At 56.6% G+C, this 72089-nt stretch overlaps 1 protein-coding gene across 2 annotated transcripts; it reads right to left on the reverse strand.

The window, feature by feature from the left end:
* Positions 1-5205: 5205 nt before the first annotated feature.
* Positions 5206-40009, reverse strand: LOC144719307 (T-box transcription factor TBX2-like). 2 transcript variants are annotated; one of them, XM_078595129.1, is made up of 6 exons: positions 39283-40009; positions 35984-36251; positions 21342-21488; positions 9785-9861; positions 9022-9161; positions 5206-7729 (listed from the first exon to the last, which is right to left on the reverse strand). In XM_078595129.1, the coding sequence occupies exons 1-6, from the start codon at positions 39624-39626 to the stop codon at positions 6660-6662; spliced, it is 2046 nt and encodes a 681-aa protein (XP_078451255.1). In that variant the 5' UTR covers positions 39627-40009; the 3' UTR covers positions 5206-6659. The 2 variants fall into 2 exon arrangements, with proteins under 2 accessions (XP_078451255.1, XP_078451254.1); XM_078595128.1 differs by having other exon boundaries at positions 21342-21509; positions 39283-40006.
* Between the last annotated feature and the right edge of the window lie 32080 nt (positions 40010-72089).

Genomic DNA, 72089 nt, shown 5'->3' on the forward strand with positions numbered 1-72089 from the left:
ACACCGCGTGGTGACGATGACCTTAACCGGTCCTGGGCCTCTCACAGGTCGAGCCGGCTTCAACTGAGTACCTGGGGTGGCGCGTACACAGGACCACGAGGGAGACAAAGACGGCCCCCCCCCCCCCTCCTCGTGTGAGCCTTCATAGGTGCTCACTAATAGCTCTTGCCTCACTCATCTGCTAAAGGCTGTACAGGGGATCTTTGCTTTTGTTTGACGTGCACACGACCCGCCTGCCAGATCGCCTTTGTCTCCCCGGTGCTGATTTATACACAGAGCACCGCGGGCGCGCTTGGCACCGCCCCGCGCCCCCTCGTGCGCCTTAATAGGTGCTCGCTAATTACTGGACTTATCTCATGCGATCTAATTCGGCTATACGGGGGATTCTTTACTTTGTAAGTGTACATGTTTTCGTACATGTATGTATTTGTGTATATGTGTACCTGTGTGTTTCCGTTGTGTGGGCGTTAGCGATACGTATAAGTGTATGTACGTGTTTGTGTATATGTCTATGTATCTAGGGAGCGGTGGCGCAGCGGTTATCGCGCACCGCTACGAACCCGGGACCAGAGTTCGATTCCCTCCGACCACCGCCAACAGTGGCGATTATTTAAATAGGTCCTGGGCCTTCCGTAGGTCGATTTGGCCTCAAATCCGCGTCTGGCGCGGTGTGTTAACATCCTCACTGGGAGACGAAGTCGCCCGGGTGTGGTGTTGGTCACCCACCCCCTCGTGAGCCGTGCCGGCAGGCGAGTGGACACGATATTCATGGAAACTGCATAAACAGTGCGTGGGCAGTTGTCCACACGCATACATAAATTCGTAGCATTCATAAACACTGCTGAAATGCAACAAAGTAAAATATGTAATCGTGTGACGTTTCTAATAACAGTCCTCCTCTCTCTACCATCAATAAGGACTATTTCCCGAAACGTCAGGACTTGTGTATATGTATGTTCCTGTGATGAGGCCGTGTTGCTGATGAACGTAGCGAGCGTCGTGTACCGCGTCCGTGCGCGTGGCGAGCGGTGGCGCTGTCGTTAGCGCGCTGCGTTACGAGCCCGGCAAGCCTGAGCTCGATTCCAACTCCGTGCCCTCATTTGGGGGGTCCCGTTTGCGAAGGGGGTGAGACGCGTTTACTTCACTCCGGCTGGAAGGACACGAGCCGAGCTAAGAAATCGCACTCGCCGTGGTCTTTCACGACGAAGACGCAACACGGGCTGAAGAGTGCGCGAAGAAGCGTGGAGAGACGCTCGCTTGGGATCGCACCGAGAGACGGGGAGAGACGGGAACACGGCGGCTCGAGAACGCACGCCGCGGCATCGCCCCCCGGGCTGCCGAGAGGAGTGGGCGGGGCCTGGGCAGGACGCGTCACGGCCACAGGAGGCGACCGTGATGGACGATGGTCGAGAGTCGTCACGGAGCGGCAGTCAAGGAGTGGAACGCGTCCGAGAGGGCAGCCACAGCGGAGATGGAGCGATGGAATCAGCTCGGGTGCAGAAGATGGAGATGGAGCGATGGATCGCTAAATCGCCGGGTCGTGAGAGGTGGTGGCGCCTGGCAGTGGATTGAACATGGCTGCTGCTGCTGATGATGAATGTAAATATATCCTCGACTATATTAGTGCCATGTTTCAGCTTTCTAGCCCTTTGATCGCATCATTAAAATTCACATCGGTCAATTAAGATCGCCTATACCGTCGTGTATGCTGCTGGTATGGTTGTCTGCACACGCGTTTGGGTGGAGTGGGAGGCAGTCGGCCTCCAGCAACAACGGAGGGCAGAGGAGCGAAACTCACAACAACGAGCAGAGCGCCTGGTGGATAAACCGTTGGGGCAGTGGGGTGCACAGGTGGGGTGTCTGCCAGTCATCCCATGGCACCCGGAGCTGTTCCGTGGCCTGCCGGCGAACCCTCGACACTTCGTGTGGCTTCAAAGTGCACCTAGCCTGGTACACGTGCCCTGGTCACGTCACCGCCACTTTGTGGTGAACGGCGGTTGTTGTGTGCGCACCTATCCACGTGTGTACCTGTTTATATACACACATTCACTGTGCATGTATACACGTGTGTGTATATACACATTCACTGTGCATGTATCCACGTGTATATATACACACATTCACTGTGCATGTATCCACGTGTGTGTATATATACACATTCACTGTGCATGTATCCACGTGTGTGTATACACATTCACTGTGCATGTATACACGTGTGTGTATATACACATTCACTGTGCATGTATCCACGTGTATATATACACACATTCACTGTGCATGTATCCACGTGTGTATATACACACATTCACTGTGCATGTATACACGTGTGTATATATACACACATTCACTGTGCATGTATCCACGTGTGTATATATACACACATTCACTGTGCATGTATCCACGTGTGTATATATACACACATTCACTGTGCATGTATCCACGTGTGTGTATATACACATTCACTGTGCATGTATCCACGTGTGTGTATACACACATTCACTGTGCATGTATACACGTGTGTGTATATACACACATTCACTGTGCATGTATCCACGTGTGTGTATATACACACATTCACTGTGCATGTATCCACGTGTGTGTATACACACATTCACTGTGCATGTATCCACGTGTGTGTATATACACACATTCACTGTGCATGTATCCACGCGTGTGTATATATACACATTCACTGTGCATGTATCCACGCGTGTGTATATATACACATTCACTGTGCATGTATCCACGTGTGTGTATACACACATTCACTGTGCATGTATCCACGCGTGTGTATATATACACATTCACTGTGCATGTATCCACGTGTGTGTATACACATTCACTGTGCATGTATCCACGTGTGTGTATACACACATTCACTGTGCATGTATCCACGTGTGTATATATACACATTCACTGTGCATGTATCCACGTGTGTGTATACACATTCACTGTGCATGTATCCACGTGTGTGTATACACACATTCACTGTGCATGTATCCACGTGTGTATATATACACATTCACTGTGCATGTATCCACGTGTGTGTATACACATTCACTGTGCATGTATCCACGTGTGTGTATACACACATTCACTGTGCATGTATCCACGTGTGTATATATGTATAAACATTCACTGTGCGTAACCCAGCGCCCCTACTCGATTCCCGCTCACGACCAATAATAATAGTGGCGAATATTTTAACCGAACCTGGGCCTCCCTTAGATCGGCTCAGCCTCAAATGAATACCCGATGCAGTGTGCAGTAAACAACATTAGCACTGGGGAAACAAAGGTAGCCGGGCGTGATGTAGGCCACCCAGCCGCTTGTGTGCCGGGCCGGCCTTCATAGGTGCTACTCGCTAACAGCACTTGCCCCAACAGTCTGTTAGAGGCTGTACAGGGAATCTTTGTCTTTGCTTCCAATGAACGCATAATCCGCGCTCCTCCAAGCGGTCGCTTCGGCTCCGGTGCCAGCGACACGAGGGGGGGGGGGATTAGGGGGGTGGGGGGAACAGGAAATTAAACAGAGGCTCAAGTAGCTCCCCCGCACAGCACACACCCCGTACAACACACACACACCCCGCACAACACACACCGCACAGCACACACACATCCTTCTAACAGCACACATCCTTCTAACAGCACACACACACACCCCGCACAACACACACACCCTTCTTACACCACACACACACACCCCACACAGCACACACACATCCCCCACACAGCACACACACACACCCCCACAGCACACACACACCCTTCTAACAGCACACACACACCCCACACAGCACACACACACCCCCCACACAGCACACACACACCCCCACACAGCACACACACACCCCACACAGCACACACACACCGCACACAGCACACACACCCGTCTAACAGCACACACACCCTTTTAACAGCACACACACATCCTTCTTACACCACACACCCCACACAGCACACACACACCCCGCACACACACACTCCGCACAACACACACACCCCACACAGCACACACACACACCCCCACAGCACACCCCGCGCAGCACACACAGCACACACTCCCCGCACAGCACACACACACACACCCCGCACAGCACACACACACACACCCCGCACAGCACACACACACCCCGCACAGCACACACACACACACCCTTCTTACACCACACACACACACCCCGCACAGCACACACACACACACCCTTCTTACACCACACACACACACCCCGCACAGCACACACACACACCCCGCACAGCACACACACACACACCCTTCTTACACCACACACACACACCCCGCACAGCACACAACCCCCTGTCACATCGACTCAGCATCCCCGCGGTTCCCACTCCGCTAACCCCACGAGGCATCGGGGGTCTCACGCCGCCGCGCGTTGGAATCGCGTTAGTCAAAGGGAGTCCGTTGAGGAGGGGTCCCCTGGGGGTCTGCTGGAGTCAAGGGGACCCCCCGGGAGGGACCCGGGTAATGCGCGGGGTCCAACGGGGAGCGGGCAGGCGGAGAGGGGGGCAGCAGTGACGCGATCGTATGTGCGTGGATGTTGAATTTCTTTCGCACCGTACGTAACCGACCGTGCTCATCGGCTGCGCGGATCGCGCTCCGCACCCCCGTGCCAAGATCGGGGGCCCGGCAGCGTCCATTAGGGGGACCCTCCCCCCAGGGACCCCCCCCCGCCGCCCCATACACACAGGGCGGGGGGGAGGGGTGGCTCAGAGCAGCGCGGTTTAAATGACGTCATGTTTATTTCAATGATTAAATGACGTCATGTTTATTTCAATGATTAACATTTAGGGGCGGGGGGGAGGGGGTCGCTCGGTCGCGTGGGAGGATGGGGGGGGTCACGGGACGCACCTTCACGGGGTCGCACACGGCGTGTGGGGGGGGGGTACAAAGAGCATCACGAGAGAGAAACACGAGCCCCGCCCCCCCCGGAGGGGAGATGGCCCCTCCCCCCAAACCAACCACGCAGCCTGCGCCTCGACGGGCGCAGCTTTCCACCTCAATTCGCCCCCCCCACCAGCCCACGAGATGCGGGGTGGGGGTCAAGGGTGGCAGCTTGGGGGTGGGGGGCGGATTGCAGGGGGGGGGGGGTAAGGCAGGCGGGTGCAGGGAGCTGGGGGAACGCCGCAGCTGCAGGAGGGGGGGGCGGGGTGTGGGGGAGCGAGGGGGAGTGCGGGGAACGATGGGGGGGGGGGCAATGGTGGTGGGGGGGGTGCACGGGTTAGCCCCCCGACTGTACACGTGAATATTTACAGAATGTGCAATAAATTATGATGAACTCTATGGAACAGGCTACGCAACCGATGATGAGAGCGACGGTGTGGTCGTGATATTTACACAGTATTGGCCGAATAATTACATAAATAGCTGCGATTACCTTCACTTATCATCATTACCATCATCATCATCATTGTATTAATGTTATGGTTTGTATTATCATCATTATAATTATAATTACTCGTGTTAATATCATATTGGAATTACATGGAACATGACATGGACGCTACACTATGTCACAGCTGAAAGAGGTGGGGGGCAGGTGAGGAGGGGGAGGGGGGTCACCCCCCCCCCCCCCATCTCACCGGGAGTTTCCCAACATCAGAGGGTGCTGCCCACAGGGCCAGGGGGGCTGTCATCCCCAGCCCCCCTCCACGGGGAGAGGGGCAGTCAGTCCGCGGCTCCTCCAGTCACCTCGTGGTTCCTCAATAGTGTTGGGGTGGGGGGGGGGGCAATGAGGGGGGGCCCGAGGGGATGGGCCCCCCCCCCCCCCCCCCAGTGGCTCTCCCTCTCGTTGCGATCACGTGGCCGGGCTGCACAGTCTGGCCCAAGTATCAGTGGTTGAGTCGTGGACTCGGCACGAGTACTCTGTCCACTGTGTACCCACGGTTGTGTGTACTGTGTGAGTATCCTCACTGTGTGTACACTGCGTATGCACTCAACGTGGTGATGAAAGTGTCTTGTGTGTGAGATGGCGCATTTCAGCCGCCACTCTGCTACACACATGGGAGTTGTGTCTGTGTTGTGGAGGATCGGCACAAAGGCGTGTGTGCGCGTGTGTGCGTGCGCGTGTGTGAGCATCTCCGTGTGTCCCAGCGTGTGCATGCGCACTCGTGTCAGTGACTGTCTAGAATGTGTCGCCATCAGCGTTTCAAGTCCAAGTTGATTCTGTGTGTGTGTGTGTGGCCAGGTGTGCACTCAGGAGGCCAGTACAGTCTCAATTGCCAGCGAGACTTTGGGCCCCAGTCTGCTGCCACGATTTTGCGGTGTCCAGTCCCACTCGAGCAATATTTTCCAACTTGGACCCTGCTAATGACGTCACGGGATCTTTAACGTCCGCAGCGAAGCAGACGACACGTGGTGTTGTCACGGCCAATGCGCACCACCGCGGTATTAATCGGGGCGGCCGCCGCCGCCGGGCCGCGTCGCCGCCCGAGCGTAGGCGGATCCTGTCGGCATGAAGGGTGCGCGTGCGTGTGTGTCGGCATCGGTGCGTACGTGCTCGCGTCACCCCCGGCGTCACAGCGAGCGCGCGCGCCGGAACGGCTTCGTGTTTGTCGGTCGGCTGCCCCCCCCCACCCTCCCGCTCCCCGTGCGCGTGGGCAGCGGCAGGCTCGGGGGGCGGAGCGGCAGGCAGCGGACTAGGACGGGCTGCCCCTGCCGGGAGACGCGCCCCGCTTGCCGCCCTCCAGGCCGCTCACGAGCCGCTGGATGCTCCGCAGCTCGCTCTTGCCCTCTCGCTCGGGGCTGGCGCCGTGGCTCCTCGGGGGGGCGGGCGACGCGGCCCCCCCGAGTTTCCCCTCGACGCCGGACGCGGCCTCGGCCGCCCCGGACGGCGGCGCCGCGGGCGGCGGGGGGGGAGCCGCGGCCGCCGCCCCCGCGGCCAGGAGGCCCGGGCCGCCGGGAGCCGGGGGCGTGGACAGGGGCAGCGAGTAGGGGCTGAAGCGCAGGTGCTGGCGGCCGAACAGCGGGTGCCGGTGCGCGGGGCCGCCCGCCCCGGCCGCCGCCGCGGCCGCGGCGGCCGCCATGTAGGTGTAGTGGTAGGGGAAGAGGCTGCCGAAGGCCGACACGGGCAGGCCCTGTGACGCGAGCAGGTGGTGGGGCAGTCCCGGGAAGTGCAGCGCGGCCGACGAGGCGGGGACGCCGTGCGGGGCGCCCGCCGCGTCCGCGCCGCCCAGCACGCCCGACATGGAGGCCAGCAGGGGCCCCATGCCGGCGCTCAGGCCCGGGAAGGCGCCCGAGGCCATGGCCATCTGGCCGGGGTGCAGGAAGAGCGGGTGGCTCCCGTTGATGGGCGCGAAGAAGGGCTGCCCGTGCAGGCCCGGGAAGCCGAGGTTGTGCAGCGCTCCCGACGCGACGTGCGCGTGCGGCCCGTCCGTCTGCACGGTGAGCGGGGCGAAGCTCTCCTTGCCGCCGCCGCGCGCAGAGGCCCCGTCGCGGGCCTTGCCCGCCGGGTCGTGGTGCTTGTCAGCGCCGTTGTGCTCGGGGTGGCGCGACGCCTCCGAGGGGCACGAGGAGGAGCGCGCCGGGTGACGCGGGGCATCGCGCTCCGGGGTGCGAGACGAGGAGGAGGAGGACGAGGCAGAGAAGGCGGCCGCGGCGGCCGCGCGGTCTCCCGGGGAGCGCAGCTCCTTGGCCGAGAGGTCGAGGCCGCGGTCCTCGCCGCCGCCGCCGCGGCCCCCTCGCTGCTCGCGGTCGTCGCGGCTCCGCTCTGCGAAGAGAGGTTGAGAGCACGGCTCTGAGCTCGCGGCGTGTCACGACGTCTCTGGGTTAACGCCGCGCTTTCCAACTCTGGGGAGAGGAGGCTCGTTGGCAAGAAGCACGACTTGGGTCACCACCAACGGCACAAACGTCAATTAAAGAGCAGCGATCCGAGGAAACAGCGTGCGTGTTCGTGTTGATGTGCACGCGTGTTTGTGTACCGATGTCACGTGCACATGCGGTCGCGTTTTATATTTTACTGTGAATATCAAAACCAGACCGTAGTTTTGCTTGCGTTGAACCGACACAGCTGAAATAACGCTCTCCCTCAAGGCCGGAGCGAGCGACGAGATTATTTTGATTCTAAATCCAGTCGCCTGATTGTGGCCACGGCAAAGCGACAGCCATTGCCCCCATCATCGTCACCATCATCGCCGGCCATCATTGCCCACGTCTGCCTCCATCTCGGATCCCCACTCCCACGCGCGCGGAGTCGCAAACTCGCTCCGCCGCTTTGCAAACGCTTCGCGAGACGGCACCAGAGTGGTTGACACCGATGTACGTATATAAATGTTGAACTTCTTTCGCACCTTACGTAGCCAACCGTGCTAATCGGAGGTGCAATCGTCCGATCACCCGTTCGCACTTTGAACCTCAGTACCTGGGTTCAGCCCGGCCTGAGCACGCACCTCCCCACTGAATGGGAGATTAAAGACGCAGCGACAGGAGTAGTGCGATTGTGGCCATGTCACCCCCACTGTGGACCCACACAGTAAACCACTGCAGGCTGCGTTCCTTCAACGGAGGAGCAGCCAAACGACACGAACTCTCGCTCTGCTGAAGCCCCCTCGTCGTAGCCAGCAGCAGCAGAACCTCGACAACGTCATCGAGCTCCTGGACTACATCGCTGCCGCCGCCATCGTGTGAGAATTGGATGCGATGGTATCCCGCTGCCCGGTGCCGCCGTGGCGTGTGGCCATCACGGAATCCTCGATCTGGCACCGATTCTCCAGGTTCACGGCACAGACACCGACTCGATTGTGCAGGGACCCAGGTCTCTCGACGATGAGCAGGATGATGATGATGATGACAGTAGATGGGGGGCTACGGGAGGCCGACGCGACGAACCCGCGGGTGCAATCGAGACGTACGAGGAATGCGCTCCCGAGTGGAACCGCGACGCCAATTCGGCGCGATTCGTCTGTCGTCTGGATGCCGTGTGCGTGACGGTGGTGGGGCGCGAGCGGTGGTGGGATGTGAGTGGTGGTGGGGTGTGAGTGGTGGTACTTGGGGTGTGCGTACCGGAGTAGAGCGGGCTGGAAGTGAGGGTGTGTCTGGACGAGGCGCTGGCGGAGCCTGGGGGGGGCTCCTCGTCCGAGTCGCCGTCGTCGCGCTCCTCGCCCTCCTCGTACGTGCGCAGCGAGTGGAGCGCCAGCTGCTTCCTGCAGGGGGCACGGGGGGGGAGGGCGGGGGTCAGTCGGGGTTGGGGTCAGGGTCAGGAGATGGGGGGCAGCAGATGGTGAGACACGGAGACACCTGCATCGCACGTGGGGGTCAGCTTGATGCTTCTCGTGAGTGGTCACCCTAGCGAGTGGCGAGGTGGCCCTGCTGAGTGGTCACCCTGGTGAGTGGTCACCCTGCTGATTGGCGATGTGGCCCTGGTGGTCACCCTGGCGAGTGGTCACCCTGCTGAGTGGCGAGGTGTCCCTGGTGGTCACACTGGTGAGTGGTCACCCTGCGGAGTGGCGAGGTGGCCCTGGTGGTCACACTGATGGCGTTCCGCGTCATCGCCGCCAGGTGGCGCCACTTGCCCGGCATTGACCCCCGAGGCGACGAGAATCAGGACTGGGGCAGGTGAGCAGCGGGGTGAGCAGCGGGGTGAGTTTGTTCCCACCGGGGGGTGTGTAGAGCTGGGTGAGCGAGGGCACGTGTGGGGTGGTGGTGCGTGGTGGGGGTGCGTGGTGGGGGTGCGTGGTGGTGGTGGTGGTGCGTGGTGGTGGTGCGTGGTGGTGGTGCGTGGTGGTGCGATGCCCTCCGCACCACCGCCCGGGTGCGAACTCTCTACCTCTTCTCTCGGCGGCCGTTGCCCGTGTCCCGGAACCCCTTGGCGAAGGGGTTGTTGTCGATCTTCAGCTGTGTGATCTAGGGGAGGGAGGGGTGGGGTGAGAGGAGAGGGACGTGAGGGCGGGGGGGGGGCACCGTGGGGCGGTGTGTGTGTATATTTACCCCGTGTCAATGAACACTGTGTACATGTGCAATGCGTACGTGCGCGTGTGTGTTTGTGTACACAGCGTGTGCGTCTCTGCTTGTGTTAAGCTCCGTATGTGTCAGTGTACAATGCACGTGTGTGTTTGTCAATGAACATCGGAGCTCGCTGGCAGCACTTGCCCCGACAGCACGTGCGGATATATTCCGGGGCATCTTTGTCTTTGTCAATGTACACGCGCTGTAGCGACATGGGTGCAGTGCTATGTTAACACTCTTTCTCTATGCGTGTGTGTTTATGTATGTATTGTGTAAGCTCTGTATACGTGTGCGCACACGCGTGTGCACACTTGTGTACAATGTGTGTGCATCTACAATGCGTGTGCATGTACAATGCGTGTGCATCTACAATGCGTGTGCATGTACAATGCGTGTGTCTATTCCCCTGTCAGTCTTAGAGTTGGTCCCGAGATCCAACAGCCTTAGCGCACAGCCCGTGCGGTCCGGGTGACACGGACACAACACCCGACACTGCAATGCCACTCGAATACAGCCAACACAGTCCGAGCTACTCCGCACAACACGCGGCCACAGTTCATGAGACGCGGAACACCCCGACCCACGGATGTCGCGACCTGTATCACTGCAGTGCGAGTGACGACGACACACAACAACAACAGCCAACAACAGCCAACAACAGCCTCACCGCCACTGCGGCCTGTCCACCGCCCCCCGTGACTCACAGCGAGACGGCACCACCTTTCAGCGAGTGGGCGCGGGGAGCGACACGTGGGGGAGAGGTCGGGGACAGGGGTAGGGGACAGGGGTAGGGGACAGGGGTAGGGGACAGGGGTAGGGGACAGGGGTAGGGGACAGGGCTAAGGAGAGGGGTAGTGGAGAGAGCTGTGAGAGCGGGGTAGGAGATAGGGGTCGGGGAGAGGACTGGGAGGGAGGCGTGAGACAAGGATGAGGGGTCTTTGCCGAGCCCGTGCGTCGATCCCAAGGGGACTTTGAGAGGACCGTGACCCCCCCCCCCCGAGCAACTGTCCGTGGCGGGGGGGCGAATTCGCTCCCGCGTAGCCCGCCGCGTGTGTGCACACGAGCGGCGAGAGCTTGCACACAACACGCACTGCTGTCTGTCAGTGTACACAGCGAGCGTGCACACACCGTGCACTGCGAGTACACACGGCACGCGCGCTCTGGAGCTCGCGGCGAGAGAGAGGGAATTAGTAATCGAGACGCGCGTAGATTTCACTCAAATTACAACTGCGCAGAATTTCCGACTCCCAAACAAAACTTAGCTTAGCGTGGGAGGTGGATGCGGTGAGGTTCTCCCCCCCCACCCCACCCCGCTGCTTCAATTCGCAAGTTTGATTTCAAGATCGAGCCCTGAAGACGTCCCGCGCTCTTTGTGAATGTGCGGGGGCAGTGGTGGCGCGCTCACGGCACTCGCCCCAACGGTCCTCTAAGGCTATATGGGGCACCTTTGTCTTTGGAGAGTGGTGTCGCATTGGTTAGCGGGACTGCTGCGCTACGAACCCAGCGACCGGAGTTCACGACCAACACCAGTGACGATTATCCGAACCGGTCGTGGGTCTCCTTTAGGTCGACTCAGCCTCAAATGAGTATCGGGTGCGGTGTGTAAACATCGCCACTGGGGATACAAAGGTGCGTGACGATGGCCACCCACCCCTCGTGTGCCGTTCTGGCCTTCATAGACACTGTACTCGCTAACGGCACTTGCCCCAACAGTTTGTCACGTCTATACGGGAGGTCTTTGTCGTTGTAATGGTGTGCGCGTGTGTGAGTGTCCGTGTGTGTAACTGTGTGCCCGGGTGTGTGCGCGTGGTGTGTGCACGAGTGAATGTGTGCACGAGTGTGTACGTGAATGACATATACCTGCACGTATATCTATATCACACTCACAAACACACACGCGTTCCAACACAAGTACAGAATGTCTCGAGCCTGACACACTGTTGGGCAAGCGCTGTTAGCGAGCACCAATCAAAGCCGCATGGGAATGGAGAGATAAAGAACCACGCACGACCGTCTTTGTCTCCCCAGTACTGATGCTCACAGACCGTACCAGCTGCTCATTTTAGTCTGAATCGGCCAGGGAGAGAGACAGCTCGGACGGGTTCGGGTACCATTGGTCCCTGGGTGCGTCGTGTCTTTCCATGGCCCGGTGTTGAACCTGGATGGCAGGGAAGGCTGCGATAAATACAGCGCCACCACTCTCGTGACACGCAATAAAAGCGTTCCTATTGGTTATGGGCCTGCCCGAAGTCGGCTCAGCCTTAGAATAGCATCTGGGTCTGGCGTTTAAAATATCAGCACTAGGGAGACAAAGGCGGCTGGCCGGGCGTGGTGCTGGCCACCCACCCCCTCGTGTGCCGTCCCGGTCTTTATAGGTGCTCGCTAACAGCACTTGCCCCAACATTCCGTTGATGCCTTTACGGGGATCTTTGTCTTTGTCGTATGAAAGCGGGATTCGCCCACTCTCTGTCGGCTTTACCGTCACACCCGGTAAATACGAGTTACTCGGTTCACCGGTGATGGATCGTGTGGACCCCGCGCTACGATTGAGACCGATCGACCCCGGGAGCTCGGCGTCCTTACAGGGCCGCCAGCAGCCACAGGGCGACAGTGCTGAGTCTCGGATGTGTGCACACAGAGACTCGACTGCAGTGTGCGTGTGTGCCTGCGTGTGTGTCTGCGTGTGTGTCTGCGTGTGTGTCTGCGCGTGTGTCTGCGCGTGTGTCTGTGCGTGTGCCTGTGTGTGTGTGTGTCTGCGTGTGTGTCTGCGTGTGTGTGTCTGTGCGTGTGCCTGCGCGTGTGCCTGCGTGTGTGTCTGCGCGTGTCTGGGTGTGTGTCTGCGTGTGTGCGTGTGTGTCTGCGCGTGTCTGCGTGTGTCTGCGTGTGTCTGCGTGTGTCTGCGTGTGCCTGCGTGTGTGTCTGTGTGTGTGTCTGCGCGTGTCTGCGTGTGTCTGCGTGTGTCTGCGTGTGCCTGCGTGTGTGTCTGCGTGTGTGTCTGCGCGTGTCTGCGTGTGTCTGCGTGTGTCTGCGTGTGCCTGCGTGTGTGTCTGCGCGTGTCTGCGCGTGTGTCTGCGTGTGTCTCTGCGTGTGTCTGCGCATGTGTCTGCGTGTGTGTCTGCGCGTGTCTGCGTCTGCGTGTGTCTGCGCATGTGTCTGCGTGTGTCTCTGCGTGTGTGTCTGCGCGTGTCTGCGTCTGCGTGTGTCTGCGTATGTGTCTGCGTGTGTCTCTGCGTGTGTCTGCGCATGTGCCTGCGTGTCTCTGCGTGTGTGTCTGCGTGTATGTGTCTGTGCGTGTGCCTGCGCGTGTGCCTGCGTGTGTGTCTGCGCGTGTCTGGGTGTGTGTCTGCGTGTGTGTGTCTGCGCGTGTCTGCGTGTGTCTGCGTGTGCCTGCGTGTGTGTCTGTGTGTGTGTCTGCGCGTGTCTGCGTGTGTGTCTGCGTGTGTCTCTGCGTGTGTCTCTGCGTGTGTCTCTGCGTGTGTGTCTGCGCGTGTCTGCGTGTGTGTCTGCGTGTGTCTCTGCGTGTGTCTGCGTGTGTGTCTGCGTGTGTGTCTGCGTGTGTCTCTGCGTGTGTGTCTGCGCGTGTCTGCGTCTGCGTGTGTCTGCGTATGTGTCTGCGTGTGTCTCTGCGTGTGTCTGCGCATGTGTCTGCGTGTGTCTGCGTGTGTGTCTGCGCGTGTGTCTGCGCGTGTCTGCGTGTGTCTCTGCGTGTGTGTCTGTGGGGAGCAGAAGTGTAGCGGTGAGCGCGCTGCGCTGCGAACCCGGCGACCCAAGTTCCATTCCCGCTCACAGCCAACATCAGTGACGAATATTTGAACCGGTCCTGGGCCTCCCCTAGATCAACTCAGCCTCAAATGAGTACCTTGTGCAATTTGTAAAAACTCGCCACTACGCAAAGATGGCTGGCCGAGCGTGGTGCTGGCCACCCACCCCCTCGTGTGCCGTGCCGGCCTTCATAGGGGCTTGCTAACAGCACTTGCCCCTACAGTCTATTAAGGATATACGGGTAATCTTTGTGTGTGAGAGGCAAATACCACACCACTTGCCCTTCTAGAATATCGATAGAATATACAGCAGTGAGTCACAATCGTCTGTATGTATGACACATGCACATCAATACACACGGTACATGCATGGATGTACATGAAGTATGTACTACGCATGTGTTCAGGCCCAGTGAGAGGCTCCACATGCCATGCGGCTTTATTTGACCATACTTCACCACGATGGGCAGTGCGGATTGGTGAGAATACATATAACATAACTGGTATACAGACATCATCGCGATTTCAACTTTGACTACCACCATTACCTCCACCACCACCGCAAACACAACTACCTCCACCACCACCTCTATCAATACCTCCACTACCACATCCACTACTACCACCACGACCATCATGATCTACCACTACAAACACAACTACCTCCACCACCATCACTACCTCTACCACCACGAAGTCTACCGCGACCTCCGCCATCACCACAACTCAACGCTCACAGGCGCAGGGACGCGTCGGTGGAGACTTTCATCCCCATGCACAGAGACGGTCACACCAGAATAGAGAATCACAGAGCTTGGGCTACCACCCGCCCTTCCGCTGATCTGTGGTTCCCGTCTCCTCCGTGCGACTGCAGCGACGTTGCGGGTGGTGGTGTTGTTGGCTGCGCACGTGACCCGGCGCTGTGGAGGAGGCAGCGGCGAGGGTTGGTGGGTCACACACAGATGTCGTGAGATTCTCTCCCCGTTGGTTCGGCGTCGAGGAACCGTAACCACTGGGACTGTGCCAGGAGAAGGCAGTGACAGCAAAGTGGGGACTGGTATCACCTGTGCCGGATTGCCATTGGATCGAGTGTTGCCCCCTCGCACGCGTGAGTTTTCTCCCAAGTGTATCATAATCACAGCTCATCATTAACTGGGGCTGAACACATCTTACATCGAGAAACCCAACGTAGCGGCAGCAGGACCCTCTAGATAAAGCGGCACGCGCCTCTCTTGGGTAAATATGTAAATTATTATTATTTGAAATGCGATTTGCATGAATGGCCATGGCTAACTACAAATCACACTTCACGGCGATGATGTCGTCGTTGTACACAAGTGTATTGTATCAATGCGCACCGCGTAGGCGCGACTTGCTACACGAGTGGAGGTGTTAAGTTCCCGCTACATCATGAGATCGTGAGAGATGGCGACCGCGTGGGGAAATCTTCATCCACCGGGAGATTGATCGTAGCTGCTGCTCGTTATGGCGACAGAAGAGAGCCGTCTTCATCCAATAGACATGTAGATCAGAGAGGGAGAGCGGTGGTGCAATGGTGAGCACGCTGTGCTTTGAGTTCAGTGGGGAGTAACATCTGAATCAGTCCGACCAACTCCGCCAGCCCTTCACCAACCCGCACTGACCAGCGTGGTGAAGTATGGTCAAACAACCCCCGCTGACCGGTGGATAGACAAAGAGGGTTGTGAATTGCTATCCGTACGCACGAGAATCTGCTCTGTACTGTGCATTGCCGTGTAGGCTGTGGACGCTGGGCGTGTGTGTTCAGTGTGAGTGTACACGTGCGTCAAGATGCACACAGGCCGAATAATGCAGCACGCGCATGGCCAGGGCTCGGAAACCTGCGGCTCCGGGGCCGCGTGCGGCTCTTCAAGGACTGCTTCGCGACGCACCATTTATTAGGGACCATCGTCTCGTCGTATTCATGTGCATCGCGGTTCCTGAAATATTGAGCGTTTTACCGAATTCGACCAACATGCCTCTGCTCGTTATGTCAGTTGTCGAGCCCTGTACATGAGACGCACCCATACACACAAAGCACACGTGATGCATACACAGCACTCACGGTACACATTTTACATCTGCCATGTACACAACACAATGCACGCACGTGTGATGTACATGCAGTGATAGATAATAAAGACAAAGATCCCCCGTATAGCCTGCGAAGACTATTTGGGCAAGTGCTGTTTGCGAGCACCTATGAAGGCCGTAACGGTACACGAGGGGGTGGGGTGGTCAGCACCACGCCCGACCGCCTTTGTCTCCCTGGTGACGATGTTTACGCACCACACCAGGTACTCGTTTGAGTCGACCGAGGGGAGGCCTGGGATCGGTTCAGATAATCGTCACCGGTGTTGGCCGTGAGAGGGAATCGAACTCGGGTCACCGGGTTCATAGCGCAGCGTAGCGCTAACCGCTGCACCACCGCTCCCCACAGTGATAATAAACCAAACACACACTTGTAGACTGTATATATATGTGTGTGTGTCACTGCACCTACGGTTACCTCTATGAATTAAACACTTCCGCTGTTTCAGCACGGAGATGCTGTCGCATGCAGACGCGAGTACGGAGAACAGTAGGCTTGTTAAACCGGTAACAGCTAAACCGGTTCCAGAATAGATAACCGGTTCGGAACGTCGGAATAGAAAAAAGACACCCGGTAAACGTTTCCAGCGGAACTTTAGTCAGGAATGAAACGCGTCGGTTGAAGAAACGGCGCCCCCATTGTTGAAGGTGCCGCGCCGGGACATGGCATCGAAGTGGCACGACCTCTGTGTGTGGACCAAGTCCAGAAGCAGCAGTAACTACTGCTGCAGCTACAGCTACAGCTGCACCAATAGTTATTGCAGCTGCAGCTACAGAAGTAGTTACTGCAGCTGCAGCTACAGCAGTAGTTACTGCTGCTGCAGCTACAGCTGCTACAGCTGCAGCAGCTACAGCAGTTACAGCTACAGCAGCTACAGCAGATGCAGCTGTAGCAGCAGCAGCTACAGCTGTAGCAGCAGCTACTGCTACAGCTACAGCAGTTACTGCTACAGCTACTGCTACAGCTACAGCTACTGCTACAGCTACTGCTACAGCAGCTGCTGCTACAGCACTACAGCAGCTACTGCTACAGCTACAGCAGCTACTGCTACTGCTACAGCTGCAGCTGTTACAGCTACAGCAGCTACTGCTACAGCTACTGCTACAGCTGCTACAGCTGCTACAGCTGCTACAGCTGCTACAGCTGCTACAGCTGCTACAGCTGCTACAGCTGCAGCAGCTGCTACTGCTATAGCAGCTACAGCTGCTACAACTACAGCTGCTGCCTCTCTTTCTCAGCCGGAAAATCGGTAACCTGCGCCTGAACCGGTTTTACTCATTCGGTTACCGATAATGCCAAAAAATTACGATGTTAAAACCTTCATATTTAAATCCGCGTTATGTTGCCGTACAACAATAATACACAGCACACACAGTACTTCATACAATGAACATTACACACACATTGTACATAACCGGTGCTGAGCTTAAATAACAACATTTCACCGGGATGATCCCACGAGATCGGGGTAACATATCGTTCGCTGTGTGATACGCAGACACAATACACACATATACAAAGGACATCAATGTACATCAACAATGTGTACGGTACAATAGGGAACGTTTGATACGTACACACCCACACGTTCATACATAATGTTAAACACGCACGAAATTCGTACAAATGATATGTGCATGAGACACCACGCTTTGTGTATTCGTACTTAGCTCTGAGAGTAGATGCACAAATAAAAGACAGAGATCCCAGTATAGCCTCAACAGACTGTAGGGGAAAATGCGGTTAGCGAGCACCTATGAAGGTCGGCACGGCACACGAGGGGGTGGGTGGCCAGCACCACGCCCGGCCGCCTTTGTCTCCCTAGTGGCGATGTTTACACACCGCACCAGGTGCTCATTTGATGCCGAGTCGACCTAGGGACCGGTTCAGATATTCGTCACCGGTGTTGTTCGTGAGCGGGAATCGAACTCGGGTCGCCGGGTTTGTAGCGCAGCGCGCTACCCACTGCACAAATACACACATGTACACATGTACACATTGAACAAACAACACAGACAACGCGGACATACTACGTACAGGCGACACACACAAAGCTCACGATTTGATACGTACATACGCCAATACACATACGTACATACGCCAATACACATACGCAGCACGCGCGTGCTACGTTCTCGAGATGAACACAACGCACACTTTACACGGACGCGCAGCCACACTCACACACACAGGTACACACAGGTACAAAGATCCCCCGTATAGCCTTAACAGACTGTAGGGGCAAGTGCTGTTAGCGGGCACCTATGAAGGCCGGAACGGCACACGAGGGGGTGGGTGGCCAGCACCACGCCCGACCGCCTTTGTCTCCCCAGTGGCGATGTTTACACACCGCACCAGGTACTCATTTAAGGCTAAGTCGACCTAGGGGAGGCCCAGGACCGGTTCAGATAATCGTCACTGGTGTTGGCCGTGAGTGGGAATCGAACCCGGGTCGCCAGGTTCATAGCGCAGCGCGCTAACCGCTACAATACCGCTCCCCACACACAAATACACACACACACAGGTATATACAGGTACACACACACAGGTACACACACACACGCACCCGGGTGTTCCTGATTTTCTGGTTCGGTCGCCCCACGCCGCGCGCCCCCCTCGCGCCCCCCCCCCTCTCCGCGCGCGCCCCCCCCCCCCCGCGCGCCCCCCCCCCCCCGCGCGCGCCACGGTGCTCCCCCCGTGTTTGCCGAGCGCATTACCGCGGCGTGCGGCGCGCGTACCCCCACGCGGCACGCATCCTGCATTGCCACCCGCGCGAGTCCGACGGGTGGATCGGGTGCACGTGTTGTGCGTGCGCGTGTACCTTGTGTGTACCTGTGTGTGTGTGCGTGTACCTGTGTGTATACACCTGTGTGTGTACCTGTGTGTGTACCTGTGTGTGTGTACGTGTGTGTGCGTGTACCTGTGTGTGTACCTGTGTGTGTGTGCGTGTACCTGTGTGTACGTGTGTGTGTGTGTGTGCGTGTGTCTGTGTGTACGTGTGTGTGTACCTGTGTGTGTGTACGTGTGGGAGCGGTAGTGTAGCAGTTAGCGTGCTGCGCTATGAACCCAGCGACCCGGGTTCGATTCCCCGCTCACGGCCAACACCGGTTACGATTATCTGAACCGGTCCTGGGCCTCCCCTAGGTCGACTCAGCCTCAAATGAGTATCTTGTGCGATGTGTAAACATCGCCACTAGGGAGACAAAGGCGGCCGGGCGTGGTGTTGGCCGCCCACCCCCTCGTGTGCCGTACTGGCCTTCATAGGTGTTACTCGATTACAACACTTACCCCAACAGTCTGATAAAGGCTATACGGGTGATCTTTGTATTTTGTGTGTGTGTATGTGCGCGTGTGTGTTTGTACGTGAATTTGTGTGAGCTCACGTCTGTGCGAGTTTAATTATGTGTGCGATTATGCGTGCGTTGGATTGCGTGTGCGAGTTTATGTTCGCACCAGCGAGCGTGAGAAGGGTGAAGGTGTGTGCGTGTGTGTTGCGAGAAGGGTGTAGGTGTGTGTGTGTGTTGGGAGAAGGTGTGTGTGTGTGTGTTGGGAGAAGGTGTGTGTGTTGCGAGAAGGGTGTAGATGTGTGTGTGTTGGGAGAAGGTGTGTGTGTGTGTGTTGCGAGAAGGGTGTAGATGTGTGTGTGGCTGTGTTGGGAGAAGGTGTGTGTGTTGCGAGAAGGGTGTAGATGTGTGTGTGTTGGGAGAAGGTGTGTGTGTTGCGAGAAGGGTGTAGATGTGTGTGTGTTGGGAGAAGGTGTGTGTGTGTTGGGAGAAGGTGTGTGTGTGTGTGTTGGGAGGTGTATGTGTGTGTTGGGAGAGTGTGTGTGTGTGTGTGTTGGGAGAAGGGTGTAGATGTGTGTGTGTGTTGGGAGGTGTGTCTGTGTTGGGAGAAGGTGTGTGTGTGTGTGTGTGTTGGGAGGTGTGTGTGTGTGTGTTGGGAGGTGTGTGTGTGTGGGGAGCGGTAGTGTAGCGGTTAGCGCGCTGCACTACCAAGCCGGCAAAGACCCGAGTTCAATTCTCGCTCACAGCCACCAACACGATTATCTGAACCAGTTCTGGGCCTCATCTCGGTCGACTCAGACTCAAATTAATACCTATATGGTTCGATGAACATCCCCACCAGGGAGACAAAGGCGGCCGGGCGTGACGTGGAGCTGCCCACTCATCCCGTCATGCGCCGTTCCGGCCTTCATAGGTGCTGCTCGCTAACAGCACTTGCCCCAACAGTCTGTTAAGGTTATACGGGGGTTCTTTTTCTTTAACACTGTAAGTGTGTTTTTGATTGTGAGATTCAAGAGTGCATGTGCGTTCGTGTGCGTGTGAGTTTAGTCTGTCTGTGAAGCTGAGAGTATGTGCTTCTGTGTGAGTCTAAGCGTCTGTATGTGTGTGAATTTAAGTGTGTGTGTGTCTGGGAAAATAATTGTCCGTGCGCATGTCAGTGTGTGCGTGCGCGCATGTAAGTGCGTGTGTGAGTTTACATTTCTGCGTTTGTCTTTTGTGTGTTAATTTGAGTGTCTGTGTGTGCGCGCGCGTGTGTGCGTGTCATTGTGCGACTTTAAGTATCCGTGTTTACGTGCGCGCGTGTGTTTGAAGTGTGTGCACGTCTGTGTGGATTTAAGTGTCCGTGTTCATGTGGTTTGTGTGTGAATTGCGCTGTGCGTGTCAGTCAGATTGTGTGTGTTTAAATGTGTGTGTGATGTAGCGGCTAGCGCATTACGCGACGAATCTGATGACAAGAGTTTGAATTCCGCTCACGGCCAACACCAGTGACGATTATCTGTACCGGTCCTGGGTCTCCCCTAGGTTGACTCGGCCTCAAATGAGTACCTGGTGCGGTGTTGAAACATCGCTACTTGGGAGACAAAGGCGGCCGGGCGATGCGCTGGCCACTCACCCCCTCGTGTGCTGTTCCGGCCTCTATAGGCGCTCGCTAACAGCACTTGCCCCAACAGTCTGCTAGGCTATATGGCAGATCTTTGCCTTTGTCTTATATGTGTGCGCAGCGGTGAGCGCGCCGCGCTACGAACCCGGCTACACGAGTTACATTCCCGCTCACGACCTGTGACAGTGGCGAATATTTAAACCGGTTCTGTGCCTCGCCTAGGTTGACTCAGCCTTAACCGAGTGCGGTTTATACATATCATCACAGGGGGATGAAATAGCGGTTGTCTGGCCGGGCATGGTTGAGACCACACCACCCCCTCGTGTGGCTGTGGCAACCTTCATAGTTGCCGCGACTCGCTCACAGCACTTACCCCCCAACCGTCTGTTAAAGGCTATCCGGGGGGGCTTTGTCTTTGTTACTGCAAATGTGCCGACGTGTCTAAGCGCGTGGTGCGGCGGTGAGGTTCGACACGTGCCCAGGTGAGAGGGACGGGTGAGAGAAAGGGAGGGTACGGATGAGAGTGGGGCATGGGAGTGATAGAGGGGCACGGGTGAGAGAGGCACGGGTGAGAGGGGGGGGCACGACTGTGAGAGGGGGGGGGGCGCTCCTCGTCGACTCACCTTGTCGTTCTGGTAGGCGGTCACCGCGATGAAGTCCGTCTCGGAGAAGACGTAGGTGCGGAAGGTGGAGTAGGGCAGCTTGAGGATGTCGTTGGCGCGCACGATGTGGAAGCGCGGCTGGTACTTGTGCATGGAGTTGAGGATGGTCTGCGGGAGAGAGGGCCGCAACTGAGTGGCCACACACACACGGGCACACACACACACGCACACACACACACGGCTCACTTCGCGCTCAGCTCGGCCAACGCGGCGCGACCGCGTACGCGACGCGACAACAGCAGCAGCAATAGCGGTGCACGCGACACACACAATAGCGGTGCACGCGGCAAACACAATAGCGGTGCACGCGACAAACACAATAGCAGTGCACGCGACTTCGCAGTAGCAATGTGCGCGACTTCGCAGCAGTGTACGCGACATCACAGTAGTAGTGTACGCGACATCACAGTAGTAGTGTACGCGACATCACAGTAGTAGTGTACGCGACAAAACAGGAGCAGTCGTAGTAGTGTACGCGGCTTCACGCGACAACACCAACCAGACACACGTGTGTGCTGTGTGTGTGCTGTGTGTGTGCTGTGTGTGTACACACAGCACAGTATACACACACGGCGGTGTCAAAGGGGAGCGTGCAGCAGCAGCGCTTCGCTACACATGCGCTGCGTATGTGCACACAGGCGGCTGCGTGTGTGCACACAGGCGGCTGCGTGTGTGCACACAGGCGGCTGCGTGTGTGCACACAGGCGGCTGTGTGTGTGCACACAGGCTGCGTGTGTGTGTGCACACAGGCGGCGCTGTGGCGCACAGCCGAGCGCGCTACTTCGGTCCGCACGTCGCCGCTCACGCGTGGCGCAGTGTCGCGACCCTACGGGAATCAATCCCCTTTTCGGGGGTTCCAGGGACTCCCCCCGGCCATGCCTCCTCTATCGCTGTGTCAGCGAGGTGAGGGATGGTGCTGGGGATGGGGCAGGGGGCGTTGGGCACCGCGGCTCCCCGCACACCCCACCCCGGTAGCTCTGGGCGCGTGTCCCCTAATCCTCCCCTAATGCTTTTTGACTGAAATCCGCGCGCGGCCGCGACTCGCGGGAGCCGCGCCCGCTGACGGGAGCTGGCAGGGGCTGGGGGGCTGGGGGAAGGGGCTGGGGGAGGGGGCGGGGGGTGTCACCTGGGAAGCCAACGAGCCCCCCCCCACCACCACCTTGTTCCCTCCCGCCGCTGCCTCCCCCTCCTCCCCCTCCTCCCCCTTCTCCCCCTCCCACGCATCCGTCAACTTCACACCGGGCCCCTTCCCATTCCTTCCCTCCCTGCTGCCCCCCACGCTGCCCCCCCCCCCACCCTTAGTTTTGAGTAAACGCCAAGGGCAGCCGAGCCCCGTGACGTCACGCGGCGTGACCCCCTTTGGGGTCGAAATCGCAAGGACACGGGGGTGCGTGGGGGGACACGGGGGAGGTTGACAGTGAGGGGGGTGGGGTCATCTGGGGGGGGGGGGTGATTGCGACTCAACACAGCGACTCGGCTCACCTCGCGAGTCGACAACTCACAACTACAAAGACAAAGGTGCCCCGTGTAGCCCACACGGCCTGTTGGCGCAAGCGAGCACCGATGAAGGATGGTAACGGTGCGCAAGGGGCTGCCGTGGATGGCACCGCGCCCGGCCGCCTTTGTCTCCCCGTGCCGATGTTGACACCCCGTAAGCGGTACTCGCATGTGGCCGAGATGATATCATCCGCCATTGACATTGGCCGTGACCGAGAATAGAATTCGTAGCAACTGCTCCCATACGCGTTGTGTATGTGTGTGTAACGCGCACTTACACATCATAGCATGTGCCACAAACCACGAGCACGCAATGCAATATATAGAGACAAAGATCCCCCGTACAGCCTAAATAAACTGTAGGGGTAAGTAGCGTTAGAGAGTGGCAATGCATGCGAGGGGGTGGGTGGCCAGCACCGTGCCCGGACGCCTTTATCCTCCATAGTGGCGGTGTTCACACATCGCATCGAGTACTCATTTCAGGCTGGGTCGACCTAGGGGAAGCCCAGGAGCGGCCTAGATAATCGTCGTGTTGGCCGTGAGCGGGAATCGCGCCCGGGTCGCCAGGTTCGCAGCGCAGCGGAGCGCTAACCACTACACTACCGCTGCCCACACAATGTATCCACACACACATGCACATACACACTACAAAACCATGCCTTTATAACATAACATCTACAATTCGCAAACACAATACACGCATGCGGCTTGATACACACACGCCACGGATACACAACAGCACACACAATATCTAAATATTGCACAAATTGTACACACCTTGAAACGTATTTACACAAACCTGCTCAAGCCAGTCAACACACGCACACCCTGCTATGAGACATAACCTGCGTGATGTATGCACAGTCAGCATCGCGGGCTCGTCCACTCGGAGCGTCGCTCACGGCAGAGCCCACGCCGAGAGGGCCACCTCGTTCACACAACATCACCATGGGTGACACACACCACCACCTCGTTCACACAACATCACCATGGGTGACACACCACCACCTCATTCACACAACATCACCATGGGTGACACAACAACACATCGTTCACACAACATCACCATAGGTGACACACCACCACCACCACCTCGTTCACACAACATCACCATGGGTGACACAACACCACCACCACCACCTCGTTCACACAACATCACCATGGGTGACACACCACCACCACCTCGTTCACACAACATCACCATGGGTGACACACCACCACCACCACCTCGTTCACACAACATCACCATGGGTGACACAACACCACCACCACCACGTTCACACTCACACAACATCACCATGGTGACACACCACCACCACCACGTTCATACTCACACAACATCACCATGGGTGACACAACACCACCACCACCACCACCACCTCGTTCACACTCACACACAACATCACCATGGGTGACACCACCACCACCACCTCCTTCACACAACATCACCATGGGTGACACACCACCACCACCTCGTTCACACAACATCACCATGGGTGACACAACACCACCACCACCACCACCTCGTTCACACAACATCACCATGCGTGACACAACACCACCACCACCACCTCGTTCACACAACATCACCATGGGTGACACAACACCACCACCACCTCGTTCACACAACATCACCATGGGTGACACAACACTACCACCACCACCTCGTTCACACAACATCACCATGGGTGACACACCACCACCACCACGTTCACTCTCAAACAACATCACCATGGGTGACACAACACCACCACCACGTTCACACTCACACAACATCACCATGGTGACACACCACCACCACCACCACCACGTTCACACTCACACAACATCACCATGGTGACACCACCACCACCACCACGTTCACACTCACACAACATCACCATGGGTGACACCACCACCACCTCCTTCACACTCACACAACATCACCATGGGTGACACAACACCACCACCACCACCTCGTTCACACAACATCACCATGGGTGACACACCACCACCACCTCGTTCACACAACATCACCATGGGTGACACAACAACACCACCACCACCACGTTCACACTCACACAACACCACCATGGGTGACACAACACCAACACCACCATGGATATACAATACACACCACGGCCAAACAGCTCGCTACACACGCGTGTGCACGTTACACACAGACACATACCGACACACGCGTGTACACATACCAACGCGATCACCATCAGCCATGTTCAACCCACTGCTGGACGCAGGCTGCCCCCCCCCCACTAACGACCCTGCAAGTAACGATCCACCCAGCACGTGCACACGGCCTGATTCCATGACTCCATCTCCCATATGTCGGAACGATCAGCGCGCCAATGCATACATAAACACTCCTCCGAAACCGACATTACACGTGCTTGCATACAGAACACACGCATTCTGAACACCTCGCATAGAATAACAAATAAACATAGTTCGACTTTACAACCATCGCTGTAAATCCACTGCTGGAGTAATAGCACGCAGCAGAGTGAGGGGGCTGTGAAGCGGAGAGTATCCCAGGTGCGCTTCACGAGTGACTCGCTACTGAAGTGAGCCGTGGTCGGCAATCGAACTCAGGTGCGGCAAGGATGCATAGCGCCCTCGCAGTGGTGCTCTAACCACTGCGCCACCGCTCCACCCCGTATACACACACACCGCAGTCTTCACACCCGTAGCCAAACACGCAGACCGACACACACGCAGACTGATACACGCAGACTCACAAACACACACACAGACTCACAAAACACACAGACCCACAAACACTCAGACCCACGTGTAAACATTTAGCAGACAGACGCGTAAACCAACACAAACACCCGGCTACACTCACAACTCAGAGGGACATTTCGCGCCCAGGTATGCATATATCTATATACAAAGGCAAATACAAAGATCACCCATATAGACTAAACATACTATTGGGGCAAGTGCTTTAGCGAGCACATATGAAGGCAGGCACGGCACACGAGGGGTGGGTGGCCAGTACTACGCCCGGCCACCTTTGTCTCCCCAGTGGCGATGTTTGCATACCGTACCAGGTAATCATTTGAGGCGGAGTTAACCTAGGAGAGACCCAGGACCGGTTCAAATAGTCGTCACTGGTGTTGGCCGTGAGCGGGAATCGAATCTGGGTCGCCAGGTTCGTAGCGCAGCGTGCTAACCGCTACACCACCGCTGCCCACAATATATACACACACACACTGTTACACACACACGGTATGTGGTTGCGTATGCATACATCCATGGCTAAAATTCAGCACGGGTCTGTCCGGAAAATGTTTCCACACCGGCACACCACATCCAGGACACCCCGTGTCGCCATGGCCGCGGCGGCGCGGGACGCATCCAGTGAGAAATGAAGCCCCCCCGTACGTGCGAGTGTGAGCGAGAGCGCACACACACACACGCGCACGTATATATATGTGTGTGTGTGAGCGAGCGCACACACACACACGCGCACGTATATATATGTGTGTGTGTGAGCGAGCGCACACATATATAGGTGTGTGTGTGTGAGCGAGGGCACACATATATATAGGTGTGTGTGTGTGTGAGCGAGCGCACACACATATATAGGTGTGTGTGTGTGAGCGAGCGCACACACATATATATAGGTGTGTGTGTGTGTGAGCGAGCGCACATATATATAGGTGTGTGTGTGTGTGTGAGCGAGCGCACACACACATATAGGTGCTCGCTCACGGCACGTGTCCCAACAGTCTGCTTGAGTCGATGCGGGGGATGTTTGTCTTTATTTGCATAAATGTATTCCCGACGAAGGCCAGTCGGTCGAAACGTTGATATCTTTGCTTTCCTTCTTCGGTGATACGAACATATATTTGTGAGTCGCCCTTGGTGATGAGCTCCACACACCGTGTCGCTCATTGGGGGAGTGGTTTGACCATACTTCTCCACGCCGGTCCGTGCGGGCTGCTGAAAGGTGGCGGCCGCCCAGATATGGACTCAACGCCGCCGAGCGTTAGACCTGGCCGGGACCCCCCCCCCCCCCCCCGACTAAAGAACTATCACGATGAGTATTGTCATCTTCTTGGTTCTTTCGGTAAAGTGACGTAGAAGGGAAATAATAAAATAATAAAAATAAAACATAATAAAATTAATTATCACGACGTTTCGGCCACAAAGCAAGCAGCCGTCCTCAGGTGAAGAACAGGGCTGTCGGAAAGACAGCGTCCGAATGACACTGAGAATTGTATTTTATTATGTTTTATTTTTATAATTTTATTATTTCCCTTCTACGTGACTTTACCGAAAGAACCAAGAAGATGAATCCCTGCAATCACGAAAGAAGCTTTAAATCGAAATGTAGTATTGTCATGCCACTCGTCGTGTCCAGGTTCTGACCGAGCAGGTCCGCGAGCCACGCGCAGCGACCCGCGACTTCGACGACGAATCGCTTCTGCTCCCCCGCGTCGCTCTCCATCCAAGACGGCCGTCAGCCGCTGCTCGGCCGAGCTGCGATGATTTCAGTAGCGCAGTCACTGCCACGACGGCAGTGCAGTCATCTTCTCGTTCCGTGCGCACGTGTGTACGCACGTGTGTAAGTGTGTGTGTGTGTAAGTACGTGTGTGTAAGTACGTGTGTGTGTAAGTACGTGTGTATGTACGTGTGTACGCACGTGTGTAAGTACGTGTGTGTGTAAGTACGTGTGTGTAAGTACGTGTGTATGTACGTGTGTACGCACGTGTGTGTAAGTACGTGTGTATGTACGTGTGTGTAAGTACGTGTGTGTGTGTACGTGTGTATGTACGTGTGTACGCACGTGTGTAAGTACGTGTGTGTGTAAGTACGTGTGTGTAAGTACGTGTGTATGTACGTGTGTACGCACGTGTGTGTAAGTACGTGTGTATGTACGTGTGTGTAAGTACGTGTGTATGTACGTGTGTGTAAGTACGTGTATGCGAGAGGCGGGTGGCGCAGTGATCGACCAGATGGCCCAAAGTTCCTTCCATTCCCGACCGCGGCTACCATCAGTGGCAAGCGACGTCGCTGCGCCTCACCTCGTATCGGACTGCAGATGCCCACGCATTATGAATCATGATATATCTCGTGTGGTGGTGGTGGTGGAGAGCATTAGAACTTCCAGCTACCTTTGCTACGTACACATCGCACGAGACGTGGGCGGGTTTGGGCCCTCATGCGTCTCCTCAGCAGTCAGATTTGCTAAACACATTGTGCCGTCTCATCAGCTGTTACTAGCACGTGACTTTTCTCTGCACCACAGACAGGGCAAACACCACACAACTCAGCCCAGCCCCGCTCAGCCGGAGGTCGCTCCTTCTCTTCTGCTGCCCCCATTGTCTGGAACTCCCTTCCCACCAGACACCTGTGCTGTCGAGTCCCTGTCCCTGTTTAAGTCCAGGCTCAAGAGCTCCTCCTCTGCCTATAACGGACTGCATCTAGAAGACAAAGACCCGACCTTAACAGATTGGTTGGGGCAAGTGCTGTTAGCGAGTCGCCGCTATGAAGGCCGACACAGCACACGAGGGTTACCAGCACCACGCCCGGCCGCTTTTGTGAGCGGGAATCGAACTCGGCTCACCAGGTTCATAGCGCAGCACGCGAACCGCTACACTACCGCTCCCCACTGCCTTTGACGCACTCCTCTACACACACACAGCCGACTTTTATAGATGCACTCCACACAGACACAGCCCACTGTTTCTAGATACACGACACACACATTCCCCACTGCTTCTGCGCAGCACCGCTGAGACGCGCTCACATTAGCCGACCAGTGTTGGTGGCTACGCACGTCGCCTGTGACCCTGCGTTGTGGAGGCAGCAGCGAGGGTTGGTGGATCACACACGGATGATGTCTCTCCCTTCCCGTGGGTGGGCATCGAGCAGGAGCCGTGCCAGGAAACGGCGGTGCCACCAAAGCGTGGACTGTTATCGCCGTCCCTTCTGTACCGTGGGATCGAGCGTTGCCCCTTCGCACGTCGTGAGTTGTCTCCGCGTGCTCCCACTCGTATAAACATTATGAACATGGATTACCTGAAAATATACAAACGTAATATCGATATAGAGGACCGCAGAGCTCGGGCAATTGTTGGTAGCACCGCCGGCTCCTCAGCACCCTGGCTGATGCTGCCGTCTTCACGCTCGCGTCTCTGATTCTCCCTCGGCGATTGTGAGAGGCGCGATTTATATGAAGGATGACGCCGCTGTGTATACAACAACTACTACACGTGATGGACGGTCGTGATTTAGCAGCTATTCCACTCCACATTGTATTGCACCGTTACGCTGGACACAACCTCGTCACGAGCTGTGAACTACTGCAAGTGATTCATACCAACATTCGTGTGAGTCTATCGGAGCGCGCCGATATTAACCCGGCAGCGTAGAGAACGCGGTGCAAGATATGAGGTGATACAGAACTGGAAATTCAGTGGGCCATGCATGGGACGTGTGTGTACATCAGCAGTCTAAGAGGCATGAACGTGTTGAACTCGCACAGCCAGATATATATATACACACACGCGCGTACACAATCGTGTACATAACCATAAGGACAGGCACACCGCACAAACGAGCAGAGACCATGAACACACGCGTGCACAACGAGATGTGTCCGAACACATATACATGTATATATGTACACGCGTACACACGCCTACACAACCGAGTAATGCACACATAACCACCACCACCACAATGAACACAATTTGTTAATTAATTACACTGCGTAGAACAAACAAAAATATGTGTCGTGACGCAATGAATCCGCATGCGAAAATACACAATCGTGCAGTGGTTTACAAATACATGTATGCATGTTGAACTTATTTCGCAACGTATGTAGCCAACCGTGCTAATTGGAGGTGCTACATTTGTATATATGCGTGGTAATTTATTACACAAATTACAGAGCCAACACACAACGAGTACACGGACATAATTACCACACAATATACACATACACCCTTATGAACGCAAAACACGTACATTTAGCACACACACGCCTGATTGTCAAAAATGAGAAAATCTTACATAACTCATAGAAATGTACAAAAACACACGAACACAATTCATGTGTTATTAACAAACGTCAACACACCGAATACAGAAATACACACACACCTAAACACCAGTCACACACAAAGCTAACACATAATCAACATCCGCATTTCAATATTCACCGACACAACAGCGCTTGTGCACAGAAGCGTGGACGTTTCGTTGTGGGCTCGGGGATTGGAGCCGGGAACGCGAGGAGGGGACACAGCGGGAAAACCCCGTCAGGAGGAGCGGATACCCACACTTTACCCCACCACACATCCATTAGTCAACCACAGCCAATACCCACACTTTACCCCACCACACATCCATTAGTCAACCACAGCCAATACCCACACTTTACCCCACCACACATCCATTAGTCAACCACAGCCAATACGCACACTTTACCCCACCACACATTCATTAGTCAACCACAGCCAATACGCACACTTTACCCCACCACACATTCATTAGTCAACCACAGCCAATTCCCACGCCTCAACCCACCGGTCAGCCGGCTAACTCGAATCAATGCCCACACTCGACCCCGCCAGTCAATCCCAACCGATATCAACACTCCACCCCACCACACCGGAGTCCAATCGACCACAGCCACTCCCCATAGCCGACCCCGGATCGAGGCCGGCCCTTAACGCGACCCCGTGGCCGAGTGACCCTGTAGCTCAGGGGTAAAGGTAACACAGGGGCGATGGTCACGCTGGGGTAACGTAGAGGCAACGCGGGGTCACGGCAACGCGGGGTCACGGCAACGCGGGGTCACGGCAACGCGGGGTCACGGCAACGCGGGGTCACGGCAACGCGGGGTCACGGCAACGCGGGGTCACGGTGGCACCGCTACGCGCAGGCCGCTATTGTTCTCCGCGAGACCCCCGTCTCGAGGGGGCGGGGGTGAGGGGGGCTAACGGGGCGGGCGGGCGGTCTCGATACGAGCGGTGATTGTCGATCGCAGTTGGAGAGGGTAGTAGGGGTGGAACGAGGGGGGCCTGGAAACCCCCTGAATGCAGCTCGCTCAAGCCCTGCCCCCATCCCACGCCCCCCCCCCCCATTTCCCGCTCAAGTTCACGGCGTTGTTCGTTCCCCGAGCCCGGCAGCGACTCGCGGGGAGAAGGGGAGAGACGGTGGTGGACGAGAGAGGGAGAGACGGTGGGAAGGAGGGAGTAAATGAAGGCAGGGAAGAGGCGGGGGAGATGGGGAGAGGGAGATGGGGAGAGGGAGATGGGGAGAGGGAGGCGGGGGAGATGGGGAGAGGGAGGCGAGGAAGGGAGAGGAAAGTGGAGTCATCGCCTTCCGCGGTGCCGGCTCCGAGTCTGCGCGTGTGTGTCTGTGTGTGCCCGCGTGTGTCTTTGCGTGTTGTTTGTCCATGTGTGTGTCTGTATTTGTGTGTCCCTCACTGTGTGTGTTCGTGTCTGTGTCTGTGGGTTCGTGTCTCTCCGCGTGTCCAGCGTGTTCCTGTTGCCCTGCATGTGTCTTCCGTGTTGTGTGTAACAGTGTCTATGCGGCGTTCCTGTGCGATTTCGTGTGTCTGTCCCCGCGTGTGTGTGTGTTGGTCTGTCCGCGTGTTTCCAAACTACAGCATATTCACGAAACGGAGAGTGCGTGCGAGAGAGAGGGGGGAGCGAGGAGAGAGAGAGAGAGGTCCCCCGGCCGTGTTTGTCTTTGTCGAGTTGCTCACAATTGTCGCACGAACGCGCGGAATAGGGAGCGGGGCGCAGCGAATTCCCGGCGCGCAAGGATCCTAAACAAACGGCGCTGATTCAATTAGCGCCGCGGCGTCCGCCCCGTGGCCCCAGGGCCACAAGCCCCCCCCCCTCCCGCCTCGGCCCACGACCGCGCTCCGAGCCCCTGGGCCCCGAGGACCCCGTTTCGGGGCCCGCGGCCGCGATGCCGCCTCGCAAAGGCAGCGGCAGCACGAGAACACACGCTTTGGGTGCAAAGACAAAGATCCCCCGTAAAGACTTTACCAGCCTGTTGGGGCAAGTGCTCTTAGGGGGTAGCACCAAGCCCGGCCGCTGTTGTATCCCTAGTGGCGATGTCTGTTAGGTACAGTACTTAATTGAGGTTGAGTCGACCTAGGGGAGGCCCAGGACAACTTTTTGGCCGTGAGTGGAAATCGATCTCGGGTCGCCGGGCTCTAGCGCCAGCGCGCTAACTACTGCGCCACCGCTCCCATAAACGCACACACGTACATACACGTGTACACAGCTACGAGCGCGCACGCATGCGTACACATCAACACGTGTGTGTACACATCAACACGTGTGTACACGTAACTAGAGACACGTGTGCACCAATACATAGACACAGCTATACACCACCAATGCATGTGCACACAACAGATGTACGTGTATGTGGTTGTACATAAATAGAAACACTGATATAACACACACACACAACAAACACAAATATCCCCCTTAACAGACTGTTGGGCTAAGTGCTACATTCGAGCACCTTTGAAGACCGGTACGGCACGCGAGGGGGTGGGTGGCCCGCATCACTCACGGCCACCTTTGTCTCTCTCGTGGCGATGTTTACACATCGCGCCACGTACTCAGTTGAGGCTGAGTCGACCTAGGGGAGGCCCAGGACTGCTTCAGATAATCGTCGCTGGTGTCGGCCGTAAGCGGGAATCGAACCCGGGTCGCTGGGTTCGTCTCGCAGCGCGCTCACCGCGACACGATACACACGCACATACCATACACACACCACACACACACCACACACACACACCACACACACACACCATACACAAATGTACACAACGGCACACGCACACACATCACACACACGCGTACACAGCATATGATATACACGTGCATTTGATCAAATGCATGCCCACACATATATATACAGTACAGCAAATACGAGCACTAAATAACATACACACGCTCACACAACACACAAAGACACACAATCGTAAACACACACGTCCACAGATAATGGCACACGTATCTGGCTGTGAATGCACGCGCATTCGTCCATACAGGCGCACAAAAAACAAACACCGTGGCGCGTACACTCACACAACAATAAATAACCACGCAGTCGGAGTCGACTGGCACGCACAAAGACAGAGGTACCCCCTGTAGCCTTACAGACAGTTGAGGGCAAGTGCTGATAGCGAGTCCCGATCAAAATGCGGCATCGCGCACAGAGGAAGGTTGTGTGGCCAACCCCTCGCCCGGCCGCCTTTGTCTCCCCAGTGCTGATGTTTACGCTCCGCACCAGGTACTCGTTTGAGGCTGAGTTGACACACGTGCATATATACACAGGTCCTCCATATAGCCTTCTACGGACTACTGGGGCAAGTGCTGTTAGCGAGCGCACGGCATATACGGGGCATACACAAGGGGGTGTGTGGACAACACAAGCTCCAGCCACCTTTGTCTCCCCGGTGATGTTTACACACCGCGCCAGGTACCCATTTAACTCTGAGTCGACCTAGTGGAGACATTCCCAGAACCGGTTCAGATATTCGTCACCGACAGTGACCGCGAGCGGGAATCGCGCTAACGAACACTCCACTACAACACACGCACACAAACGTGTATCACACACACGTGTATCACACACACACACGTGTATCACACACACACACGTGTGTAACACACACACACACGTGTATCACACACACACACACGTATATAACACACACGAATGCCTCCATGTGATCACTATTTAATTCATACGTGAATGCATTTGCACCGTCATTCATTTATTACACTCCAGCGCGTGCACGTTGTCTGTGCACACTTGCAGCTCTGTGTGTGTGTGTACACGCGGTCGTGCACACATGCACACACGCGCGCGTGCAAAGGATCGCGTGTGTGTATGTGTGTCCGTGTGTACACGAGCGTGTATGTGTGTGGCTTCGCTATGAACTCAGCAGCGAGAGACCCGAATTCGATTCCCGTTCACGTCCACCAATATCAGTGACGATTCATCGGAACCAGTCCTGGGGCCTCCCCTAGGTCGACTCAGCCTAAAACGAGCATCTGGCGCGATATGTAAACATCGCCACTAGGGAGACAAATACGAGCGGGTGGTGGTGGTGCTGGCCAATCCGCCCACCACGCTTGTTATACACACACACACATGTTATACATACACACACACACGTGTTATACATACACACACACACGTGTTATACATACACACACACACATGTTATACACACACACACATGTTATACATACACACACACACACGTGTTATACACACACACACACACATGTTATACATACACACACACACATGTTATACATACACACACACACATGTTATACATACACACACACACACGTGTTATACACACACACACACACATGTTATACACACACACACGTGTTATACATACACACACACACATGTTATACATACACACACACACATGTTATACATACACACACACACGCGTATGCCGGCCCCGGCCTTCATGGGTGCTACTCGGTAACAGCACTTGCCCCGACATTTTGTTGAAGGATATAGGGAGATGTTTGTCTTTCTACATTGGTGTACACACACACACACACGCACGTGTTGTACACACACATACACGCGTGTACACACGAACACAAACACACACACACGCGTGTTATACACACACACACGCACGTGTTATACACACACACACGCACGTGTTGTACACACACATACACGCGTGTACACACGAACACACACGTGTTGTACACAAACACACACACACACGCACGTGTTGTACACACACATACACGCGTGTACACACGAACACACACGTGTTGTACACACACTCGTGTACACACGGACACACACGTGTTGTACACACACACTCGTGTACACACGGACACACACACGCACGCGTGTTGTACACCCCCCCCCCCCTTGCCGCCCCAGACTCCGCACCCACACACTCGGCCTATCGGAACGACCATCATCACGTGGCTTACCTGGCGGGGCTACACCTGAGCGCTTGGCTATTCGCAACAATAACAACGTTCACTAGCATCTATATATGCATACAACATACATGGGTCATGTAACATATATATGGTAAACACGTGTAGCACATGAATCATGAGACTTGAGCGGATGGTGGAGACGCGAGGAATGATGCGGCCTTCATAGGTGCTCGCTAACAGCACTTGCCCTTGCTGTTAGCGAATACAAAAGTTATATGGGGGATCTTTGTCTGTATGTGTGTACAGTCTGTGCTACGGGTGTAGCTGTCAAGTGTGTGTGAAATGTGTCGCTGCCAGGCTGTGTGACTGGTGTAGGTAGTTGTCAAGTTTGCGTGACGGGTCCCATGTGTCAGTGTAGCCGTGTTACAGTGTGCGGCTGTCAGGCTTGTTGTCGGCTGCGTCCGACAGCCTGTGGGTAGCGGCCGTTAGCTCGTGTCCAGTTAGACACGCAGTTTGTTTGTGAAGTTATCGACTACCCATCGTGTCTGTGCATCTTGTCTCTAGGGACGTCTGTGGACCCTGCAGACACGAGGCGGTGTCTTCCGGACGAGTCCGGCGCAGTGCGCCCTGGCCGTCGTGTCTGTGTCAAAGATGTCTGTGTCAAAGATGTCTGTGTGAAGATTCGCGTGTGAAGATTCGCGCGTCTGTGCGTGGTCGAGGCTCACGGCGCCTTCTGTGCTAAGCGTCGAAGTGCTGCGTTGTGTCCGGACTAAAGTGTCTGTGCTCACGGTGCGTTTGTGTGAGACTGATGATCTCTTGCAGCTGCTGCTGCTGCTGCTGCGTTGGCTTTGGTGCACAATCAAAACAAATATATATTTAAAACATCCAAACACTTTAACTATCATACTAATAATATCAAGTGTCAATAACATATATAGATGACGTTTCGGACTATGTACCTTATTTATAAAGCATAGACGTTCCCTTGTAAGGCAGTATCACAATATCCCGTGTCTGCGCGCAAGGCAACATTAACCACGTACTTACATAACATGTCTGTAAGTATACATAGACTAAAGGCGCCTGTTTTCCACAGCCACCTGAACACGCGAAGTGGCCCATGTGCGCGCGACGGGGGGCGGGTGGAGGAGGTGGTCGTGGTGGTGTACTCACGAAGCCGTGCTTGTCCGAGATGTTGTTGGTGAGCTTCAGCTTGTGGAACGAGACCACCTTGGACATCCACTGTTCGCCCGTGGCCGGGCTGTCGGGGTGGATGTACATGCGCTTCGGCATCTCGGGGTCGGCCTTGCCCGCCACCATCCAGCGAGAGTTGTGGAACTTGTAGCGGCAATCGTCGGCCGCCACGATGTCCATGAGCAGGATGTACTTGGCCTTCTTGTCCAGACCCGACACTCGCACCTTGAAGGGCGGGAACATTCTCCTGCGCGGGGGGGGGGGAGACGGCGAGTCGGCGATGACAAGACGGTGTCGTCTGCTGCTGCAACAGCGAGACGCAGACGGCGCCCCCGAATAACCAGGCACAGCCGTGTGCCCTTTAAATAAACACGAATCATCAGACACACGAGTCGCAATCAGACGCAGCTATGCCCTTTCATAATCAGACACAGCTGATGTCCCATAATCGAATGAGACATCGCCGGTGTCGCGCGCGATTATTGCTGCGCGCGGAAAACCCGCGCGGTTACCGCGGCCTGGTTGATCAAGAGTCGCGCCGACACCACCGCAAGTACACGGGATGACGAGTACACGGGATGACGAGTACACGGGATGACGAGTACACGGGATGACGAGTACACGGGATGACGAGTACACGGGATGCAGAGTACACGGGATGACGAGCACACGGGATGACGAGTACACGGGATGACGAGTACACGGGATGAGGAGTACACGGGATGACGAGTACACGGGATGACGAGTACACGGGATGACGAGTACACGGGATGACGAGTACACGGGATGAGGAGTACACGGGATGCAGAGTACACGGGATGACGAGTACACGGGATGACGAGCACACGGGATGACGAGCACACGGGATGCAGAGCACACGGGATGCAGAGCACACGGGATGCAGAGCACACGGGTTCGATTTATATTGTCGGACGTGTGCGTGATTATTAAGATGCAAACATGTGCGCAATTAAAAGTTTGTACAATAAAATGAGTACAAATACAAATATATATACAAGCGCACACATGAGTACGTGTGTGTGTGTGAAGATATCCAGCTACCTTCTCCGTGTTCAGTTGCTGGTTGCATTAGAAGTGTGCACGTGAGGTTGTATGAGTACGTACGCCCGAATGCGTGTGCATAAGAGTGAAAATACAAATATAGCCAATGTCTATACACGCTCTGCGCACATATACACACACACACGACTGCGCGTTCGTGCGTACACGCGTGTGCAAACGCCGTGGACTATCAAACACTCAAGCCAGCCCCACGCAGAGACAGACAACCACGTGTGTGTGTGTAGACACACACACACGCGGTGCACACACAATGCGTGTGTACACACAAACTATCAGCAGCGAAAACACCAACGATTGACACGAGCACAATCGTGCGTTTGTGTGTGTAGGATGAGCAGAATTCACGCGTGTGTATGTATATATGTCTAAAATGAGTGCCTGGGGCGATATATAAACATCGCCAATAGGGAGACAAAGGCGGCCGGTCGTGGTGCTGGCCACCCACCCCCTCGCGTGCCGTTGTGGCCTTCGTAGGTGCTCGCTAACAGCACCTGCCCCAACAGTCTGTGAAGGCTACACGGGGGATCTTTGTCTTTGTGTCGTGGGTCCGCGCGGCTGTCGCTCGACCCACGAGTCCTTCCGACATTTCAGCAAACGCGACGAGATTTTTGTTGTCCACAAAACATCGACGTGCAAATGTTCTAAATAATCTTAACGAGATCCGCATTTGTTTTTCGGGCAAGCATGCACGCGTGCATCGCGCACCGAGTTGTACATATATACATACACACACACATACATATCTGCCGTGTAGCCTGTGGGGGGCAAGTGCTGTTCGCGAGCGCCGACGAGGGTCGGGACGGCACACGAGGGGGTGGGTGGGTGGCCGGCACCGCGCCCGGCCGACAAGGACCCGCGAAGACCATCGGCCGACTTCCCGGCGTCTCCGTCGCGCCCTCTCCCCGCGACTTCTCTCTCAAGCCCCCCCCCCCACTGCACGATTCGCACGCGAGCGACGCGCGGCGGAGGCGGGCAGAGTGCGAACTGTTGCGGGAGAGCGAACTCGGAGAGGCCGGCCAGGCCTGCGTCATGGGGGCGCTTCGCGAGGCCGCGTCTCGCTCGGGGTTGTGAGACCCCCCCGCCCTCGTTCTCTCTCCTCGTATAAGCTACAAACGAAACCACTCTCGCTCAAATCCACCCCCGTGCGATCCCGATTGTCGACCCCTGTGCTGCCTGCGAGCCGCGATCTCAGCCGGTCGAGTCTCGGTTTGCAACATCGGCCCCAGTGGTCGCTCTAAGCTGTGCGGCGCGGGCAGGAGAGGAAATGTGCGGAGAGGCGAGGGAAGGAGAGGAGGAGACGAGGGGAGGAGAGAGGAGAGGGGAGAGGAGAGGGAGTCGCTCTCGAGATTTTCTCACTCGAACGCCGAACGACCCTCCTCGCTCCGGAATGCGCCGGAGACACCGCGGGGAGAGACTGCGAGACGACACCGCGGGGAGATCGCGGCTGAGACGCGCGACGCAGCCGGCTCGGCGGTGCTGTCACCGCCGCCGTTTCTGCGCCCGAGGCGCGGCGGCTCCGCGTGGAAGGGCCGCGAGAGACGGGAGGAGCCTCCCGCGCGCGCGACGGCGACTCTCGCTCGGAGCAAAATAAATGCGCGGGTCTCGAGGTCCGTGCTGGGCCCCACGTCCAGCACAGCTCCTGGGGCCCCGCGGAGTTTGCACTGCGCGGGTCGCACGCCACCTCGTGATGGTGCCCGCACGTCTGTCCGTGCACGCCGCGACGGGGACTCTGCCTGTGTACGCTGCGGTGGACGACGCCTGCACCCCGCCGTGGTGTACGCGCGTGCGATTGCGCACACGCTGTGACAACGTGTACGCGATGCAACGGTGATGCGTGTACGCGTCGTCGTACGCGATGCATGGCGTGTGCACTGTTTACACACGGCGCCAATGTGCACACTGCGTGTACACACTGTGTGTGTGTGTACACACACACACAGTGTATACACATTGCAATAGTGTACGCCCGTTACAGCGACGTGCGTACACTTGCGTACACGCTCTGTCCGAGTCCGCTATGTCGGAGTCAGCGAAGGTGCGCACACGACGAGGAGGAGGAGGCGTGGGGGCCTCGCGGGGTCTCTCGAACTCGGTCGCGGGACCCCGGGCCCCGCGTCCCTCCCGCTGGGGAGGGACCCCCGGAATCCCCTCCCGCTGGGGACCCCCCTTCTCGCACCCCGTGTCTCGGCGCTCACCTGCCGGACTTGGTGATGACCATCTCCGTGCCGAACTTGTGGAACTGGTCCCACAGATCTTTGGCTTCGAGCGTCACTTTGGGGTCATCTTCCACGGCCTCCTCCGCCTCCAGCCCCTTGAGGTGGCGCAGGTGCGCGGCCTGGTGGCTCAGCGCGGACACCGAGAGGCCGGGGTCGCCGGGCATCCCCTTCCCGAGGGAGCCGGAGAGTCCCGGCGGCAGCGCGAGCGCGGGGAAGAACGGGGGCTGCGCGGCGAGCAGGGCGCTCATGGGGAGGTCGCTCGGCCGGCCGGGGAAGAAGGGGTGGTAGGCCATTCCGCTCGCAGCTAGGGCCGGCTCTCGCATCGGGACGCACGAGAAGGAGGCCGCGCGCGCCCTCGTCCTCGGCGGGGTCGCTCGCTCGGTAAAGTCGTGCGGGGGGTCGCAGCTGCTGACGGGAGGAGCGGCGGAGGAGGAGGAGATGCAGGACGAGAAGGACGAGGAGGAGGATCGGCGGCGGTGGCGAGAAGAGATGGAAGCGCGCCCACCCGGGCTTGGCGCGGTCGCTTGGGAGGGAGGGAGGAGGAGGAGGACTCGGCGGAGGGGCTGCGGGCAGGGGACGGCGCTGCGAGCTGCTGCTGCTGCGTCCGGCCACGAGCGCAGCGCCGATCTCTGCCGCTGCGCGAAGTCGCGGCGCCGCGCGTCGCCCCCCGCTCCCCCCTCGTCTTTGTGCGCTCGCTGATTGAGTGGCGCTGATTGGCTCGTTGACGCGTCCCGGGCCAATGGCGAGCGGCGCGGGGCGTGGTGCCTTGACGCGGCGGCGCCGCGCGCGTTGCGTCACCGCGCGGCCGGCCGAGGTGTCGCCGCGACTTCCCCAGCGCGAGAAACAAAAAAAACTCCACGAGGGGGAGGAGTGAGGGAGGGGGAGGGAGGGAGGGGGGAGCCGCGGGTGTCCCGCGGCTCCCGCACGGCCCCCGCGACGAGGACGAGGCGCTTCGCAGCCAATAGCGCCCCCCCACCCCCACCACCTACCGCCTCCCACTCCGTGCAGGTGACCTATCCCCCTCCCCCGCCCATCGTCCCTACCCACTGCCCACCTGCGCTGTCCCCGACCCCCCACCCACCCCCCACAGGGCCCCCTTTCTCCCCGTTCCGGCGCCCCCCCCCCCCTCGGCGGCGCCTTCATCGCGGCTGCCCCCCCCCCCGCGCGTGCTCGGGGCCGTGTTGGTGTCGCGGCGCCCAGGACGCGCGGGGCGCCGCTGCCTCTCATCCCGCCGCGCTCCCAGGACGCGCCCCCCCTCCTCCCCCTGCCCCTCCCCTACTCCTCCCCACACAACTCCCCCTACTCCCCCCACCCCACCGTCATCGCGATGGATTTGACGCCGGGTTCGTGCCACGGCGAGACGCGCGGTACGCGCTCGTGTTTACATGGCGCGGCGTCGCGCTCCTCCGTGCGTGTTCATCACGGCGCCGTCCCTCCCGCGCTCTCCCTCCGGCGCCCCCCCCCCGCGCTCCCTGTCCAGCGCCTCGCGTCGTTATTAGCGCCCTTTAATAAGCAGCGCCGCGCCCCGGCGAAGAGGAGAGGTCATCGCCCCCACCCCCATCCCTTCCCCCCGCGGGGTTCATGGGCCACTGCGCTGTCCGAGCGTGGGGTCACTCCCCCCCTCCCTCCCGTGTCTCCTTCGGCGCGGCGCTGAAAGAAGCGCGGCGCGGGGATTAGGGCTGCAGCAGGAGGAGGAGGATGAGGGTGCCGGCCGTGCTAACAGGGTTACGGATGGGCGGCCGGGACCACAGTAGGATGAACGAGGGTGGGGAGGGGACGAGAGAGCGAGAGAGAGAGGGGGGAGGATGAGGGATGAGGGGCGGGGGCTCGCAGGGGGATGGCGGTGGGGGCGGTGTGGGAGAGGCCGCGGCGGGTAAAGTGATTAGCCGCTCCGACAGACCACTCGCCCGCACGGCGCCAGCGCGGCTGCTGCCCGGACAATGGCGGGGGCCACTCAGCCCCGCGTCGCGGCCCCGGGGCCCCGGGCCCCCGCACGCTCGGGGATAATGGTGGAGGGGGGGGTCCTCTCCTCGAATCCCGCGAGGTCCGGAGTAGCGGGGAGGGGTGTTTCGCTAATTTGGCCAACGGGAATCCAACCTCGACATTCAAAGTTGGCGGACTCGGTCAAAACGCAGCAGCGGCGGCAGCTACGGCAGCTGCGGGACGAGAATCCATGTCACTTCGTTCTCGGGGCCTCGCGTCTCGCGCGGTGCCCGCCGCACTGCAAGTGGCCGTGAGGCGGCGGCGGCGGCGGCAGCGTGGGAGAGGCAACGAGGGTGCTCTGTGTGCCCCAGAGATGTTGTCGCCGCGGAGGAGAGGGTGGAGGACGCTGCCCGCGACGCTCGCCGCGTAATCCACGGCGCCGCGGCGCTCACAATGCCCTTAATCTGGCCGCTTAATTTAACAACAAAAAAGGGGTTCGGAAAAATAATGAACGTGACGTCGTCATTAGCGCTGCGTGACCGGACCGAGGCGGAGCGGGGACGAGTGGACGCGACCCGCGGCGGCGACGCGGCGTCTGGGAGTCGAGCGGCGGCGGGAGGGAGGGGAGAGGGAGGGGAGAGGGATTAACAGCTCTTCCCCCCCCCCCCAGCCTTCGGCAGGTGAGCGCGGCGCGGTGAGTTGTGGCGCCGGGCCGCGCCGCGCTCCGCAGGAGAGGAGCGCCACGACCTCCTCCACCGAGGAGGGGACGGGGACGCTGCGGGGGGGGGGACGAGGAGGGGGGGAGGAGGGGGGGGGGCACGACGAGATAAGGAGGAGGCCGGCGGGGACCGGCGGGGTGGGGCGAGTGGCTCGAGTGCCGCTCGCGGCGCCTCCCTCCCTAATTGTGAGTAAACACGATTGTGAGTGAACACGATTGTGAGTGAACACGATTGTGAGTGAACATGTGTGGCGGTGTGGGGTTGGGGAGCGGGCGGGGGGGGATGCGGGAACCGGGGACCCGGCGATCCGCTACACCGACCCCCGGAATATTGAGGAGGAGGAGGTGACCGATGTCGAGGCTCGTTTTAGAGGCCGTAAATACTCTCACCACCAAGTGCAGGACTCGGCGCACAAAGGGATCGAGATAGGGGAGGGGGAGGCTGAGGGGAGGGGGGTTCGCATTTGAAAGCAGATTAAGGCGGCGCCTCCCGGCTCAGCCATTCAGACCCCCGCGCCGCGGCCTCTACTCCGACTTCTTATCTCAAGTGTGAGGCGCAGAACAAACGCGAAGTTTGCTGCGCACACAGAGACAATCCGCGCGGATTACACGGCGCGGCCGCGCAGATAGCGGCGCGGCGATACGCGGCGCCCCGCCCGCCCGCCCGGAGCAATCAGCTGGGTGCAAGGCGCTGGGTGCAGGGCGCTGGGTGCGAGGAGCTGGGTGCAGGGCGCTGGGTGCAGGGCGATGGGTGCGAGGAGCTGGGTGCGAGGAGCTGGGTGCAGGGCGCTGGGTGCGAGGAGCTGGGTGCAGGGCGCTGGGTGCAGGGCGCTGGGTGCTGGGCGCTGGGTGCAGGGCGCTGGGTGCAGGGTGCTGGGTGCAAGGCGCTGGGTGCAGGGCGCTGGGTGCAGGGCGCTGGGTGCTGGGCGCTGGGTGCAGGGCGCTGGGTGCAGGGTGCTGGGTGCAAGGCGCTGGGTGCAGGGCGCTGGGTGCAAGGCGCTGGGTGCTGGGTGCAAGGCGCTGGGTGCAGGGTGCTGGGTGCAGGGCGCTGGGTGCGGGGCGCGGTGCGCAGGGCGAACGTGCGGATGAGCGGCGGTCGCTGTGGGCGTTTGGCCGAGCGGGGTGGGGGGTGTCTCTCATGGGGGTCTCCCGCTGGGGTAGCGGGAAGGGACCTCGAGACCCCCCGTCGTGGGGGTCGCGGGGGTGCGGGAGGTGACGGAGGCATCGCGGCGATTTCACCGAAAATCTGACAAATTGTGGCCGTGCGCGTCTCTACGAGCCCCGGGCAAACACGTGTGCGTAGAGTGTCTATTAAAGGGCACCTAGCCTGGCACACGCGCCTGTCGGCAGCCGTTATGTTTGTTTATTTGTGTCGATGTGTGCGGGTGCGTTTGTTGGCGCAGGGAGACGGTAGTGCAGTGGTTTACGAAGTGCGTGACGAAGCCGGCTTCCTGAGTTCAATTCCGGGTCACAGCGAGAATCAGTCTCGATTAACGTCTCAATCGGTTCTGGCACACTTCGTGTAGGTCCACTCAGCCTTAAACGATGAGCTGACGCGGGTGTGTGAACATTGGCACTGGCGGTCGAGCGCGTTACCGTGTCCTGCGTTACGCGGTGGAGACCTTGATAGCTGCTCAATAACAGCACTTACCCTCGCAGTCTGAATGCCTAGACGGGGGGTCTTTGCCTGTGTATGTGCATGTGTGTGCATGTCCACTCCTCGTCCAACCTCTAACACTAGCACCGGCGCCGTTGTGGCGTAAATGCGTAATTGGTGACAAATATGCTTCCGTTGTGTTGAATATACATCCGTGTTGAGTCTAAGTGAATGTTAATCATTGTTTATCACCATGATGGTCGTTTGACGATACTTCACAATGCCGGTCAGTGCGAATTAATGAAGGCTTAGGACCGTTCACATATCACTCGCCACTGATAATAACCGTGGCCGGGATTTGGAACCGTAGTTGCCGGGTTCGTATAGACGAGTGCGCTAACCACTGCGCCACCGCTCGCGAATGCGTGCGTGTGTTAAGATACACACCATTCTGGCGTCTCTGCAGGGAGAATAAGGGGCATAATAATTATGCTAAATAATCTACATTGCGATATAGATGAGCGGAGTATATTCCATCCGACACACACAGACATGTCTCTGCACATCTAAAATAAAAGCATATTTGTTTACCCATCCCAGTAGCCCACATGGCCTTGTGGGAGTAGATTTTGTTCAGCAGCACCTTGTTGAATACAATAATTTTTATAAACACATGAATTAAATAATAGATCACGACGTCGTGATCTATAATTTTTCTACCTACGTGACTTTACCGACATAACCAAAGAGCATGGATTCCTGCAGTCACGAAAGCTTCAAATAAGATGTGAATTAAACGTATATATTTTAATATATTGGAATATTTCACCTGTGAAACCCATTTAGATGGGGTTTGCGCGGGTGTCCAAGTGTCAGCTTGTACACGCATCGTAACCACGTGATCACATATTGCAAACCACGTGATGACACGTGTACACACATTACAAGCACAGCGCGTACGCCGCCTGCGTGTACAATGCACAGGTGTGTGCGGTTGTGCGCGAGTGTGGGGAGCGGTGGCGCAGTGCTTAGCGACCCGAGTTAGATTCTCGCTCACGGTTACCAAACAATCATTGGCGAATATCACAACCGGTTTGGTGCCTCGCCTAGGTCTACTCGGCCTTTAATTAGTGCCTGTTGCGTACACATCAGCACCGGAGAGACAAATGCAGCCGGGCGTGACTCCTGATCACACCACTCGCTGGTGGCGTGTGCCGATGCGAACTTAATGGGTACTCGCTGACAAGACTTGCCCCAACAATCTATATGGGCAAACGGGGCATCTTTGTCTTTGTTGGGGGCTATAACCAAATGACTAAGCGACGTCTCCTTCACGAATCCGTCTTTCCACGTCAACAACGCGAGTCGTGCGATCGCGCGCATCCCGGCATCAGCACCTTCTCACCGACATTGATTCGGCACGAGCGACACCCTCATCAGCAGTTGAGGCTGTGGGGGCGGGGCGGGCCGGGGGGTGTTGGGGGTGTAATCTCTGTCCGGCTCTCCGTGTTGACCCCGCGTGTAAATAGTCACCGCGCCGGCGTCAGGCGCCTCGGAGGCCGGAGCCGCGCCGCGTCCAATTCTGATACAGACGATTGCGCGTGTGGGCGCGACCCCCCGCGAGGGTGACCCCCCCCCATTCACCCCCACCACTCACCCTCCATACCCACCCCTCACCACACCCCTCACCATCCACCCCACCAAGCCCCCCCCCCACCATCCCCACCACTCTCCCCGCCAGCTCCCGCCCCTCCCGCGGCGCGTCAATTAGGCGCCTATTAGCGGAACCCGCGGCTGTCGGGCCGGAGGAGCGGCGGTGGATTAGGGGGCAGGGAAGAGGGGGGGGGTTGGTGGGTGGGGTGAGGCGAGGCGGAGAGCCTGGTTCCAGCCCCCACCCCGCCCCCCAGTCTAGAACCTCGCCCCCCCCCAACCACCTCCATGCCCCCCCCCCCCCCCGGGACGTATTTCGCACGCACCCCTTCCCCTCCGTCGCGCTGCTTTGCTGAATCCCGCCGCGGGGCTAAGTGGTGTTAAGCTCAGGGATGCGTTGGGATTGCAGTGCCGCAAGGATGGGGCTGAGGTTGGGGCTGGAGATTGGGACAGGGTTAGGGCTCGAGACAGGGTTAGAGATATGGACAGGGTTAATGTTGGGGTTATGGTTCGGGTTTCATGTCAATTCGGGTTTAATGATACATTAATTCGGTTTCATGATTGATACAATCGTGGTCTTGTTTCCAGCGAATTGTTAATCCACTGCTGGATGAAAGCCTCCCACACTTCTAGTGTTGGATTTGCTTGACCATACTTCACCACGCTGGTCAGTGCGGGTTTCTTTACGGGATGGTCCCAGGCCCGCTTCAGATATCACTTTGCCACTGATGTTCGCCGTGGCCGGCTCATGGCACAGTGCGCTAACCCCTTTGCCTCCGCTCCACACCGAACCCTAATCCGTGTTTATTGTGGCGTCCAACATGGGTTTACCGGCCACGTGGTTCAGTGCTGAGTGGTAGATGCTGATACTGCTTTGATACTGGACCACCATCGCAGCATAATGGAATGTGGCGGTGGCTTAGGAAGGCCGAGATCCAGCAGTGGATTGACAAAGGGGCACTGCATTATTATTTTTATTATGATTAACTCGGGGTTAATGTTGAGGCGTTGTTTGGGCTCGAGTCATTGAGTAATGTTGAGTTCCTGAAGAAGCTCCTCAGCACGTGGAGCGAAACGTCGGACATCACGCGCCAAACGCCGCGTATAGAACGCGAGCTGCACGGCGTGGGTCACACAGCATTTGGCAAGACGCTCCTGAAAACGTCCCTTTAGACTCGGCCTGGACCACACACCCACTGATTAGTCTCATCCACCACCACTCCGTTTCCAACCACCATGCTGTGTTCAAGGACCACACTGCAGGTCACAGCAACACACTCACCCACTTGCTCACACACTCACCCACTCACCCACTTGCTCACTCACCCACTCCCCCACCCACTCCCCCACCCACTCACCACACTGCAGGTCGCAGCAACACACTCGCCCACTCACCCACTTGCTCACTCACCCACTCCCCCACCCACTCCCCCAGCCACTCACCACACTGCAGGTCGCCTCACTTCTCTGTCTGCCTCTCTCCATGCGCCGCTCCGGGCTGGATTCCCTCTCTCGTCACCGCCGTCTCGTTTCCCCGAGCTCAGGCGACAGCAATGCACGACACGCGTTTACTCTCATCCGTGATCACGTCGATAGCGCTGTTTGTTGCTGGGCGCTTCACGCGTCGGACCTTTGGGCTTCTACTCATCCACTGTGTAAAAATTTGCAACGTAAAGTGGGAGATGGGGGGGGGAGCTGGGGGCGGTTGGGTTGTTTTTAGTCCGCGCCTAATACATTTTAACAGATTATATTATTCCGATATTTGATCAACTTTCTAGAGACTAAACAAATTAAGGTTGCTTTTTTTCTGTGCAGAAGCCCCCCCCCCCCCACAAAGAAACGAGAAGTAAGGAATTTAATTATCAGGCCCGGTCTTTAATGGTTCGTCTCGAACTCGCCGCGTCTGCGCGCTAAGTGTGTTAGAAGCGCGCTCTCGCTCGACATGAGACGTGCACACGTGGAGCGCCGCCTCGCTCCGTGAACGCGGCGGGGGGGGGCTACGCGGGGCCCCACGCAGCCCCCGTCGCGAGTTCACACGCCCCCCCTCCTTCACCCGAACTCGATCCCACGTCCCGCGCGCTAAGTTTAGTCCGCGGCGCTGGGATCGCAGCGACTCCCACGCGGGCAGCAGCGGTTTCCACCAACACACACACACTCGCCTGTGCGCATACACACACACTCACGCGTGTGCGCACACACACACTCGCGCGTGTGCGCACACACACACACTCACTCACGCGTGTGCGCACACACACTCACTCACGCGTGTGCGCACACACACGAACTCACTCACGTTTGTACACACTGAACGTGTGCACGCACGCACACATGTACACGGACACACTGAACGTGTATACACACACACTTAAACTGCATGCACACACACACCTAAACGTGTACATACACTTAGAACATGTGTACACATAATCACACTGCGTACACACGATTAGAACACGTGTGCACACCGCACGCTCACGCAGACTCGGAGTGTGATCACTTCTGCACGACACGATCCGAAATGAAGCGCACTCCGAGTGAGTGTGTCAGCGAGTGAGTGTGTCAGCGGGTGAGTGTGTCAGCGAGTGTGTCAGCGGGTGAGTGTGTCAGCGAGTGTGTCAGCGGGTGAGTGTGTCAGCGAGTGAGTGTGTCAGCGAGTGTGTCAGCGAGTGAGTGTGTCAGCAAGTGTGTCAGCGGGTGAGTGTGTCAGCAGGTAAGTGAGTCAGCGGGTGAGTGTGTCAGCGAGTGTGTTAGCGGGTGAGTGTATCAGCGAGTGAGTGTGTCAGCGGGTGAGTGTGTCAGCGAGTGAGTGTGTCAGCGAGTGAGTGTGTCAGCGGGTGAGTGTATCAGCAAGTGTGTCAGCAGGTGAGTGTGTCAGCAGGTGAGTGAGTCAGCGGGTGAGTGTGTCAGCGAGTGTGTCAGCGGGTGAGTGTGTCAGCGAGTGTGTCAGCGGGTGAGTGTGTCAGCGGGTGAGTGTGTCAGCGAGTGAGTCAGCGGGTGAGTCAGTGGGTGAGTGTGTCAGCGATTGAGTGTGTCAGCGAGTTCGTGGGTCAGCGAGTGTGTCAGCGAGTGAGTGTGTCAGTGGGTGAGTGTGTCAGCGAGTGTGTCAGCGAGTGAGTGTGTCAGCGAGTGAGTGTGTCAGCGAGTGAGTGTGAGGAGCGGTAGTTCAGCGGGTAGTGCGCTGCGCTACGAACCCTGCGACCAGAGTTCGGTTCCCGCTCACGGCCAACACCAGTGACGTTTGGTGTTGGCCGTGAACCGGTCCTGATCCTCCCCTAGGTGGACTCAGCCTAATATGAGTGCAGTGTGTAATAATACATCGCCACTCGGGGACAAAGGCGGCCTGGCGTGGTGCTGGCCACCCACCGCCTCGTGTGCTGTCGCGACCTTCATAGGTGGTGCTCGCAAGCAGCACGTGCTGTGAGCTGCAATGTGGTTGTGGTGGCGGTGGGGGTTGAACACAGCGTGGTGGTGGTGGTGGTTGTTGAGGCAGCAGGCAGGGTACAGACCGAGTTCTTCACGCGGGCGGAGGAGTCATTGAGTGATGTTCGGAGGAGCAGCTGATGTTGATGGAGAGCAACAGCTCCCTGTATTATTGAACATGGAGGTGGTTGATGAGCCAGATGATGGCGCCAGGAGTAGCATCAGGGGTGTAGCATTAATGCCGTGATGATGGCTGCTCCACTTTGTTTGTGAATCGAGCACCGAGTCTCCGTTATTTGCTCCATGGTTCTGTTCTGGGTGTCCGCACACTCCACACGCAGACAGGAGAGTTTTTTTTTTTTCCACGTGTGGATCACCACCGTCATTGTGAACATTGAGTGGCCGCAGTAGCTGCTGCCACGAATTGTGTGCGGGCGCTGTTTAGTTTAGTTTGGGCTGTGGCCCAGAAGATCGAAACCTGGGATATTTTGCGTCACCGGATCTTTCCCGAGTTGTTGGTAGGGGACATTACCGCTGACGGTAGTTGTTGGTAGGGGAACATTACCGCTGATGGTTGTTGTTGGTAGGGGAACATTACCGCTGATGGTAGTTGTTGGTAGGGGAACATTACCGCTGACGGTTGTTGTTGGTAGGGGAACATTACCGCTGATGGTAGTTGTTGGTAGGGGAACATTACCGCTGACGGTTGTTGTTGGTAGGGGAACATTACCGCTGATGGTTGTTGTTGGTATGGGAACATTACCGCTGATGGTTGTTGTTGGTAGGGGAACATTACCGCTGACGGTTGTTGTTGGTAGGGGAACATTACCGCTGATGGTTGTTGTTGGTATGGGAACATTACCGCTGATGGTAGTTGTTGGTAGGGGAACATTACCGCTGATGGTTGTTGTTGGTAGGGGAACATTACCGCTGATGGTTGTTGTTGGTAGGGGAACATTACCGCTGATGGTTGTTGTTGGTAGGGGAACATTACCGCTGATGGTTGTTGTTGGTATGGGAACATTACCGCTGATGGTTGTTGTTGGTAGGGGAACATTACCGCTGATGGTAGTTGTTGGTAGGGGAACATTACCGCTGATGGTTGTTGTTGGTAGGGGAACATTACCGCTGATGGTTGTTGTTGGTAGGGGAACATTACCGCTGATGGTTGTTGTTGGTAGGGGAACATTACCGCTGATGGTAGTTGTTGGTAGGGGAACATTACCGCTGATGGTTGTTGTTGGTAGGGGAACATTACCGCTGATGGTTGTTGTTGGTAGGGGAACATTACCGCTGATGGTTGTTGTTGGTATGGGAACATTACCGCTGATGGTTGTTGTTGGTAGGGGAACATTACCGCTGATGGTTGTTGTTGGTAGGGGAACATTACCGCTGATGGTTGTTGTTGGTAGGGGAACATTACCGCTGATGGTTGTTGTTGGTATGGGAACATTACCGCTGATGGTTGTTGTTGGTAGGGGAACATTACCGCTGATGGTAGTTGTTGGTAGGGGAACATTACCGCTGATGGTTGTTGTTGGTATGGGAACATTACCGCTGATGGTTGTTGTTGGTATGGGAACATTACCGCTGATGGTTGTTGTTGGTAGGGGAACATTACCGCTGATGGTAGTTGTTGGTAGGGGAACATTACCGCTGATGGTTGTTGTTGGGTTGGTAGGGGAACATTACCGCTGATGGTTGTTGTTGGTAGGGGAACATTACCGCTGATGGTAGTTGTTGGTAGGGGAACATTACCGCTGATGGTTGTTGTTGGGTTGGTAGGGGAACATTACCGCTGATGGTTGTTGTTGGTATGGGAACATTACCGCTGATGGTAGTTGTTGGTAGGGGAACATTACCGCTGATGGTAGTTGTTGGTAGGGGAACATTACCGCTGATGGTTGTTGTTGGGTTGGTAGGGGAACATTACCGCTGATGGTTGTTGTTGGTATGGGAACATTACCGCTGATGGTAGTTGTTGGTAGGGGAACATTACCGCTGATGGTAGTTGTTGGTAGGGGAACATTACCGCTGATGGTTGTTGTTGGTAGGGGAACATTACCGCTGATGGTTGTTGTTGGTAGGGGAACATTACCGCTGATGGTTGTTGTTGGTAGGGGAACATTACCGCTGATGGTTGTTGTTGGTAGGGGAACATTACCGCTGATGGTAGTTGTTGGTAGGGGAACATTACCGCTGATGGTTGTTGTTGGTAGGGGAACATTACCGCTGATGGTTGTTGTTGGTAGGGGAACATTACCGCTGATGGTTGTTGTTGGTATGGGAACATTACCGCTGATGGTTGTTGTTGGTAGGGGAACATTACCGCTGATGGTAGTTGTTGGTAGGGGAACATTACCGCTGATGGTTGTTGTTGGTATGGGAACATTACCGCTGATGGTTGTTGTTGGTAGGGGAACATTACCGCTGATGGTAGTTGTTGGTAGGGGAACATTACCGCTGATGGTAGTTGTTGGTAGGGGAACATTACCGCTGATGGTTGTTGTTGGGTTGGTAGGGGAACATTACCGCTGATGGTTGTTGTTGGTAGGGGAACATTACCGCTGACGGTAGCTGTTGGTAGGGGAACATTACCGCTGATGGTAGTTGTTGGTAGGGGAACATTACCGCTGATGGTAGCGCTATGAGAGTGACGGAGAGGCGCCTGACCGCCGCTGAGTGAGCGATCGACTCGAGCGAGTCGGCGAGTGCAGGCTGCATCAATCACCCCGACTGCTGCTTATCTCGGAGTTATATCGGCTACAACTGTAAAGTAGAAGCTGGGAGCTCCACTCCAGATGTGACAGCAACAGCATCAGCAGCAGGATTCAGGCTCGCGCGGAATCTGCTTTGTTCAGCAGCATCATGAGCTCAAGGTTCACCCTAAATCGCATCCACTGCACATAACCATGGCACATGCGGATACCTGATGCACAAATGTAAAATTAAAAGCTCTCCAGTAGTGTGCGACTGTGGTCATCCTGAACAGACCGTACAACGTGTAACGACGCAATGCCCGGTTCACAAATACGAAGGAGACATCGCAGCGATGCACTCCGATACTTCTCACGCGGTTATCTGGCTTGACCAGCTGGATGTGAAAATGGAGTTGTTGTTCTGCATCCACATCAGATGTACGAAAAAAGATTGGCAGCAGCAATGATGGTGATCAAGGGAGACTGGCACGGCAAATAGAACTCGGTTTCTCAGGGAGAGCCGTTCCATAACGCCTCACGTGGAATGTCGTGCCAAGAAGATTTGTGGCTCTACTGTGGATGGGAACATCAGCGCCAATTGACCGTGTGGCAGGAACCGTGGCATTACCCAGGCCTGGGCTCTGATGGAGCCGACCGTGACCACGTGGTTGTCGTTCCAATGGCGACCGTGACCACGTGGTTGTCGCTCCAATGGAGACTCGGATCGGAGTCGGAGCGGACTGGGAGTGACCTCTCCGCGCGTTGCCCGCTGCGGTGTCTTGTGGTGCGTTAGTGAGTGCGTTCGTGAGCGAGTAATTTAGCGAGTTAGTGATTTCGTGAGTTAGTTCCTGAATGGATGAGTTCGTAAGTGCGTTAGTGAGTTAGTTGCCGAGTGCGTTAGTGAATGAGTTAGCAAGTGAGTGAGTGTGTAAGTGCGTGCATTAGTGACGGTGTTAAGTGAGCGAGTTAGTGAGTTGGTGTGAGAAAATGCGTTGGCGTGAGTGTGATTTTATACCCAAAGGCGCGTGTGCGATATGAAGCCTTGACAGACTATTGGTGCAAGTGCTGTTAGCGAGCACCTATGAAAGACGAACACGGTACGCGAGGGGGAGGGTGACCAGCACCACGTCCGGCCGCCTTTATCTTCCTCGTGGCAATGTTTACCAGATACTCAATTGAGGTTGAGTCGACCTAGGGGAGACCCAGCATTTACTCAAAGATTCGCCACTGGTGTTGGTGACCGTGAGCGGGAATCGAACTCGGCTGGCCGGGTTCGTAACGCAGCATGCACACACGCACGAACCCACGCACGCACACACGCACACACACGCACACATGCACACACACGCACACACGCACGCACACACGCATGCACACACACGCGCACACACACACGCACACACGCACAACAACAACAACAACCGCCATTCGCCACTAAGTGGCGGTGACGTCACCACGACGCTTGTGCCAGGCCATGTGCACCTTGAGGCCACGTGAAGTGTCGAACGCCCGCTGGCAGGAGGTCACGGGGCAGACCCAGGTGCCACGGGTCGACTGACCGAGATGACCGAGATGACTGGCTGATGCACCACCTGTGCCCCCTACTGTACCAACTTGCTGTGCTTTAGCCACCCGGCGCTCCGCTCGTTGTTGTGAGCGTTGCTCCTCCGCCCTCCGTTGTTGCTGGAGGGCGACTGCCTCCAACTGCCCAGTAGCGTCCTTCACGAGCCTCCTCCACTGAGGCCGATCTTGACACCGCTGGTACCAGTCATCGGCAAGTCCACTCAGCTCCACATCCTCCTGTACCACATCACTCCATCTCTTCTCCAGCCCGTGCCGCGCCCGTTTAGCCCCCTCGATCCGGCCGAACAAAAGCTGTTTAGGCATGCGGTGGCTGGGCATGCGGGCTACATGACCCAGCCAACACACACATGCACACACACATTCACGCACACACACGCACACGCACACACGCACGCACACACATGCACACACGCACACACACACACGCACACACATGCATGCACGCACACACATGCACACACGCACAAACACACATGCACACACACGCACACACATGCACACACACGCACACACACATGCACACACGCACGCACACACGCACACACACACGCACACACACACATGCACACACCCACACGCACGCACGCGCGCGCGTTCTTGCGGATAGAGACGCGAGACACGGGAGACGCGGGAGACGCGGGAGGCGCCGAGTGCGCGTCTCGCTTTACGGGAAACTCGACGAGCGCCGCGCGCGGCTCCTCGCCGCCCTCTGCGCCGTCGGCGCTGCGCCCAGAGGCGGCGCGGACGCGCAGGCGACACGAGCGGGATCCCCCCCACCCCCCCCCATCTTACAAAATTTGTCCGCGGAAAAAATCAATGGGCGGCGGTGAGGGTTTGGCGCCCCCCGGTTGGGGGGAGGGGCTAGGGGGTGGTGGGGGGTGGTGGGGGGGGGCGCTTCTCTCAAAGGGACGTTTCCTCTCTCTCCCCGCGCTCCCCTCTCTCTCTCTTCCCCCCATAGCCCCCCCCCCCCCCCTCCTCGTCTCTCTCCTCGTCTCTCTCCCCATGCCGTGCTCTCTCTCACCCCGGGTCGCGCCTCTGTGTTCCGCTACGAGAGAGAGGGCGAGAGGCAGGGCGAGTGTGTATGTGTGTAAAGCGAGTGTGTGTGTGTGAAGCGAGTGTGTATGTGTGTAAAGCGAGTGTGTGTGTGTGTGTGAAGCGAGTGTGTGTGTAAAGCGAGTGTGTTTGTGTGTAAAGCGAGTGTGTGTGTGTGTGAAGCGAGTGTGTGTGTGTAAAGCGAGTGTGTGTGTAAAGCGAGTGTGTGTGTGAAGCGAGTGTGTGTGTGTAAAGCGAGTGTGTGTGTGTGTGTGTGAAGCGAGTGTGTGTGTAAAGCGAGTGTGTGTGTGAAGCGAGTGTGTGTGTGTAAAGCGAGTGTGTGTGTGTGTGAAGCGAGTGTGTGTGTGTGTAAAGCGAGTGTGTGTGTGTGAAGTAGACATTGTGTTGCGCGTGGTCAATGGGACGCGTCCAAAGGGAGATGGAGTGACGAAATGTACAGGTGCTTCGTCGGCGCATTGGCTCGAGTATTTGTGCCGATTTCTTGGGTAAAGCGTTCATGCAGTAGTGGACTGGCTGTTGGTGGTGGTAAGGATACGTGTGTGTGTAAACATCGTCACTGGGGAGACAAAGGCGGTCGGGCGTGGTACTGGCCACCCACTCACCCCCTCGTCTACCGTTCCGGCCTTCAGCACTTGCCCCTACAGTCTGTTAAGGCTATACGGGGGATCTTTTTTTATTGGTGAGGATACGTGGCGTGTGCGTGCCTCGTGACACTCACGCACGGTTGGTTCACGAATTGTGTGGTGTGTTAACCACAGCACATGCGTGCGTTAATTAAGCACACACACACGCCAACATCATCATCAGCAGCAGCAGCCGTGATCAATCCACTGCTGGATGGAGCCTCCCCCCCCCAAGCTAAGCCGTCGCTACCTCTCGCGGTTGTGCGATGTCACGACCGCACCGCTCGCGGATCTCCGAGTTGACCTCCGAGTTGATCTCCGAGTTGATCTCCGAGTTGATCTCCGAGTTGATCTCCGAGTTGAGCTCCGAGTTGATCTCCGAGTTGAGCTCCGAGTTGATCTCCGAGTTGAGCTCCGAGTTGAGCTCCGAGTTGAGCTCCGAGTTGAGCTCCGAGTTGAGCTCCGAGTTGATCTCCGAGTTGATCTCCGAGTTGAGCTCCGAGTTGATCTCCGAGTTGATCTCCGAGTTGAGCTCCGAGTTGATCTCCGAGTTGAGCTCCGAGTTGATCTCCGAGTTGAGCTCCGAGTTGAGCTCCGAGTTGATCTCCGAGTTGATCTCCGAGTTGATCTCCGAGTTGAGCTCCGAGTTGATCTCCGAGTTGATCTCCGAGTTGAGCTCCGAGTTGATCTCTGGGTTGATCTCTGGGTTGATCGCTGAGTTGATCTCTGGGTTGATCGCTCCGTCTCCGCGGCGGACGTCCCATCGCGCGAGTTTCCCGACTTTGGCTGCCACTCCTCTGTTAGTCTCGCCCAGCGGCCACCAACCATTCTAGCGACGCGTCCTGTCCAAGGCCACTCACCTTAACCGTCAAATTATCTATTCAAGCCGTGCATGTAGACATGTGCCAATACATAAATAGCTATGCGGTATTAAAATACGCATAAAGACGCAAATACACACGCACATGCACAAATAAACACACACACATTTCGTTATATCAACAACGGCCAACAACCATATACACGTACATACGTACATATGAACACGCATGAATATGCACGCACGTGGTCACATGTACGCACGTGTGTATATATATATACACAAACATATATAAAGACAAAGGTCCACCGTATAGCCTTCAGCAGACTGTTGGGACAATTTCCGCATGTTTCCCTCGACAACCACACGTCACAACAGGAAGTCTATGACACGTCACAACAGGTAGTCTATGACGTCACAACAGGTAGTTTATCACACGTCACAACAGGTAGTCTATGACGTCACAACAGGTGGTCTATGACACGTCACAACAGGTGTCTCTTGAGTCGTATATAGAGCAGTGCGCAAACCACTACACCACCGCTCCCCACCATAGAAACACAAACATATAAATACACACTCTCCCACACACGTACATGTATGTACACTCACACACACGCACACACACACACACATTGAAGACGCCTGCGTGTCCCTGTGTGTCCACGTGTGTTCCCTGGGCTGTGGGAGCAGCGGTGCAGTAGTTAGTGCACTGCACTACGAACCCGGCAACCCGAATTAGATTCTCTGGTCAACACCAGTAACGATCATCCGAACCAATCCTGGGCCTCCCCTAGGTCACCTCAGCCTCAAATTAGTACCTGGTGCGTTGTGGAAATACCGCCACTTGGGAGACAGAGGCGGTCGGGCGTGGTAGTGGCAACCCCTCGCGCGCCGTTCCGGAATGTATAGTGCAGGCTAACAGCACTTGCCCTAACAGTCTGTGAAGGCTACACGGGGGATCTTTGTCTGTGGGATCTCTCTTCCTCCGGCTAGAATACGAGGGGGCTTCTGCTCCTCACGACTCTCGACTCCACTGCGGGCGCCGCGTGGCCACGGGGACGAGGCGGGACGACCGCGGCGATGCCCACGGCACTCCGACATCGTCGCGATCCGGTCCCCGCGTCTCCCTCACCGCGGCATTCACCGCCGCCGCTCCGCCGACCGTGAACACGGCGCGCGCGGTTCTTACTGCAACGTCACCAGCCACGGCCGATCCACTGCTGGATGAGCCCCCACTAACCCATGCCTCTGGCCATCCCTCCGCCCGCCCGCCGCGATGCCGGCGCTCATCGCGCGCAGGTCACCGAGCTGATCCCCGTCCCTCCCATCGCTGCTGTGGGCCTCCTCTCGGGAGCGTGTTCAATCCTCGGCCTGCCTGCCGTGCCGTGCCGTGCCGTGCCGTGTCGTGCCGTGCCGTGTCGTGCCGTGCCGTGTCGTGCCGTGCCGTGCCGTGGTTAGTCTCGAGCCCCGTTCGCCATCTCGCCTGCTAGCCGTGCGGCATGCCCCCCATAGCCGCTCAAAAATGAATATTGGCAGACAACGCGGAGTGAGATTTGCATTTATGTTCTGGTCCGCGTGCTCCTCTTCCTCCTCTCTCTGACTCTCAGATGCCACTTCGCCTGTCCCGTTGCGCACACGGTGAGGTTGTTGCTTTGTTGCTGCTGCTGTTCCATCGCAGATCGCCGTTGTTGATATGTGTGATCAATGCAATGATTGAAAACGATCTCTCTCCCTTCGAAGGCACCGTGGTGAACACATCCCGCGCCTCACGAGGCGCTAGCCCCTCTGCCCGCGAGACCACAGCAGCAATTAGAGCGGCGGGAGCGGCAATAGACCCCGTGGTGGCACGGGGCATCCTCCTGCGCGCGCCGTGGCGGTCTCGCGTGGGACGCGCTTTGTGGCGCGGTGTTTTGCATGGTAGTTGGCGTGGGATTCATCATGGTCGTCGGAGTACCATTGGGGCGTGGTGTATTGTGCTGTGTGGCATGCAGCATGGTATTCGCTACACCGTGGCGTGTCATGCGTGGCGTGGTACGAGCCCCGGTCCCGAGTTCACGGGGTGTGAGACGCGACTCGGGGGGAGTGGGGGGGGGTCCGCGACCCTCGCCCCCGTGTCGCCCCGCGGATCGATGAATGGATTATTAATTAATTAATTGGCGTCCCCGGGTCAATGAACGCGGATTGAGCGGGCAGTCCGTGAATTTGGCTCCTTCGGCCACGTGGAGACCTGGCGCCTCCTGATCAATACTCACCAGGGCATACACAACATACACAACATACACACAATACACACACCATCAACTCAGCATACACAATATCAGCACAATATACACAACGCCAACACAGTAAACACAGCATCAACACAATATACACATCAACATAACATACGCAACAGCAACACAATATACACAGCATCAACACAGCATACACAATAGCAACACAGCATGCACAATATCAACACAATATACACAGCAACTCAGCATGCACAATATCAACACAATATACACACCATCAACACAATATACATAGCAGCAACACAATACACACAGCATCGACACAATATACACAACATCGACACAATACACGCACCATCAACACAGTATATACAACATCAAGATACTATGTAACATCGCCACAATATACACAAGATCAATACAAAATACACAACATCAACACAGCATGCACGTCAAGCATAACGCGACATACGCTACGGAGAAGGGACGTGGGGAGAAGGGACGTGGGGAGAGGTGGCGGAGGGGGAACGGGAGAAAGCCGGGAACCTTCGAGGAGGTTCGAGAAGGGGGGCGTAGCCGAGGGAGGGCGAGGCTGCGCTGGGGGGGGGGGGTAAAAGGGGGACCCGGAGAGGACTCGGGGCGGTAGTTGGAGTGGACCCCTGGAGTCTTCGTCTTCAACACCGCCTCTACCCTCGCCTTCAGCCTCGTGGGCCAGGCAGCCTGTTGCTGTCCTGACCCGATTCAAGTATTCCCTTTGCCTGCGAGGGCTCTAAATAAGCAGAGTGCCTCCTACTTTAGCGTCTCTCTAGTGCAGGGGTCGGCAACCAAAATAACAAGAAGAGCCATTTCTTTCCAATTCGGTACAAAATTCAGTATTTCAAGAGCCGCAATGCATCTGAGTACATACTGTTCATACGTACATATTGTCAAGAAGCAGCCCGTAAAGAGCCGCATGCGGCTCCGGAGCCGTAGGTTGCCGACCCCTGCTCTAGTGCATCACGACACATACATACACATTAAAACACACACACAACGCGCATGCACGCAGGTGACACACACACGTAAACAAATAGTTGTGACATACTCGACTAACAACTACAAAGTACACGTAGAGATAACGACACACCACTGATTTCGTGAGTATTTACCGAGATATTCACAACGCGATGCGATGTGAATCCGCGCGTGGGCGCGTTGTCGTTGTAACCACACGGCAACATTCACTGCCCTCTCACCTTCCTCGACCGGCACTGACCAGCGTGGTGAAGTATGGTCAAATCGCCCCCCGCGGCCCGCTCCTCATCCAGCAGTGGATTGAGGTGCACGCCGCGTCTACAATGCGAGACCGCGTCCCACAGCGATGGACACAAGTGGACACTATCATGGTCTCTCTGCTATCATGAAGAAGGGACATTGCCCCAAACGTCGCCCATGTCACGTGTGTATGTGGGTGATGACGCGTGTTGCAAAGCTTCGTGGTTCGACTCCAGCAGGTCGCTCTGGTTAATAGTTTTGTTTCTGCGGGTGGATTCATCGTGAGAATAATCTTAGGACGCGTCGTCTGTGCGTCATTCACGGTGTGGGGACGTTAAAGATCCCGTGCCGGCGTCACGGTCCAACTTGACCAAATTAGAATAATCACCAGCAAATGATGAGTCATTGCGATTGGCACAGCAGCAGCATTGCCCCCACCCCTACTGTACAACTACCGCAGGCTGTGTCTGTGAAACACGGCAGCGCCTCCGATTTCCCGAACCTCCGACCAGCACGGTTGTCTCCGTACGGTGCGAAAGAAGTTCAACGAACATACGTGTCACACAGGGACAGCTGTCAGTGGAGGCGCCCCGAGGCGAAATCACAACAACAGCAAGAGCAGCAGTAGCATCGCCTCCCCCGCAGGCTGAGAGAGACACAGCAGCAGCAGCATCGCCTCCCCCCGCAGGCTGTGTCTGTGAGACACACAACAACAGCAGCAGCATCGCCTCCCCCCGCAGGCTGTGTCTGTGAGACACACAACAGCAGCAGCAGCAGCAGCATCGCCTCCCCCGCAGGTTGTGTCTGTGAGACACACAACAACAGCAGCAGCATCGCCTCCCCCGCAGGCTGTGTCTGTGAGACACACAACAACAGCAACAGCAGCAGCATCGCTTCCCCCGCAGGCTGTGTCTGTGAGACACACAACAGCAGCAGCAGCATCGCCTCCCCCGCAGGCTGTGTCTGTGAGACACACAACAGCAGCAGCATCGCCTCCCCCGCAGGCTGTGTCTGTGAGACACACAACAACAGCAGCAGCAGCATCGCCTCCCCCGCAGGCTGTGTCTGTGAGACACACAACAGCAGCAGCAGCATCGCCTCCCCCGCAGGCTGTGTCTGTGAGACACACAACAGCAGCAGCATCGCCTCCCCCGCAGGCTGTGTCTGTGAGACACACAACAACAGCAGCAGCAGCATCGCCTCCCCCGCAGGCTGTGTCTGTGAGACACACAACAACAGCAGCAGCAGCATCGCCTCCCCCGCAGGCTGTGTCTGTGAGACACACAACAACAGCAGCAGCAGCAGCATCGTCTCCCCCCGCAGGCTGTGTCTGTGAGACACACAACAACAGCAGCAGCAGCAGCATCGCCTCCCCCCGCAGGCTGTGTCTGTGAGACACACAACAACAGCAGCAGCAGCATCGCCTCCCCCCGCAGGCTGTGTCTGTGAGACACACAACAACCGCAGCAGCATCGCCTCCCCCCGCAGGCTGTGTCTGTGAGACACACAACAACAGCAGCAGCAGCAGCATCGCCTCCCCCCGCAGGCTGCTGCTGCTGCGTCTGTAAGAGCCGCAGCAGCAGCAGCAGCGCCTTCCTGCAGCGTGATGACAGCGCCGATACGAATTGCACTAAGTCACGATTAGACTGATCGTTCATTTAGGACAGTGCTATTGACGAATGTGATCAGATTTAATGTTAGACAAAGGCAATTACACACAGGATATACACATCGGTAACACAACACGCATGTTGAACATTACACACAACGTACACACGTAACACATACATACGTGTATAAATACAGCACACTCATAAGTAGCAGACACAATACATGCACACGAACACAAATGCACACATATATGCACATATATGCAACACACTCTATGTAGAAAACACACACCACGCAAATTCAGATTTGTAATGACGAGCAAATGTAGCACAACACAAACACACACGATGGTGTGCACACACAAACACACAAATACACAAACACACACGATGGTGTACACACACAAACACACAAATACACAAACACACACGATGGTGTACACACACAAACACACAAACACACAAATACACACGATGGTGTACACACACAAACACACAAACACACAAACACACACGATGGTGTACACACACAAATACACAAATACACAAACACACACGATGGTGTACACACACAAATACACAAATACACAAACACACACGATGGTGTACACACACAAATACACAAATACACAAACACACACGATGGTGTACACACACAAATACACAAATACACAAACACACACGATGGTGTACACACACAAACACACAAATACACAAACACACACGATGGTGTACACACACAAACACACAAATACACAAACACACACGATGGTGTACACACACAAACACACAAATACACAAACACACACGATGGTGTACACACACAAACACACAAACACACAAACACACACGATGGTGTACACACACAAACACACAAACACACAAACACACACGATGGTGTACACACACAAACACACAAACACACAAACACACACGATGGTGTACACACACAAACACACAAACACACAAACACACACGATGGTGTACACACACAAACACACAAACACACAAATACACACGATGGTGTACACACACAAACACACAAACACACAAACACACACGATGGTGTACACACACAAACACACAAATACACAAACACACACGATGGTGTGCACACACAAATACACAAATACACAAACACACACGATGGTGTACACACACAAACACACAAACACACAAACACACACGATGGTGTACACACACAAACACACAAATACACAAACACACACGATGGTGTGCACACACAAATACACAAATACACAAACACACACGATGGTGTACACACACAAATACACAAATACACAAACACACACGATGGTGTACACACACAAACACACAAACACACAAACACACACGATGGTGTACACACACAAACACACAAACACACAAATACACACGATGGTGTACACACACAAACACACAAACACACAAACACACACGATGGTGTACACACACAAACACACAAATACACAAACACACACGATGGTGTACACACACAAATACACAAATACACAAATACACACGATGGTGTACACACACAAATACACAAATACACAAATACACAAACACACACGATGGTGTACACACACAAATACACAGAGATCCCCCGTCTAGCCGTAATAGACTGTTGGGGCAAGAGCTGTGAGCGAGCACCTATTGAAGGTCGGTACACCACGTGGGGGGGGGCAGCGCCACGCCAGGTCGCCTTAGTCTCAGCAGTGTCGATGTTTACACACCGCACCAGGTAGGCGTTTGAGGCTGAGTCGACTTAGGGGATGCCCAGGACCGGTTGAGATGCTCGTCACTGGTGTTGGCTGTGAACGGGGAGCGAACCCGCGCAGCGCGCTAACCACTGCTATACGCGTGTGTTGTTTGTGTTGTTATACACACAAACATATGCACACAAAGATAAAGATCCCCCATATAGCCTTAACCGACTATTGGGGCAAGTGCTGTGAAAGGCACACGAGGGGGTGGGTGGTCAGCATCAAGACCGACCACCTTTGTCTCCCTAGTGCCGATGTTTACAGACCGCACAAGTATATATTTGAGGCTGAGTCGACCTAGGGGAGGCCCAGGACCGTTTCAGATATTCGTCACCAATATTGATCGTGAGCGGGAATCGAACTCGGGGCGCCGGGTTCGGAGCGCAGCGCGCTCACTGCTACACCACCGCTCCCCACTATATACACACACACATATATACATACACACATATATATATACACACACATACACACACACATATGTGTAGCGCAAAGTGAGCCGGCACATTTTGAGGTTTACTTGAACGCACATTGTGGGAGTGTGTTACGCGTCTGTGTGTGTCTGTGTGTGTGTGTCTGTGTGTGTGTGTTGAGTGTGAATGAACGGGAAACGGTGGCGCAGTGGTTAGAACACCGCACTACGAACACGTGTGACCCGAGTTAGATTCCCGCTCGCGGCCAACATCGGTGACGATTATCTGAACCGGTCCTGGGCCTCCACCTAGATTGACTCAGCCTTAAATGAGTTACCTGCTGCGTGTGTAAACATCAGCAGTGGGGGAGACAATGGCGGCCAGGCGTGGGGTTCTGGCCACCCACCCCCTCGTAGGCGCTAACAATACTTGGCTATAGGGGGGTGGGTGTCTATGTGTGTTGTGTGCGATGTGGGTGCTGTGCGCGTGCTGTGTGTTGTTTGTGATGCGTGTGGGTGAGAAATGAGGAATTCGTGGGACACGGGGACGGGGAAATTGGCTGTGGATGTCGCGCGCGGCGGTGGTGGTGGCGGCGGTGTTGGTGGTGGCGGCGGTGTTGGTGGTGGCGGCGGTGGTGGTGTTGGTGGTGGCGGCGGTGTTGGTGGTGGCGATGGTGGTGGCGGCGGTGTTGGTGGTGGTGGTCGCTATTCTTATGATTCCCGTGGAAGGCAAATTCCACTGAATCTCTCTCCATCGATTCGCGCGGCGGCGCCTCTCGCTGCGACATCTTCTCCCCGTGACATACGTGTAACACCAAAACAAACATCGCCCAATACAAAACAAGAGGCATCCTCCTCCTCCACTCATCCTCTCCCCGAACAAAACCGACTCGATCCATGGGCACCAACTTTGGCCCTGAGCCGCGCGCGGCTTCTGTTGAGCGATCTCGTTGTGTGGCCTACGCAGCGCGTGCGGAGTGCATGCGTGTGTGGTGTGTGTAGGAGTGTGTGTGTGTGTGGTGTGTGGAGTGCATGCGTGTGTGGTGCGTGTAGGAGTGTGTGTGTGTGTGGTGTGTGGAGTGCATGCGTGTGTGGTGTGTGTAGGAGTGTGTGTGTGTGTGGTGTGTGGAGTGCATGCGTGTGTGGTGTGTGTAGGAGTGTGTGTGTGTGTGGTGTGTGGAGTGCATGCGTGTGTGGTGTGTGTAGGAGTGTGTGTGTGGTGTGTGGAGTGCATGCGTGTGTGGTGTGTGTAGGAGTGTGTGTGTGTGTGGTGTGTGGAGTGCATGCGTGTGTGGTGTGTGTAAGTGTGTGTGTGGTGTGTAGGAGAGTTGTGTGGTGTGTGGAGTGCATGCGTGTGTGGTGTGTGTAAGAGTGTGTGTGTGTGTGGTGTATGTAGGAGAGTGTGTGTGTGTGGTGTGTGGAGTGCATGCGTGTGTGGTGTGTGTAGGAGAGTGTGTGTGTGTGTGGTGTGTGGAGTGCATGCGTGTGTGGTGTGTGTAGGAGTGTGTGTGTGTGGCCTACGCAGCGCGTGCGGAGGGCATGCGTGTGTGGTGTGTGTAGTGTGTGTGTAGGAGTGTGTGTGTGTGGTGTGTGTGTGAGTGTGTAGTGTGTGCGTGAAGTGTGGAGAGTGTGTAGTGTGTGTGAGTATATTGTGTATGTTGTGTGTGTGTGTTGTGTTCAGTCTGCGCGTTTCCTGCACGCGGTCGTATTTTAACACGACCTGCCGCTAACGCGCGCCCGTGTGTAAGATGTCTTGTGTTTGTATTGTGTGTGTGAGTGTTGTTGGTGTGTATTGGGTATATGTTGTGTGAGTGTTACACATCCGTGTACGTTGCAGGTGTGTGCCACGTGTGTGCTGTTTGCACGCCACACACTCTCCACAAGGTGTGCGTTTAAACGGGACGCTGCACAATAAATACAGCCACAACAACAATAAATACAGCCACAACAACAACAAATACAGCCACAACAACAACAAATACAGCCACAGCAACAACAATTACAGCCACAACAACAACAAATACAGCCACAACAACAATAAATACAGCCACAACAACAACAAATACAGCCACAACAACAACAAATACAGCCACAGCAACAACAAATACAGCCACAACAACAACAATTACAGCCACAACAACAACAGCATCATGAAGCGCGAGGGGATGGGACGACTCCCCAGTCGGAGTCTCCGAGGCGGCGCCGCTGAGAGCCGGGGGGGGGGGGTCCCAACTCGGGTTCTAGTCGCTCGCGGATTAAACCGAATTCTCAAACGTAGCGGGGCAGAGGGTATCAGGCCGATCGCCGGTCACATACGCAGAGACTCATAGACTCGCTGAGAGACGCATTGACTCACACAGAGCAGCAACAACAACAACACCGGCGGCAGCAGCAGCGACATCATCAGCAAGGCGGAGCCCGCGGGGCCCGCGGCGCGCGGAGCTTCCCCCAGGGGAACAGCGGTCCGGTGCCGCAGTGCTCCCCCTGGGTCTGTCTCGGGAGCCACGGGGAGCCACGGGGAGACCCGGGGAGCCACGGAGAGACACGGGGAGCCATGGGAACTCAGGAGACGCGCAGGGAAGCGCCCGAGACACGGGGCGTGGAGCCGCGGGGACTGACGGGGAGTAGTGACAGCTCTCGCAGTGCGGAGTGTGAGACTCCGCTGTGAGTTCAAGGCAGACGCGAGGCGCTCGGCGCGCAGTTTGCGTGGCCCGGGGCCCGGGTCGCTGCTGCCGCTGCTGCTGCTGTTGAGGTCCGCGCGCGCCTCGGCCCGCACGGGTGGTGGGGGTGCCGGGTGGGGGTGGTGCCGGGGGGGTGGTGATGGATGGGCGAGTGGAGAGGGCGCGGAGCTGCCGTTACACGCGCCGCGCCACGGCCTGCGATTTCAAAATGACGAGTCCCGCAGACTGCCCCCCCCCTTCCCTGCCCCAAGCCCCCCCCCCTCTCCCTCCCCACAGCCTCCATCTCGGAGTCCATTCTCGACAAGAGACGGAAGCGCAGCCACAGCGGCGAGGAGCGGCGCGTTCCTCCTCACCTGGTGAGCGTGGCTCCCAGCCACTCTCCCCAGCTCTCCCACGTCTCCCCCCCCCTCCCAGCTCTCCCACGTCTCCCCCTCCCAGCTCTGCCATGTCCCCTCCCTCCCAGCTCTGTCCCACTCTCTCTTCAATGTCTGCTGCTAAGCTCTTCCGCTGTCGCCAAGACTCTCACAGCTCAAACGCGGCTCTGCCGACAGCTGCTCGCGTCTCCCCCACGTGAGGGATGTCATCGTCGTCGAGGGTTGAAGTGAGATACACGCAGAGTGCACGGGGAGTCGGTGTGCACGGGAAGTGCGTCTGCACGGGGAATTATACTCAATCCTGGTATTAAAAAATAAACTTTCGACTTTTAAATTGAAGGTGTGTACACTGGAAATGTGAGCACACATGGAGTGTGTGTACACGGGATGTGTGTACATTGGGTGTGTGTACACGTGGAGTGTGTGTACACGTGGAGTGTGTGTACACGGGATGTGTGTACACGGGATGTGTGTACACGTGGAGTGTGTGTACACGAGATGTGTGTACACGTGGAGTGTGCCTACACGGGATGTGTGTGTACACGTGGAGTGTGTGTACACGAGATGTGTGTACACGTAGAGTGTGTGTACACGAGATGTGTGTACACGTGGAGTGTGTGTACACGGGATGTGTGTACACGGGATGTGTGTACACGTGGAGTGTGTGTACACGGGATGTGTGTACACGTGGAGTGTGTGTACACGGGATGTGTGTACATTGGGTGTGTGTACACGTGGAGTGTGTGTACACGTGGAGTGTGTGTACACGGGATGTGTGTACACGGGATGTGTGTACACGTGGAGTGTGTGTACACGAGATGTGTGTACACGTGGAGTGTGCCTACACGGGATGTGTGTACACGTGGAGTGTGTGTACACGAGATGTGTGTACACGTGGAGTGTGTGTACACGGGATGTGTGTACACGAGATGTGTGTACACTGGGTGTGTGTACACGTGGAGTGTGTGTACACGAGATGTGTGTACACGTGGAGTGTGTGTACACGGGATGTGTGTACACTGGGTGTGTGTACACGTGGAGTGTGTGTACACGGGATGTGTGTACACTGGGTGTGTGTACACGTGGAGTGTGTGTACACGAGATGTGTGTACACGGGATGTGTGTACACGTGGAGTGTGTGTACACGGGATGTGTGTACACGTGGAATGTGTGTACACGTGGAGTGTGTGTACACGGGATGTGTGTACACGTGGAGTGTGTGTACACGAGATGTGTGTACACGGGATGTGTGTACACGTGGAGTGTGTGTACACGGGATGTGTGTACACGGGTGCAGGTAATGTTGGCCCAGCGCAGGCACCGCACCAAGCCACAGAGAGACGTGGGCCCTACCCCGGGCAAGGCCCCCTCCTCACCGCCCCCCCCCCCACTCTGCGCCCTCTGCAGCAGCAGTCAGCGACGCAGAGGTCCCTCTGTGGCCGACCTCCTCCAGGCCAGGAGGTGGCCATTGTGAGCCGAGAGGGCGGCGAGGCAGCAAGGCGCACAGGCTGCGCGTCCCGTCTCCCCCGACACCAATGGGCAATGCAGTCCGTGTCTCCTTTACGTAACCAGGAGGTTTTCAATGAACCCAGTGAGACATTATGCATCATCATCGCCTCTTTTGCAAGGGCGACCTGGGTCACATTAAGACAATTCGAGTTCACAAACATCCTAAACCTTAATATCACTGCGGGCATCCTGGACGCCCTCGCAAACGCGACGTGTCCATCTCCATCCCATGAGCTCCATGCCAATGTCGAGGTCCTGTTGCTGGCCACGACCAGAGAGGGCTTCAGCCGCGACAGACTTGGTGACATTGTGCTGTTCCGCCTCATCTGTCGAAGGAGAAAACAGCTGCAGTGGTTGACCGTGCGGTCCACAGTGGGGTCACGTGGCCACAAATCGCCCTCCTCCCGTGGCGGTGTCTTGATTGTCCATTCACGAAGGAGATGCGGTTCGCATCGGCCCCGTGCGGCTGATGATGGTGCCACCGGCGGCTTTGACGAGGAGGAGGAGGAATGTCAAGGCGAGGAGGAGGAGGTTCGATTATGTTTGGATCTCGAATGAGGAGGTGTTTATTATCCTGGTGAAATCGTTTAATAAATAAAAATAAACATCCCTTACCCCCCCCCATCCCCACATACACCCCCAACTTACACCCCTCCCCACCCCCCTCCAACACATACCCCCCCCCCCCGCCCGATTCTCTGTAACAAAAACCCGCGTTCTGAGCTGTGGGCGATAACACCACGTGAACACGCCGTGAACACGCCGTGAACACCCCGTGAATACCCCGTGAACACGCCGTGAACACGCCGTGACGTACCGTGAACACCCCGTGAACACCCCGTGAACACGCCGTGAACACGCCGTGAACACCCCGTGAACACCCCGTGAACATCCCGTGAACACGCCGTGAACACGCCGTGAACACCCCGTGAACACGCCGTGACGTACCGTGAACACCCCGTGAACACCCCGTGAACACGCCGTGAACACGCTGTGAACACGTGACTGCACATGGCACACGTGACCATACAATTCCGACTTTGGGATTCGTCTTTTCTTGTAATGAACGACTAAATGTGTACAGTGTGTCCACCTCCTCCCCCGCCCGCTTCGCCCGCAGCCCGGGTAATTGGCGGAATGAAGGGGGGGGGGGCCCGTCAGCCATTGTGAGCGACAAACGCGCGCGGAGAGGCGTGCGCGCTTCGGCCCGGGGGTCCGGCGACACCCGCCGCCGAGGGGTCGGGACCGCGCGGCGAGGTGGCCCCTCTCATCGTCTCATAACGAACCGAGGCCCCCTCCTCTCCCCGTCCTCCTCCTCACCGCCACAATCGTCACCACCAAACCAGCGGCGCCCTCCTCCCTCAAAGCCAGCGCTGTCTGCCGCCAGCCCCCCCCCCCCCCCCCAGTGATGTGGCTCTTCGCGAGGATTCAGCCTCATTAGTGGCGCCAAGACGCGACTACTGCCCCCCCCCCCACAACGTTTCCGGTGCTGGGGAGACAAATGTGGCCGGGCGCGGGGCTGGTCACGCCGGCCCCTCGTGCGCCACGCCGGCCTTCGATACCTGCTTGCTTAACAGCAATTGCCCCAACAACCCGTTTGGGCTATATGGGGCACCTTTGTCTTTGCATGTAATTGTGTGTGAATGTATATGTACATATGTGCGCGCTTGTGTGTTACGTGCATAATGTGTGTATGTGTGTTCGTATGTGTGTGTATGTTGTTGTAAGTGGGGAGCGGTGGCGCAGTGGTTATGGCGCTGCTTCATGAACTCGACCACTCGAGTTCGATTCTCGATCACGGTTGACACCAGTAACGATTATCTGAATCAGTCAGAGGCCTCCGCGTGGTCGACGAGGTTACAAGAGAGACAAAGATGGCCGGACGTGGTGCTGACTACCCACGCCCTCGTGTGCTATGCCCGCCTTCATAGGTGCTCGCTCACAGCACTTGCTCCAACAGTGGGTTCAGGCTATACGGGTGATCTTTGTCTTTGAGTTGTGATGATGTTGCACGAGACAGAGAGAGAGAGGAGCACGAGGATTAGAGAAGACACGGCGGCCGGTTCGTGAGATCATCATCCAGACTGCTGAGAGGTGTGAGTGCGGCTTGGGCAGGACTCATGGCTGATCACGATCACGATGATCGCATTCGTATTGTGTTTCACCTGCAGGGCCAGTGGCGAGTCACGAGGGGGAGGCTCCGCTGCCCCCCCCCCTCCAAATAAACATAAATGTCCCCCACCCCCTCCTTCATCCACCGTGTACCGAGGGGGTCAATATGGGTATCCCCCCTCCACATCCTCAAAATGGGGGCTCCTCACCCCCTGTGCGCCCTGTTTGCTCTGCGCTAGAGTTGGAGCAGTGTCGCAGTGGTTGAGGTCACTGTGTGTGTGAGTAGGTGTGTGTGCTACTGTGTGGCTGTATGTATGTGTGTGTTATGCGTGTGAATGTGTGTCTATGTCTGTCGGTGTGTATCTGTGTATGTGTAGTTGTGTGTATGATATGTTCTGTGTATGTGTGTGTGAGATGTGTGTGTGTGAGATTTGTGTGTGTGCGCGTGGACAGCAGTGGCACAGTGGTTATGTGCAGCGCTACGAACCTGGCTACCCGACATCAGTGACGATTATCGGAACCAGTCCTGGGCCTCCCCTAGCTCGACTCAGCCTCAAACGGGTATGACGCGTAAACATCGCCACTATGGAGACAATGAAGCCTGGGGCGGTTCTGGTCACCCCCCCCCCCATCCGTGTGCTCGCCGATAGCACTTGCCCCAACAGTTTGTATAGGCTACCCGGGGGAACTTTGTCTGTGTGTGTGTCACGCCCGCGTGTCCCGTTCGCTGCCCGGGCCGCGGTCTCGGCGCGGGACCCAGGAATGCGCCGAGGCTCCGGCCCCGGCTCCCGGCATCATCAAAGGCCTCCTTCGCCGCCCACGTGGAGCTGATAGGGAGCGATAGCGCCTCGGTTACCTCACGCGCGTGTTGGTGTCTGTGCGCGGCGTGTGTGTGTGTGTGGGGTGTCTGTGAGTGTTAATGTCTTTGTTGTGTGTGTTGTTGTTGGTGTGTTGTTGTTGTTGTGTGTGTTGTTGGTGTTGTGTGTGTTGTTGGTTTGTGTGTGTTGTTGGTGTGTGTGTGTTGTTGTTGTTGTGTTGTTGGTGTGTGTGTGTTGTTGTTGTGTTGTTGGTGTGTGTGTGTTGTTGGTGTGTATTGTTGTTGGTGTGTGTGTTGCTGTTGTTGTGTTGTTGGTGTGTGTGTGTGTTGTTGGTGTGTGTGTGTTGTTGTTGTGTGTGTGTTGATGTTGTTGTGTGTTGTTGGTGTTGTGTGTGTTGTTGTTGTGTGTGTGTTGTTGGTGTGTGTTGTTGGTGTGTGTGTGTTGTTGTTGTTGTGTGTGTGTTGTTGTTGGTGTGTGTGTGCATTATTTATGTGCCTCTAGGTTATTCATCGTGCTCTCGGCGTCCCAGACCCTCTGCTCACAATCATTAAGGACATGATGATGGTGGGCAGGCCCGGGTAAAGCTGTGTGGGGAGCGGTGGCGCAATGGTTGGCGCACTGCGCTACGAACCCGGCGAGCCGATCGCGCTCACGACCAATAACAGTGGCGAATATCTGAACCGGTCCTGGGCCTCCCTAAGGTCGACTCAGCCTCAAGTTAGTGCATAAACATCAGCATTGGGGAGACAAAGGCTGCCGAGCGTGATACTGGCCACCCATCCCATCGTGTGCCATGCCGGCCTTCATAGGAGCTCGCTGACAGCACTTACCCCAACAATATGTTGTAGCTACATGGGGGATCTTTGTACTCGGTGTGTTTGCGAACTCTGCGTGTGTCTACGTGAACCTCGTGCGAGTTCTCGCCCTCTCGCCCCCCCTCTCGCCTTCCCCCCTCTCGACACCCCCCGCGACACCCCCCGCGAGGGACGCGTGACGCTGAGCAGACAGCGTCGGAATCCCCCCACCCCGCCCCATCCCCCCGCCCAGCCCCCTGCCCCGCCCCTCGCTGTCCGCTCCTCACTTCAAACGGAGCCACGCGTCCCCGCGTCACGAGTGGGGGGGGGGGCAATGCCCTCCTCCCCCCACTACGTGAACTGCCCCCTACACAGGGGTGGGAATTGAGGGGTGAGAGCGAGGGATGAGGGTCGAGGGGTGTGTGTGGTGATGTGTGAGGTGTGTGTGTGTGCGGTGTGTGTCGGCAGTGTGTGTGTGTGTGCGGTGTGTGGGCTGTGTGTGGTGATGTGTGAGGTGTGTGTGTGTGTGGGCAGTGTGTGCGGAGTGTGGTGATGTGTGAGGTGTGTGTGTGGGCAGTGTGTGTGTATGGTGATGTGTGAGGTGTGTGTGCGGTGTGTGGGCTGTGTGTGAGGTGATGTGTGTGTGTGGTGATGTGTGAGGTGTGTGTGTGTGCGGTGTGTGTCGGCAGTGTGTGTGTGTGTGTGTGCGGTGTGTGGGCTGTGTGTGTGGTGATGTGTGAGGTGTGTGTGTGTGTGCGGTGTGTAGGCTGTGTGTGCGGAGTGTGTCGGCAGTGTGTGTGTGTGGAGGTACGACGGGTCTAAATTATATTTCGTAGTGACTAGTATGCATGGTTGTGTGGGTGTAAACATCATCACTGGGAAGACAAAGGCGTCCGAGCGTGGTTCTGACCGCACCACCCCTCCGTGTACCGTGCCGGCCTTGATGCCCGCTCGTTAACACCACTTGCCCCAATCGTCTGGCGAGGCTACACGGGGATCCTTATCTTTGTGTGGCTGTCATTGTGTGTGTGTGTGTGATGCGTGGTGGTGAGGTGTTTATATTTACGTGTGTGAGTGTGCGCGCGTGTGTGTTAGAGGTATTTGTATTGTGTGTGTGTAAAGTGTTATGTGC

The sequence above is a fragment of the Lampetra planeri genome, chromosome 6 (assembly GCF_965212315.1).
Source record: "Lampetra planeri chromosome 6, kcLamPlan1.2.h2, whole genome shotgun sequence".
Classification (NCBI taxonomy): domain Eukaryota; kingdom Metazoa; phylum Chordata; class Hyperoartia; order Petromyzontiformes; family Petromyzontidae; genus Lampetra; species Lampetra planeri.

Excerpts from the sequence above, each read along its gene's own strand:
- LOC144719307 (XM_078595128.1), bottom strand. The coding sequence starts at position 39,626 with ATGCGAGAGCCGGCCCTAGCTGCGAGCGGAATGGCCTACCACCCCTTC. Across the intron at positions 9,162-9,784 it reads AACGGCCGCCGAGAGAAGAG|GAAGCAGCTGGCGCTCCACT; the intron begins GTAGAGAGTTCG and ends TGCCCCCTGCAG. Across the intron at positions 7,730-9,021 it reads TTCCAGCCCGCTCTACTCCG|AGCGGAGCCGCGACGACCGC; the intron begins GTACGCACACCC and ends CTCTCTTCGCAG.